Here is a 71,093-nt window from a genome sequence, read left to right on the forward strand (position 1 = left end):
TTATGTCTGCAAACTAAAAATAGTACATAGTTACCATCATTTTTAGTTTCAACATAAATTGATTATTTCATAACACCAACAAACCAGATGAAACACCCCAAGTCCCAACTTACGTATATAAGTTTAGTAGATTACAAAGTTACACACGTTATAATACATTCCAAACTCCTTCCTGACACCACAAGGAACAAGCATAGAAACTCACCGTTGACAAGTCTACTGCTCAAATTTGAGTTTTGATGCTGCGGGAGATTCGCCGGAGAGAACTTTAGCAATGGCTCTGATGGTGTTTGGTGTAGTCCGACAACATCCTCCAAACAGCGACGCACCTTCATCTCTCCATTTACTCACGTACGACACAAAATCCTCCTCTGACTCTTCCCCTGACTTCTGCATTATTACATTAAAAAACCTCCAAAATCAGGTTGGTAGTTTGTGTTTAACAAGAATTTTATATAATAGTTAAACACTCACAATCCATTTCTTGTTCAGACCGTCGTAGACTTCTCCACTATTTGGGTAGACAACGATTGGTTTGCGGGTTACCTAGTAAAAGAAATTGTCAGTTGCTTTAGCCGCAAGGCAAAAAACAGGGTAAAAGGAGATGAGGAAAGAAAATTAAAAAAGTAATTCTATCAGTGTTTATAAAGTTACCTGGCGCAAGGAGATGATCAAATCGTGAATGAATCTTGGTGAAGCACAATTGATTCCGATAGCCACCACTTTCTTGCAAGCATCTGCCACTTTTGCACATTCTACAACCGAATCTCCTCGTGGCACACTGACTCCGTCCTTAGAAGTGAAGGAGAACCATGCCGGAATGTCGATGTCTTCCTTCTCAAGAAGATCCGCATAAGCCTATAAATATGTGAAAAAAACGTATACATAAAACTAAAGAGATATATATACATAGGTCAATTCTAGACTAATAGCATGTATATGCATGTGAAATATGATCACAATTTCAAAACTACCATCATGCAACCATTGCACTAAAATCTAAAACTACTTGATAATACTCTGTATTTACTTAAAAACTTTATTTGAGTAATTTTTACTTTTTTGTCTATAACATGGAATGCTTGAACTTGGGTGGTGATACAAGGACACAGCACTAAACAAAAACGACTAGAATATTCCTTTAACTTTGTTCGTTTAATTTCGTTAAGTAGTAAACTTAAGATACCTCGGCTTCGAGCTTATTTGGAATAGTCTCGAATGCGATGAGATCAGGTCCAGATTTCTCTAAGGTTTGAACTCTTCTCCTATGGAAGTCTTTCAATGTCTCCTTACTCACAGAATCTCCATAAATCCCGCTGCAAAACATTTCATTACATAACAAATGAAATTAAATTTATTTGGTAGACCAAATCTTTTTGTATGGATAGTTTCAACAATTTACTTAAACTTCATTTTTCCAATTTTTACACTAAAATGTAAGAAAAATGACTAGGATCAATCAAAGAACCTGTATTCGGATCCGTCGGCGAGATAAGCTCCATAGCTACCAACGGAAGCTGCGACAAGAACAGGTCGTCCAGAAGCTTTTCCAGTGTAGTCGAAATCCCACAAACCTTTGGTGCATCTATTGTAGAAAATCTCACGTGCCTCGCACGCGATTTCAACGCTCCTCCTCAGTAAACTCTCTGCTTCTCCCACCGATAAACCTTTTGCCACAAATCCTTGGATCGTTGCCTTGTAGTAAATTAATTTGGTTAAACTAAATTACGAACTCTGTCTGAGCATCTTGATGCATTTTGGATCCTAATTAAGTTGTATGTATTTAATCAGATTCTCAACTACTAATTTCCTCTTCTTTTTTTTACTACTCATCAGTTACTTTAGAATACAAGCCAAAATTAGTACCTGATAAGATGCGGTAATGATGATATTTGCTCCAGCCTCGAGGTAATCCAAGTGCACCTATTAGAAGAAAACTATAATATTGAAGTATTTTTCTAAAATATTTCTGATATTTTTATTTTTGGCTGCAACAGAAAAGCACTAGTAGTAGTTTTTGTTTTTATTCCATTTGAAGGTGTTACTAGAAAAATGGAGTGACAATGAAGTAAAACGTCGTGGTATAAAACGTACACGTTTGCGTCGCAGCTAATGTTACGTGTTACAACGTGGCAAATTATTATTTCTAATCTAGATTTGTGCATATACGAGTTGCTCTGTTTAAGGTATCACTCTTTATTTGTGCATATATATACGAGCTTCATCGAAAACATCGAACTTGATAAATAAAAAAATATCGTTTCAAAGAAACAAAACCAAGTTTATAGAGTCAATAATAGACCAAAAATATTAACTCTATCCAGTGTCCTGTGTCCGTACATAGGTTCTCACTCAACTTTAAAATTCTAAAACTTATAGAAGAATACTATCATAAGTGTCTGAAGCCAAACAAAATCTCAAGATTTTCTGAAGAACCAAATATTATTCCTTTAGATATTCCCAAAGTGACAGATCATTATTTAAAATCGCAGCTGAAAAAATCAAACCAGGGTTACTAAGTTTTGAGAGTGCATCATTCAATAAACTATAGATCCCTCTGAATTGTCAAGATCTGTCACCGTACGACTAAACCCATCTTAGAAGAAGAGTATGAATTTCTACATATATAAAACCTTCGTGACGAGGTGAGGAGAAGTAATAAGGCACTTGGCACTCCAAAGTGGATCATTGATGTCAGCCCCGTGACGTTGTAGCTCCGTCGCAAACCCTCCGTCCACCACCGCATAGCCGCCGCAGTTCTCCAAAAACTTCGTCATCAACGACGAGGTTTCCTCTTTCACCAAAGATCCCATATTGTTTTGAATATAAACAAAGTGTGTATACGTCTGTAAGATGGAGTCGAACTATATCGAAGATGAGATGTTATCTTTGATTGTGAGAATGCTTATATATGGGAAATGTCGGAGTTACATGTATACCCTTATGGTAATGTTGGTTATATATAGTTGTGGATCCAGCTTCTATGCTTTGTAGTTTGTACCGACTTATAAGCTTTTGTAATGAGGAAAACGAGCGAATTGTCTCGAACAGAAACTGAAATAGTACTAACTCAAAGTAGATAATTGAGTTAACAAAAGTAAGTGGATATTTATGAGCAAACTTTTGATCATCAGACAGCGACGTTACGCGTGAGACTCTCTTTGCCTGCCGTGTGGGGAATTCATCCATCCAACTAATCAATACTAATATATAGTATAGTATTATCTTTACTATACTATATCGAAGATTAAGATTAGATGTTATCTTTGATCGTGAGAATGCTTATATATGGGAAATGTCGAAGTTACATGTATACCCTTATGGTAATGTTGGTTATATAGTTGTGGATCGACCTTATATGCTTTGTAGTTTGTACCAACCTATAAGCTTTTGTAATGAGTAAAACGAGCGAATTGTATCGAACAGAAACTGAAATAGTACTAACTCAAAGTAGATAATTGAGTTAACAAAAGTAAGTGGATATTATGAGCAAACTTTTGATCAGACAGCAACGTTACGCGTGAGACTCTCTTTGCCTGCCGTGTGGGAATTCATCCATCCAACTATGTGCCACGTTATACGTGGTTTCTACACTTTTATACACCTAATCAATATTAATATATGTATATATATAGTATAGTATTATGTTATAGTTCTTTTTTTTTCCCAATTTGCGTAAATGTTTAACAATAAAGTTTTTTCCTGTGTGAAATAAAGAATTTAATAAAATGATAATACATATACTTGGTACCTTACTTATTGGATTTCTGGTTTCATACCTTTTAGTCTTGGTTCCGTGAATCAACAGCCAACAACAATTTAATCCTTTCTATATGTCAAGGATACCGAAAGCGACTAGTTTAGGTCTCTCAAAGTAGAAATTAGGGTTTTCCCTGATCCAATCTCTTATGTATGTGCCTACTAATTTACTTTTTTTCTAATAAGAATTCCCTATTTAAAATAAAAATAAAAAACAAAATGTATATATATAAAGTTGGCTTTTCTCTCTTCTCCTTCCTCCACCTCATCACTTTTTAATTTTAATTTTAATAAATTAATTTAAATCATCAAAGAACATTAAACCTAAAGTTAATACATCAATTAATTCACTTATTTGTGTAATTTTTTTTTTATTAAAAGTAATCATTTAAAATAATTAAAAACTAAAATATAAACAAAAAAAATTGAAAATAATACAACAAAAAATATCAAAATAAAATATGAATAATGATTACATATTGTGTAATATTTTTATTAATATCAAAAACAACCATATATTTTAAATAATTAAAAACTTAAATATAAACCAAAAACAAAATGAAAAAAATACAACAAAAAAATATCAAAGTAAAATATGGTAGTGGTAGAATAATCAAAGTGCTCAAAAAAGAGAAAATATTAATCAAAGTGGTAGTGGTAGATTAGATCTCTTAAATATATACATTAAACAAAGATATATAAAAAAGAGAAAATATTAATCAAGTGCTCAAAAATTAAAATAATGTATATATTTAAGAGAAATGTAAAAGTTTATTTGAAATAAAACATATTAAATATAACTTATTCTGAACATCACACATACAAAAAAATAGTTAAAAATACTAAGAAGAAATTTGAAAAAGTTATTTGTAAAAAAACCAAATATGATGGTAGTGGTAGATTGTAAAATTTTAATTAAAAACTAAAAAATTCTATTTTTGGATAAATACACAGATTTAAAAGTTAGAGTAATCTTATGATTTTGAGATTAGGAGAATCAAAATAAAATAAAAAACATTGTATAAATCATCATAGACTATACATATTTTAAAGTAAAAAAAAATATCTATGTCAACATAATTTTTCTTTTGTCAAACAGTTAAGATGTAATATTTAATGTTATAATATGATGTTTATAGATAAAAATGAGTCCAATTATGAGTTTTATTACTACGAAGCAAAGCTTACATGTAGTAGTATATAACACTGTTCAAAAAACTTTGCGAGAAAGAGTGGGTACATTATCTAAAAATATTTACGTCTTTATTAGTAAATAATAATCACTCAACTAATAAAAAAAAGTATTGGAAGATAAAAATAGTTATGATATGTCTTCATAATCAATATTTCATAAGTGAGATAATAGAATGAAGATCAAAAATAGTTATGATATGTCTTCATAATCAATATTTCATAAATGAGATAATATAATGTGAAAAGAGAGTAGATGCAAGAGATGACGAATGTATACCAAAAAATAAAGAAATAATTAATTGTGAAAATATGTTAAAATAAATTGATAAGTTATATATTACTTAATAAAATAAAATTGACATCTATATAGATTCATATTTTCATATTGAAAAATTATAATTATATTCAACGGTTTGTATTATTAATTAAAAGAATTAAGTCCCGCACAACGTACGGGTTATAAACCTAGTGTCATATATAAAGGGTGAAGGGAGTCTCTCCAATAATGACACATAAGCATGTCACATTTATTATTTTGTTTTTTTTAATTCAAATTTTGAATTATATTGCCACTCTTACTTTTATGTAATAACTAGGTTATTTAATATATTTAAATAAAATTATATATAATTAATGATAATTATAAAATATTAACTTCTGAAAATTTTAAATTATTATATCGACAATAATTTTAGTAAGAAAATCTTATGTGTATACTACCGCTTATGTCTTTGTATTTTTTTCAATTGAACACCATCGCTTATGTCTTCGTGTTTTTTTCATTTACTCTTTATATTCTTTCTCTTCATCTTCATTTTTATTTTTGCGTGGTAGTTGTAATCGTTACTTTCACCGTTGCTTCTTTGTTATACTCTTATTCTTTTTTTTCTTGTCTGATTTCCCACTTTCTTCCACTGGATAATCATTGAAAACATTTTTGTTTTAAATTATCACATAACTTCCGTCCGCTTCTTCATTATACTTTTATTCTTTCTCTTCCTTGTCTGTTTTTTCATTTTATATCACTGAATAATCATTCAAAACCTTTTTGTTTTGAAGTACTACACAACTTACTTTTTGTTGGAAATTTTATTATTGTCTATAATAAAGAACATGAAATCAGTTGTATATGTAATTTAAATTGTTGGTAATTTTATTATCGTTTAAATATTAAAAATGTTTAAATTCTCTTAAATAAAGAACCGAATTAAAATTTTAATTTTGGATGCCTGATAAATCAAGGTTCCTGTTCATTTTTGAAATTTTGTAAACGCTAAGAACTTTTAAAAGTTTCAATATTTATAAATATTTAAACTTTTTAAATTTTTAAATATTATAAATATTTAGAAACTTTTAAATGTTTTTATTTTCTCAAATAAAACATCAGATTAAACCAAATTGTTTTTTAGAATTGGACGCTTGATAAATCAAGTTTTGCTTATTCATTGTTGGAAGCATATTAGTCGTATTTATAATAGTGTTGAACCATTGTCTAAAACTTTTCTAGCCGATGTGGGACGTTATATATGTCTTTTATTTTCATAGATTTAAAATTTTCCATTTTATAAAAAAATTAATAAAACATCAGATTAAACCGAATAAATTTTTAGAATTCCTGCTTATTCGTTGTTGGAAGCATAGTAGTCTTATTTATAATGGTGTTGAACCATTGTCTAAAACTTTTCTAGCCGATGTGGGACGTCGTGAGAACTAAAACCCGAAATTCACCTCCCGAAGTGTTTCTGAACGGAGGAACCAACCACCGTTAAAGTTCCGAACTAAATTTAGAGTTTAAAGTGCTAAGAAAAAATGTGTATATTATTGCTCAAGAGAAAAGTTTTTGATCCCCTTTACAATGGCCCTCCTTACGTATTATATCAGTTCATTACAATCAATGCCTAATAAATTCTCTACGTAAATCTCACACCCCAATCAACCCGATTAATTGCGGGAATCTTTGACCGAATCCGAGCTGCGAACTGATTCGAGGGATGCTTCTCTACGTTTCAACCTTTCATCGGGCTTAGTGGGCCGGTCCGTACTACATCCTTGGCCCATTTAGTGTGCTTAGTCTGGGCCTTAGCCCATTGCCCAAGATGAACAATTGTGGGTACAACAGTTGCCCCCCAAGTCCTCCGAGCTGACTAGCTCGGGGGACATTTGATCTTCAATCGGCTATTTTCGGGCAACTGAATATCTCCATATCCCATGATTTGATCATGGTAATGATAAGATTTGCCTTCCCGAACAAGCTCTGGAGCCCACCGAGAAGCCTAACACGCTATAAGAGAGAGAGAAATGAACCGGGACTTCTCGCCTTCCCAAGCAAATCATTACTTCCTCTTAGTTTTGTGTATAAAGGTAACCCTCCTGACTCTTTTCTCTTTTATTCTGAAAAGTTGTTATTTGCCCTTTGCGTTTTTGTTTTGCTCTCGCCTCCTTTGTTCTTCGTTATTCGCCGAAATGTTCTTCAATCCTTTCCCTTGTAGATCAATTTCCTCTACGCTTTACTCGAACACCCCAAGTAAAGTCGTGAAACCTCTAATTCCGGGCGTTTTTGGTCCCCATCAACCGTCGATCCTCTCTGTGGAGAACAAAGCTGAGATTAGGAGATCCACCGGAATTCCCTCGGAGATTGAGATTCGATTCCTGGAGGCTCACGAGTCTCCGGAAAACCCACCTCCAGGCTATTGTTGTGCGTTCGAGATCTTTTTCTCTACGTGCGGACTATCATTCCCACTTCCCGAGATCATCGTGAGGATGATGTTCGAGTTGGGCTTCGCACTTCTCCAGATGTGCCCGAATTTTGTTCGAGCCGTTCTGTGCGTTCAGACTCTGGAAGAGGAGTTTAATTACCAGCTATCCTTGGCTGATTTTCTTCAAGTCTACACCGTGAAAACAGGTCGCACCAAGGGTACTCTTTACGTAAGTCCGCTCTCCGGACTGAAAGGTCTTTGATGACTCTCCGAAAAGGACGAGAAATGGCGCAAGTCGTATTTCTTCTTCCCGGTTAATGAGCTCACCTTCGGACATCTCTCGATGTTTGCACGTGTCGAAGTGGACTTCAAAAATTGGTAGAGTGGTGTACATTGTTGGGTACCGGCTAGTTTTTAGTTTTTGCTTCTTATCACTTTATTGTTTTTGTTTCAGCCCACTTCGAGCGAGGTTTGCTTTGTCCCACGTTCGCGGAGTTCTTTTCGCGGTTCTGCAGCCAAGGTCAAATTGCCTGGGACTCTTTTTTGTGTGAAAGAATCAGAGAGTCCAGAGTCAGACTCAGGGGACGTTCTCTCGTATGTTCTGATCCTCCTAGTACCTCTGGTATGAGCTATAGGGAAGAAAGGGCTTACAAGAATGCTGAAAAGGAAGCGAATAGGCAAATGGCTGCTGCCCTTGTTAAAGGAAAAGCTCGTATTCCTGCTAAGAACACCGACTCTTCAGCCCCTGAAGTGAGCGAAGTTTCTGTATCCCCTGCTGGTCCTTTCAAACTCCTTGCTGGTCCTTCCGGACCCCCTGCCGGTTCTTCCGAACCTCCCGTGATTGTCATTGCTAACTCCAGCGACAAACCGCGGGAGACTGAGGTTCCTCCTCTGTCATTAAGGAAAGGACCCACCGAGGTGAGTTCCCAGCGGGTCGAGCCATCCAAGAAGAGGAAGGAACCTGAGACTTCTTCTTCTTCTCGCGAGAAAAATTGAGCCCAGACTAGTTCGTCGAGAGACGAGCGGGGTAGATCCAGTTCGAGAGACGGATCTCCCTCCTCGGAGAAGAAGTCTAGGGATCCCCCTAATACCAAGGAGTCTGGGGGTTGCTTTGGGAAGCTACCTACGAAGGAACAGCATCATTCTCCTCGAGGTAAGCACGATCCGAGATACGTTTATTCCTCGCTTTTTTTTAGAAAATATATTTAAAGTAGAATGACGTTGTTCTTGCCGTGCAGCTCCCCCCGCTTCTCTAGCTGATCTGATGAGGAGCTACACTCGACCTAGAATTCGGATTCCAGCATTTTCCGACATGTCCGAAGTCAACCGTGCAAACTTTTTCCGTTTCGCGGATAAAGTCGGCGAGGTTAGCAATATATATGTTATTATTATTATTATTATTATATTTTTTTTAACAAGCCGCCTTTCCCAGCTGATGATCGAGTTTAACAACTCGGTGGCGTCTTACGAAGATCAGCTGTTTGCTTCTCCATCGACCTCCGAGGTGAATCACCTCAAGGAGAGAGTGGCTGACCTTGAAAACCAGGTGGCAGAGTTCACCAGATTAGAGGCCATAAATGCAAAGACCGTGGAGAAGGCCGAACAGATCCGAGCTAGGATGAAGAAGGCTGAGGTGGAGGTGCTGGACCTCGGGGTTGCCAACGAAGATCTCCGAGGAAAATTAAAGAAGGCGGGCGATCTCTACTATGAGGCCGCAGAGAATGAAAAAGCAGCTAAGAACAAACTGCACGAGATTGAACTCCGTAACCAACTTCTGGAGGCCGGTAACAGCTGCAAGATCGAGAGAGTGCAGAGGGAGGAGAGACAAGCGATGAGGCGAACTCTCCATCCATTGATCGAGGAAGTAAAGGTTCACTTTGAGGAAAGGGAGAAGCTAGCTCCGGTCAAGATCCGAGCTGCTGAGATTAGGGCTAACCGGATGCTGATTGAGGAGATCTTTAGAGGGGAGATCTAGGATATCAAAGCTGAGCTCGGACTTTTGCGAGCTGACGAGGAGAAAGCTGACGAAGAGGTCTCGAAGGTAACCCTCCGCGACTTTGACCCTTCTGCATTTTCTGACCTCTTGGTGGATACGCCCGAGCTATTATGCAACGAGCATCCCTTGAGTATCACCATTGATGAGACCAGAACTAACTTTGGACGAATGTCGAACTAGAGGATGGATGCCTTCCAATGGAATACCAGATCGAAGATGGAGATCGCAGAGATGAGCTTGGTACTTCCCGAAGCGGCATCGGATCCTCCTCTCCCTTCTGATACTTAGCAGAGTTATCCCGGGTTTGTTTTGGCACGAGCTGCCCCCCTTTTGTTGTCTTGTTTTTTTTTTAACCTAATTCGGAGTTTTTGGTCACGGTGACCACTCCGAACATGAATATTTCCTTTTAAAATCAAGATCTCTTTTGCCTCTATATCTCGCAAATCCGAATTACTAACCCGCAACTGTGTTAATGTTGGCGGAGCCGAACTTTTTAGTCTTAACCTTAGGCAAAACTCTAATAGTATAAAGTGGGATTTTGACTCTTAGTTCGCGAAGTTTAACTCCGGATCCTCTGATAAGTTTTTGGTCTTATTGTGCTTACGAAGTAAGACTTCGGTTTTATTGATTTTTACAAACAGCGCGAAGTTAAACTCCGGATTTTTGTGATACGAAGTGAGACTTCAGTTTAATTGAATTTTGCGAAGTTTAACTCCAGAATTTCTGAGACGAAGTATGACTGCGGTTTTATTGACTACAAAGTAAGACTTTGGTTTTATTGACTATGAAGTAAGACTTCGGTTTTGTTTAATACGAAGTAGTACTTCGGTTTTACTGAATATGAAGTGAGACTTTGGTTTTAACTGAATTTTGCAAAGTTAGACTTCGGCTTTTTTATTTTGCTGATCAACCATTCTTAATAAAAAGTTAGAGAACTTTTGATTTTATTGAAAATGGATAGCTGGACCCAAAACGGGCTGCTTCCATACCCTTATCGGGATCAAGCCAACCGTAGTTCGATACAAGATTATTCAAGCTAATTATGGAAACGTTTGAGATGCAAGGAGTTCCAGGATCTCGGGACTGGTTTCCCCTTTGAATCTTCCAGCTGATAGACTCCATTGCGCACTTCGCGAGTGATTTTGTATGGTTCTTCCCAGTTGACTCCTAGCTTTCCTGCGTTGAGCTCCTCGGTGTTCTCATAGACTTTACGCAAGACTAAATCTCCGACTGCGAGAGGTCTACCTCAGAAATTGGAGTTATAGTAGCGAGCTACAGCGTTTTGGTAATTCTGCATTCGCACCAAAGCTTGATCCCGACGCTCATTTATGATATCCAGTGTGTCTCGCATAAGCTCTTCGTTCTCCGAAGCTCGAAGTGGATTTAAGGTCGTGCGAACTCCGGGTACTTCGAGGTCGGCTGGAACTATGGCGTCAACTTTATAGACCAAAGAAAAAGGTGTTTCGTTTGTAGCTTGTCGAGGCGTGGTTCGGATTGCCCAGAGTACTCCTTGCAGTTCGTCCGACCAGCGCCCTTTGCGAGAATCCAGTCTTTTTAAAAAATTTGCCAGTATAACCTTGTTCATCGCTTCGGCTTGCCCGTTTCCTTGCGGGTAACGATGAATTGACTTGTTAAGCCGTATTTTCCATTTGGTATAAAACCCTTCGAACTGTGAAGAGATGAACTGCGGACCATTGTCCGTGACGATTTCGTGTGGAACGCCATACCGGTAGATTATGCTCTTTAGTACGAACTGCTCTACTTTCTCACTTGTCACTTTGGCATAAGCTGCTACTTCAACCCACTTAGAGAAGTAATCAGTAAGGGCCAGTACGTACTGAACCCCCCGGGTCCTCGATGTAAAGGGCCTATGATTTCCATAGACCACCTCATAAACGGATAAGGTACAGACACAAAGGACAAGAGCTCGGTAGGTTGGTGAATTGACGGAGCATGCTTTTGACATTTCTCACAAGTTCGGGCATATTATTTACAGTCAGCGACCATGGTGGGTCAAAAGTACCCTTGTCGTTTAAGTTTGAAGGCCAATGTCCGTCCTCCAGAGTGGTTCCCATTAGGGCCATTGTGAACAGTTCACATCAGATTCGCGGGTTCCTCGCCGGCCACACACGTTAAATAAAGACCTGCGATACTCCGTTGTAGGAGTGCTCCATTATAGATGCAATACCGTGCACTGACAATTTTAAGTTTCCTAGCCGCCCACTTGTCAGATGGGACTTCACCTCGTTCCAAGTAAGCCCAGATCGGACTCCGCCAGTCTCCTGCCCCCCTCAATTGTTAGTGTTTGCATTGCTCAGAAGCTTGTCAGGTAGGATGGTCAGATCCGGGTGCGGAGACCTAGGTATCTCCAGAGTTTGGACTTCCGAATTGATTTCATGCTCGTCAGAGATAGGCGTGACTACCACGGTTGGAGGAATTTCCTCGGGTGAGGGACTGGAAGTAGTTGCGCGAGCTGCTTCTCCGACTGCTATCTTCTTTTTCATCGCCCTAGTGACAACGTGCGAGCTTTCTAATCGTATGCTCGGGTACTCAATAACTTCTACCGGGATAATTCTTGCCGTTATCAGGTCCGAAGTCGAGGCTAGTGATGCCAGGGCATCCGCAGCTGAGTTTTCACCCCGTGGGATCTTGGTGATTTTGAAATCATCAACTTTTGCTGCTAATTCTTTGGCCGCGGCTAAGTAGGCTTTCATGCGCCCGTCCTTGGTCTCATACTCTCCCAGAAATTGGTTGGTAACTAACTGTGAATCGCAAAAGGCTCGTAGTCTTCGCACACCAATTCCTGCAGCGAGTCTGAGTCCGGCTAAGAAAGACTTGTACTCAGCTTCATTGTTGTATGCATTGAAGGCCAGACGGAACGATTGCTCAATCACTTCGCCGGTGGGAGAAACAAGACGAACTCCAATTCCTGCACCTGTTTTGGATGATGAACCATCCACATGTAAAGTCCATGGGATATCCACATTATTTTCGACCGAACTAGCAAGTGGGAGTTCTATAAGGAAATCTGCAAGGACTTGTGCTTTTGCGCAAGTTCGAGTTTGGAACTCAATATCGTACTAAGCTCAACTAACCATTTTGCCAATCTACCGGACTTGCTCGGATGTGAAGCACCGTCCGAAGGGGCTGCGTTGTTAGGACAACAATCGAATGAGACTGAAAGTATGGTCGTAACTCTCGCTGAAGTTACTACTGCTAAAGCCAATTTTTCCATCATCGGGTACCTAGACTCGGCTCCGGTGAAAGACTTACTGATGTAAAAGATTGGCTTCTACTCCCTCCTTTCTTTGCAAACTAAAACTCCGCTTACTGCGCTTGTGGAGACGGCTACATAGAAGAAGAGAGGTTTGCCAAGCTCAGGCTTTGCTAGAACTGGTGGCTCGCACAGGTAAGTTTTTAGGTAGGAGAACGCTGCCTCGCAGTTCTCGTCCCATGCGAAGTGCCTCCTTCCTTTCTTTAATAACTGGTAGAATGGGAGGCATTTCTCTGTTGAGCGGGAAATGAAACGGTTGAGTGCCGCTATCTGTCCGTTGAGGCGTTGTACCTCTCGCAGAGTCTTTGGAGAACTCATGGACAGGAAAGCGTTGATCTGCCTTGGGTTCACTTCGATTCCTCTTTCTGTTACGATATAACCCAAGAATTCCCCAGACGGAACGGCAAATGTACACTTCATGGGATTGAGCTTCATCCCGAACTGGTTTAGGATCTCGAAACAGGCTCTCAGATCTGCGAGGTGCGAGCTTGACTCCATGGACTTTACCAACATGTCATCGATATAGACTTCCATGGTCTTCTCGAGCTGTTTCTCAAACATCTGATTTACCAACCGCTGGTAGGTTGCCCCGGCATTCTTCAGGCCGAATGGCATCACCTTGTAACAATAGGTTCTGCGGTCTCTGATAAATGCGGTATTTTCTTGATCATTAGGGTTCATGAGAATCTGATTGTATCCGGAGAAAGCATCCATGAAGGACATTAGTTCGTGTCCGGAGGTGGATTCGACTAACCTATCGATGTGAGGAAGAGGGAACTGTCCTTAGGGCACGCCTTATTCAGGTTGGTGAAGTCAACGCAGACTCCTGATTTCCCATTTTTCTTTTTAACAACCACGGTGTTGGCGAGCCATTCCGGATATTTCACTTCGCATATCTGTCCAGCCTTCAGTAGTCGCTCTACCTCCTTATTGACAATTTCACCCGCTCAGGGCCGAGCTTCCGTTGCTTCTGCTTCTCAAGTCTAAATGATGGATCTACATTAAGCTCTTGCGAAATGATTTCGGGTTTTATCTCTTGCATCTCGTCGACTGACCAGGCGAAGGTAGTAATGTTTTCCTTGAGAAAAGAAATCAAACTAGCTCGGAGCTCGCTTCCCAAACCTGCCCCTATTTTGATTTCTTGATCCGGGAATTTTGGGTTAATGAAAATGGCTTATGTGAGGTCACCTTGCAGCTGCTTCCGAACTGGATTTTTGGGGACCTCCAGCTGTGGTTGCTATTGGATCAGGAACTTGTGGCTTGCGACGTAGCTGACTTTCGCCACTCTCTGGCTTCCTAGAATTTCCCGAACTCCTTGAAGAGTTGGGAACTTGACGCACTGATGGTACGTTGACGGGACCGCTTTCATCTGGAACAGCCAAGGCATCCCCACTATCGCGTTATAGGCCGCATGTCGGTCGAAGACCGTGAACTCCACCATCTTAACTATACCTTGAGTGGAAACAGGTAAAGTTATCGTTCCAAGAGACATCGATGTTTCGCTAGTAAACGAGACCAGTGGAGATGGAGGTCCTACTATGTGCTCCTTTCCGATGCCCATCCTAGTGAGAGTCTCCAGAAAAATTAAATCCACTGAGCTTCCAGTGTCTACAAGGATTTGGCACACCTCGTGGTTCGCTACATCAAGTGAAATAACGAGTGCATCGTCGTGAGGAGCATCTATATCCTCTGTTTCCTTCTCCGAAAATGTGATCCCAGGTAGATCGCTTGGAGCGAGCTTCGCCCGTTTAGGTACTGGATTACCGAGCTTGCGTTGATGGTCTTTGATTGCTGTTATCAAGTTGCGAAATAAGCGTGAGCCCCCCATGATTACGTCTATTTGTTTTTAGGACATGCGTCCCCCTCAGCTTGCTTTGGCTTTTTTGGTGGAGGGATATCCTCATCGAGTTCGGACGCCGTTTTTGGGTCTAGCTCGTCAATCAACACATTCGGCATTTCGCCAGATACAAACTTTTCAGCAAAAAGGTGCATTAACTTCTTGAAATCTCGAGTTGAGTGTCTGTTAGGCTTGTGGAGTTCGCAATACGTGCTCTTGTCTCAGACCCATTTATTACTTGGGAGCACTTCGCTCTTGGAGCGTGGTGAAAATAGTGGTTTGGAGGGTGAACTCTTTGGGGAAATTTTTTGAGGGATTGGTTCACCGCGAACGTGCCAGGTCTGGGCTTCGGGATTGAAGACAGAGTCTTTTTAGCAGGTGCTTCGAATCGGGGTTTGGTTGCAATCTGCAGCAGCCCTTTCTTCCTCTGCAACTATCCAGTTCGAAGCTCGATGTAGCTCATCATGGATGGTAGCGAACTAGTTTACAGTCAGCTCTTCGCGGAAACAGGACTCGTGCCACAGGCCATTTTTCAGCGCAGCCAAGGCAGTTGTGTCAGAAAGCCCTAGAATCTGGACTTGTATTTCCTTGAACTTTGTTATGTAAGAACGGAGTGACTCTCCAACAGCTTGGTTCAGGTTCCAAAGCTGGGAATCTGTTACCGCGGTTTCTATCAAGCTAGAATACTGCTTGATAAAAGAAGTTGATAGCTCCGTGAAGTTGTTAATGGAGCCAGCTGCCAAGGATGCAAACCAGAGTAGAGCTGGTCCACAAAATGTTTCTGTGAACAACTTACAGTATTCGGCATCTGTTTCATGAGGCTCGAGGTCCACGCGGCTAGCCGTCAACAAGAAGGTTTTGAGATGACTAGTCGGGTCTCCTTTTTGTTCGTAGCTCGAGAATTTTATCTTTCCGGTATCTATGACGCGGACTCGGGCTACTTGGTCAGTGAAAGGAGTTCGCTTTGATTCTTCAATCACTCGGGAGATGTCCGGTGCCAAAGTAGTTGCACTATGCATCATAGATCGCATGTCGCGGATCTCATTCTGCATCTTGGATCTCACCCTGGAGTTGCTGTCGTCGTTGCCGGCTGCGCGGTGAACAGTGGAATGGTGTCGGTGAAATCTAAAGCACGTCGTCGCGGGTTTTGCTTGGAAGACAGGAGATCAACCCAATCGGCATACGTGCGGTGAGAAGCTGACAGATCAACGATCGAACTGGTGACTGTCTCTAAACGAGTAGAGACCTGCCCTTCCAGGCCGTCGAAACGCTTGGACAGAGCAGCGGAGGCTGCCTGCTGACGGTCGGATTTCTCTGTCAAATCCTGCAAAACTTTTGGATTGTTTCTAAAGTTACCTGACTGGCAGATTCGTTAGCCATAGTAGAGTCTGTACGATGAAGATTTGAAAAACAAAACGTCAGAACTAAATGGAGTGTAGGTGGTAGCTGCCCTCCTTCTAGCGCCAAATGTGAGAACTAAAACCGAAATTCTCCTCCCAAAGTATTTCTGAACGGAGGAACCCACCCCCGTTAAAGTTCCAAACTAAATTTAGAGTTTAAAGTGCTAAGAAAAAGTGTGTATATTATTGCTCAAGAGAAAAGTTTTTCGATCCCCGTTACAATGGCCCTCCTTACGTATTTATATCAGTTCATTACAATCAATGCCTAATAAATTCTCTACGTAAATCTCGCACTCTAATCAACCCAATTAATTGCGGGAATCTTTGACCGAGTCCGAGCTGCAAGCTGATTTGAGGGATGCTTCTCTACGTTTCAACCTTTCATCGGGCTTAGTGGGCCGGTCCGTACTACATCCTTGGCCCATTTAGTGTGCTTAGTCTAGGCCTTAGCCCATTGCCCGAGATGAACAATCGTGGGTACAACAGACGTTATATATATGTCTTTTATTTTCATAAATCTAAAATTTTCTGAGGAAGTACTTCATAAAGGAGATTATAGCAAAGTTATTTAATGCAATAACATCTATATTAATATTTTTGAACTACATTTTGGTTTATGTCTTTTAAATTTTACTTATTTAATATTTTTTTTTACAATATTAACCCCTAAAACAATTCCATAAATAAAATTGTAGAGAAAATCAAATACTAAACTTTCTTAAATTGACCAACATTTGTGTTACATTTCTTGCCATAAAATCTGAACAACATCTATACATTCCGATTTTTCCAAAAACAACTCTATCCATTAAAGTTTTAACCCATTAAATCTCCAAAACTATTTTTATGAATGCTAGAATCTCTCAAATTTAAATGATATGCAACAGATTTTTCATAACAAAAGTTTACAATCCAGATAATTATATTAACATTAATAAATTTCCTAAACCGAAAATCTAATTATAAAATGTCACATTAAATATGTTGAAACCTCCAATATAATTTGGTTTATTTTTTATTTTTTGAGGAAGTACCAAAAAAATTAAAATTCTATTAATTATCATAAACTATATATATTGACATGGAAAAATTATAAACTATAAAAAATAGGGAATGCTAATTTGGTAAAACAATTAGCATAATTAAACTTGACAAAAAGAACTTATTTTGATTTTTTTTTTACGCAAAAACTTATTTTGCTTTTGGTGAGACGGGTTGGCATTAATCCTATATAGAGAATTAAGTTGAATTTTATTTTTTTTGTTAAACACTTTTAGATGTGTACCAAGAGATAAATGTATTACTAGACTATACATATACCACACAGTTTAAAACCTTGAAAACACTACAAAAATCCTATACTTAGAATACTTATATCAAATACCTGTAATTTTTTTTTTAATTAATAAAACAATAATAAAATAATAAATAAATACAATATAAATTTAAAATTTTTAAAATTAAAAATATTATTCCGTGGTGTACCGCAGGTTAAATCTTAGTATAGTAGTAGAAACGCATTGATCTGTCTAACTTAATAGGTACTCTAATGAATTAGTTAAAAATTATAGGTTATCTGAAAGCACTTTAATCACATAATTATGTTAGAACTAGGATAGTACCCACGCTACGCCGCGGGATTGTTTTATATTATATTTTTATTTTTATTATTTTTAGATAATTTTATATGTGCTTGTAATTAAAAATTATTAAACAATGTTCATTGGTAATATTTTTGGTTTAGCTTTTTATTAATTGACCAGACTTGATCAGATTTCACAATTTATTTTATTTTATTTAGAACGAACCTAGAGTTGATTGTTATAGAGATTTGGGACAAAGAGACCTTGAAGTTTGCAAATGCTTCAGGGAGCAATTAGTTTCCAACCAGATCAATCAAGTCTATCAATTTTAGAACAGATGGAGGATTCTATAAATTTATTTTGAAAAAACTCTATTCAAAACAAATAACTCAAACCAACATAAGATATATTTTTTTTTTCTAAGGCAAAATTAAGCTAATAATTTATTTAAAATTTTATAATGCTAAACATATATTATTTCAGTCATTTATAGTACTATTAACTAAAATAAAAGTAAAAGTAAGTAACTCGTGATGGAACTTAATCGACGGCGTGCTATTTCGGTTTTTTTTATGGATCAAACTTAAAACATTGTTTAGAATAATAAAATAAGACTTTTTTTTAAGTAAAATAATTTTTCAGTAAAAAAAGACATATGAAAGAAAATTCATAATCTTGTATTTTTGCTAATAGGATGTCATTCAAATGGTTACCTTATATATATATATATATATATATATATATATTAAAATATATAAAGTATACAATAATATTTGAGCAAAAGTAAAATACTATATTCCAATTCTACAAGTTTATAAAATGTTCAATATTATATATCTTAAACTAAATAATTATTCAAAATAGTCCGCAGCATAGCGCGGGTCTTACCTAATATTCTTAAAGATTACAAATTAACCAACTTCAATTCTTTCTCTTTTTTTTTTTGGTCAATTTTAATTTGAAGAATTGCCATAAAGATTATTATATTCTCCGAGACTCCAACCATAATGAAAATCGAGATCTTAGCATATATAAGTATTCTTCTCTTATTAAAACGATATGTACGAGAATATATATCTTACAAAAATATTTGGATCTGGATGACTATGTTTGATATATGCTCCAAATCGTGTGGTATTTTCTTGTGTCTCTAGGTTCTCTACACCTACGATACTATGTTAGTATTACTATCAATCAACTCAGTCATCCCTTAATACAAGTCTTTTTTGGCTAGTTTCTGAAATCGGTTGCAAACCAATCACGTTATTCTTCTTTGTTTTCACATTTACACTGATTTGAGAAGAATATGAGTTTGTGGACTTCATTGCAACTTATTTTAAGTCCACTTATTTTAAAAACTAAGCTCAACAAAATATGATCAAGTTTAACAGAAAAAGTGACATGAAAAAAAAAAGACTTATTATAGGTTGAAACATATTGAGTTGTATTATTTGAAATGTTTTTATTGGCTAAAGATTTTTCTGAGATGTCAAGCTGAGAAGAGCCTAAAATGCTGAGTTGCCAGATGAGGTGAGCAACACGTTCTAGTTTTATTGTATTGATGCTTTAACGTGAAATTCTAATTATAAATTGGGATCGTACGTTGTCTAACTAAACTTCTGGAGATGTTATGAGGATGAATCGCATGTACTAAAATGAAGATAACAACAACTAATTAAATAGATGAATTCAAGTGGGTTTTATATTGGAAAGGAGAAAGAGGATCTCTAACAGGCCAAAGAAAGATATTAAAAAAAAAAAAAAAAACAATGGCTTCGCCCGGGTTCGAACCGGAGACCTTCAGTGTGTTAGACTGACGTGATAACCAACTACACCACGAAACCTACTTGTCAATTCTACATCATAAGAGTTTATAGACCAAAAGTGACATATCGACCGATAACACAAACAAAACAAAACTGATGTTATTTGTCAAAATATTATTGTAAGAAAACTACGCACAAACCCTCGACAAACAATCTAACCGAGATCATAACAAGAAGGTTGGTTACTTATGGCTCTGAGAAAACTACCAAGTTGTCATTTGTGCCTTATTGCTAAAACCACTTGGTATTTCCGACTTATTCATACAAATTTAGGTAAAGCTACAACTTCTAGAATCTAGACCTATCTTGAACCTTTTCATACATAGATTATTTCAAATTAGTAGGATCTTCTTTAACTAAACCTCTCAAGTGCAGACAATGACATTTGGGGTGATGTCGGTCAACTTGTTGGTATTGATATTCGTTTGGTGTTAATTACGATGTTTCGAGTTTTGATAACATCGTAATTCAAGAAAAGAAGAGGGAGGATATCTAGAAGAAGATGTGGATGAAATTAATATCAGAAGTAGATGAATTTGGAAGGCCTGAATTATTAGTTCCTAGCTACTCCAATTGTATAACTCGAACAATTTGGAATCGAGAGTTCTTTCTATCAAATTGTATAATTACATATCTCGGTTGTTTTCGTTAGCTAATTTCGAGCATAATGTATCAGTGAAGGGAAGCACAGGTTCGTGGGGGTGCTAAATTAGGTAGTGAGTGGACCTAAAATGGGGGAAAATTAATGATTAAGATACCAATTTACCAACCCATTAATGTTCTTCTCACTTTGTTAACAATCTCATTCCTAGCAGAAGCACTACCGAGCTGGAACATACAGTTATCATCCAAAAGAAATCTGTACACTTCCCATTCTCTGTCACTGGCCGTGTACCTCCTTATTTCAGCCTGAGAATGAATCACAAGACAACATAGTTCACAATTAAAGTCGCTGGTTCTAATATTTCCGTGAAGAGATTTGTTTCTTACCGAGAAAACGCAGATTCCAAGCACTTTTAGTGAAAGGTTCACGTCATAGAACACTCTTGGTCTTCCTTTACCAGATAGCTCAACTGGATTAGCAACCATAAGTTCAGTGTCTGGCCCTCGGTTTGTTATTATGACACGTAAAGGGTGAAGCATTTCAGCTTTCAGACGTGAACATAACGAATTCTGCTTATCAGGATCCACAATCTTGTTCCCATCTTTCAGCTGAATAAATAGGTCTAGGTCCCGATGACCTTGTGTTTGAGGTGAGAACCTGCCATAACACATCTGCAGAAACAGATCACAAAACTAAGATAACACAAAAGAAAGCCAGTGTACTAATAATATCATAAAATCTGACAAAATACGCATGTAAGTTTTACCATATACCTTAGTCTCAAAGTCTTTTAATGTTCTTAATACATCATAGAGAAGGCCTCTGTGATCAACACAACGTATTTGGAGTAATGTGTGAGCCGGGCTTAAACAGTTGTCAACTGCGATTGCAGAATCCTTCAGCTTTATCATATCATCAGTAAGTAGCTGTACGCGGTTATCTTCATCGGTAAGCTGCTCAGACGAAAACAACTCCTCAGCCACTGCTGGAGAAAGAGATGGAATATTCTGATGACAATCATACTCAGGACCAGCTAACTGAAGTTCACAGCTTATACAGGATTCTCCCAAGACAGAACGAAACTTCCCTCGTGTATCCTCTTGGCGCTTCTCTGTATGTAAAAGATCCCTAAGCAGACAATGGTAAACATTACTACGAATAAGTCTTAAGGAGCAGATTAATTTTGAGTCAACTCTCACTCACATGTTATCTGTAATGAAGAAAAGATCCATAACTCTCCCATCTGGCGTCGTAGTGACCTTCACGGTTTGAATTGAGAGCTCAAGCTCAGTTAGTACTCTAGTAACATCTACAAACAAGATTCTCACAAAATCAAGATAAACACTCAATACGGCAAAATCAACACACAAGACGATCAGATCAGTCACAGTACCCTGCAAGAGTCCGTTACGGTCTAGGCAAAAGAACTTCAACAAGTAAACAGGCGTTGATGCAGGACAAGAAGGCATTAAATCGAGCACAAAGTAGGTTGAGCAAGACGGGCATACAGATACAAGCTGGTTCTTCAAATGTGACCATCTCAATCTAAGAGAATCATAGTAAGGAACCACCCACAATACTATGTAACACCATACTCCATCAGTTGTAACATCTAACACACACCAAAATCATTTCGTTATCTAAGCAACAAAAATTACAGAAGAACATGGTCAGGATTACTGAATCGAGCCAATTTCTGGAAGAATCGTACCTCCTTTTGTGATGTAAAGTCCGAAATCGAGGATGATTCTGCAAACATCGCAACATAAACCAGTCTTATCAGGACAATTCACGGTGATAACATGCGCGTCTCCCAGCTTCTTCCCCAATTCTATCATGACGGTGTCTTCGCTTCCCGGAGCTCTCATTTCTCGTGAATCGATTCCGATAAAATTCACGGCGAGAGCTGATTCCAATCCAAAGCTTCGTCTCCTCTGGATCCTTCCCTTTCTGATTCTCTCTAGAAGTCTAGAACATATGAGAGAGAGTGAGAGATTATATGATTTGACAATTTTTGAAATTTTGTTGTAAACCGAAAGTTAAATTCGGTTTGATATAGCAAACCGGTTAGTCCCGTATACATACAACACGGGTTGGTATAATAACCAATTATCGCAGTCCGGTTCATAACACATATTTTGATTTTGTTCACGGCAAACCAGATAACCGGAGTTGATTTTTGATACGACAGATTCCAATCAGTGTATTAACCAAATTTAAGTAAATGAATCCTGATATAGAAATATTTTACAAAACCTACTCATTTATAAAACCTAGTAAATATTTTCATAAAATATTTAAATTAGTTTGCTCTTATACAGACAAGGAGTTTATTTGATATATTTTTGTAAAAATTATATATAATTGATAAAGTTATGAAATATTAGCTTATATAAATTTTTAAATTATAATTGATTGGTAAAAATTTTACTTTTAAAAATATAAAAGTCACTTGTGTTAAAAATTCAAATATGATCAAAAAAATCATGAAATTAATTGGACATCCAGGCAAGGCAGGTGACCTAGCATATCCTAAACCGTTTCTTTGACCATCAGACAAATAAAATATTTTTATAATCATGAATTAATCTTGGTTTTTTTATATTTGATTGACCACCACCATCTATGACTTCGTGATTTAATTTTCATTGTTTTCTTACTCTTCATATTCTTTCTCATCATTTTTATTGTCAAATTTTTATGCTAAATGTCATCGTTACTTTTACCGTCCGGTTTTTCATTATACTCATCTTCTTCCTCTTCCTCATCAGCTTCCTCATATTCTTCCGCTGAATAATTATTTAAAACCTTTTTTTAGACTGTCACACAACATGTTTACCCATCAAACTCTAATACCAAAATCATTGCCTATTATCTCGTAAAATTTGTGCAATTTTACGGACCAGCTTAGTCACTACATGCACCCAATAATTGATACTTTCACCTGTATACTTACTTGGTTTTAGATACACACGTATTGAAACTTTTCAAACCAAAAATCCTTAATATTACAAAATTGCAAATTACTTGTAGAAAAAGTAATGTATAGCTAATAAAATATTTGTGTTTGTCGTCGATCATTCTTCTTTAAACCTCAAAAATTAACTTAAACAACATCAAATCAAGATTTAGCGATCTCAATCCTTCTTCCTTTGACCCAAAAGATAATTTTACATAAACAATATCAATCATCTATAAAGTCATACATAAAAACATGTTTTAAATTTTTGAGAGTTAAATATTAATAATACTTAAACTTCTTATAGAGTTTAAATATTTATAATATTTTAAACTTTCTATGGAGGTATTTATAATATTTTTAAACATCCTATAAAGTTTTAATACTTATAATATTTGAACTTTTAAAAAATTTTAATAACTATAATATTTTAAACTTTAAAAAAAAAAAAATTGGATGCCTGATAAATCAAGCTTCCTGCTCATTCATAGTTGGAAGCATAATAGTCTTATTTATAATGGTTTTCAGCCGTTGTCTAAAATTTTCTAGCCGATGTGGGACGTTGTAAATACACTTATTTATAAGTATTTTAAATTAGAAATTTAACATAATTTCAAAATTTTTAAATATTGAGTTGTCTTATCGAGATTGGTCGTTTTAAAAATATCTTAATATAGAAAATTCTGGAAATTTAAAAAATGTTAATTTTGTGAGATGTCGAATTCCGATTGGATGTTTTAAATCCTAGGTGGACAGCCTTAGAAGCTTCTACTTTTATTTTAAATACTATGTACAATATCAGAAGATATAATGTCTTAAAATTTCTATGGAAGTTAAGTAAGTGTAATGTTTTAAAACATTCTATGAAGTTTAAATATTTTTAATATTTGAACCTTTTAAAATTTTCAAGTTTTAATATATATATAATATTTAAAATTTTTAAAATTAATTAATTATAATTTTTTAAAAACCTTTTAAATGTTAAGAAATTTTTAAAATTTAAAAATTATAATATTTTGAAACCTTTTAAAAGCTAAGGCTTTTAGAAGTTTCAATATTTATAATATTTTTAAACTTTTAAAAGGTTCAAAATATAATATTTGAACCTTTTAAGAAGTTTCAATATTTATAATATTTTGAAACTGTTTAAATTTAAAAATTATAAATTTAAAAACTTTTTAAAAGTTTTAAAAATTTTAAATATTATAATATTTTTTTGAAACTTTTTTGAAGTTTTAATTTGATCAGATAAAAAACCGGATCAAACTGAATAAAACTTTTAAACTTGGACGCCTAATAAATCAAGCTTTCCTGCTCATTCGTTGTTGGAAGCATATTAATCTTATTTATAATGGTTCTGAACCATTGTCTAAAAAATTTCTAGCCGATGTGGGATATTGTACATAGTTCTTTTATTTCTATAAATTTAAAATTTTTCTTTTTTCAAAAAATTCTGGAAATTTGAAAAATGTTAATCAATGGCATGTCAAATCCTAATTGGTCACTTAAAAAATATCTTAATATAGAAAATTCTGAAAATTTTAAAAAGGTTAATAAGTGACATGTCGAATTCCGATTGGATGTTTTAAAGCTTAGGTGGACAGCCTTAGAGCAAATTTATCGGGGGGTTCATATAAGGGGAGTTCTTAATTTTTTATGAATTAATTGTGTACTGTTTGAAATATAAGACCCCATGATCTCTTAGATAAAAATTTCTCTTTTATTTGGTAGGTTCTTATTTTGGGTCTCTTATTTTTGAAAATATTGTTTTTTAAAATTTTAAAATTTTAAATAGAATAGAAGTGGTATAAATGTGTAAACATTTAAGATTTTATAAAATTAGAAAATATTGCATTTTAATTAATTTTCGATCATACAAAACATAATAAAAAGGAGTGTTTTACGTATTATTGTGAGAACTGAGATCAATTCTCTTCTTCCGAAGTGATTTACGTGTAGAGGAACTTATCACCGTTAAGAGTTCCGAACTGAAAAGGAGTGTTTGAATGTTAAAACTGTATAATACTACTTGAGAGAAAAAATGTTCGATCCTCTTACAAAGACTCCCCCCAATACCTATTTATACAGACAAATTAATTACCCCATTAATGCATAATTAATTTTAAACAATTTTCGCGTCCTAATTAATACACTTGAATGCAGGAATCTTTGACCGAGCTCGAGCTGCGAGCTGACTGATGTGTCACCTCTCGCGCTCTCTTCTTTTCTATGGGCATGATGGGCAGACCCGAGCTACATCCTTAGCCCGCTTAGTGTGCCCGGCCCAGGCCCTTTGCCTGTTATCCGAGATGACGAATCGTGGGTACAACAATTACAACAGAAGTGCAATTTATAAATGGAGAGAATGATTAATTTTAATACTGATTTGCTCCAAATTTTGCCCAAATATTCTCAACCAAATCATCTTGCAAGCATTTATTTTTTTCTTTATCACGAACATCCTTTTGATTCTTGAGCATAGTAGCGACACATGAAGGCCTGGGTGTTGGAAGCGTGTAGTCAACTTCCGAAGCTCTACTTGACTCCATTTCTGTGAATTCAGTTTCATCAAACAGAGTGTACCCATCTCGTTCGTCCTCTACTATCATATTGTGCAGTATGATACACGCTCTCATTATTTTCCCAATTTTTACCTTATCCCAAATAAGAGCCGGGTTCCTGACAATGGCAAATCGAGCCTGCAAAACTCCAAAAGCACGCTCTACATCTTTACGCACAGCTTCTTGTTGTCTTGCAAATAAAGCGGCTTTTGGAGTTTGTGGCAGTGGAATAGATTAGATAAAAGTAGACCATTTTGGATAAATACCATCCGTCAGATAGTAAGCCAATTTATACTCATATCCATTGACACTGTATTTAACTTTAGAAGCTCGACAATGCAAAATATCATCAAAGACTGGAGATCGGTCAAGAATATTGATATCGTTTAATGTACCTGGTAGTCCAAAGAAAGCATGCCAGATCCAGAGATCATATGAAGCCACCGCCTCTAAAACGATTGTGGGCTTTCCAGATCCGCGGGTGTATTGACCTTTCCATGCGGTGGGACAATTCTTCCACTCCCAATGCATACAGTCGATGTTTCCTATCATGCCGGGAAATCCGCGTAACTCGCCAATGTCGAGTAGTCTTTGAAGATCTGCTGGTGTGGGTCTTCTCAAGTACTCATCTCCAAATAAATTTACGACTGCATCTGTAAAATTGTCCAAGCATGATAGCGCCACGTTTGCAGAAATTCGGAGGTATTCGTCAAACGCATCAGCTGCAGAACCATATGCCATCATACGAATTGCTGCTGTACACTTTTGCAATGTAGACATACCCAACCTTCCGGTAGCATCTCTTCTTTGTTGAAAATAGGGAACTTCATTTGCGAGCTTATCCACAATACGAATGAAAAATGGCTTGTTCATCCTAAAACGGCGACGGAATATGTTGGGAGGGTAAGTAGGATCTTCACTGAAATAATCATTCCACAAGTGGTCATGACCAACTTCTCGATTTCTTTCAATGTGAATTCGCTTTTTTCTTGGTTTAGGTGGTGGTTGACTTTGGATTGGTGGAGTAAGAAGATTTTGCCATACATGATTGGTGATTTGAACGCATGTTTGATTAAAACATTCATCAAGAATTTCATCAACATCATTATGGGAAGAAGAAGCCATTTTAGAATGTTTAGAAACAAAGAAGAAGTGTTTTTGTGTTTAAAAATTATCAAAGGAGATGATGGTTTGGTGTGAATATTTGTTGTGGTGGCTTTGGACATTATATAGAAAATTTTAGACATTACATGTGGTTGTAAAGTGATAAGAAAACATGTGGTACAAACATTGGACATTACATGTGGTTGTAAAATGATAAGAAAACATGTGTGGTAGAAGCACAAAAATACAAAAGTGCTTGTAAAAAAATGTGGTGAAAGTACAACAATATTCAAAAGTGAAAATGTGTGAACATCTTCGAATCTATCTTCTTCTTTATGTGTCACGGGTCATCTTTGGTGGAAATCGGTTTGTACCTGCAAGACAAGTATAAAAATGAAACAAAGTTTACACCAATCGAGTACACAAAGTGAAACAAACTGAAACAAACTTAACACCAAACTGAAACTGAAACAAACAAACAAACAAACTGATTCAAATTTATAACAAAGATTCAAATTTATAACAAAGATTCAAATTCATAACAAAGATAACAAAGATTTGTTATCAACAAAAATCAAAGATTACAAAGATTACAAAGATTACAAACTTAAACAAAGATTACAAAGTTCATAACAAACTTAAACAGCAAACATAAGATTACAAAATTAAAACACTAACAGTCGAATACATTTGAAAACACTACAAACACGAACATAGTTCATACAACATATGCATCCTTCTAAAGTTCAACCTAATGACATCATGCCATTAATTAGCTTCTCCTTAAGAGCTTTTTCTGATTCAGTTAGTGAATCCTTTTTAGCAATCAGATTTTCAAGCATCACATGCTTGATATGCTCCTTCTTCATCGCGAACTCCTTCTCTTTCAATTCAAAGTCCTTCTGCTTCATCTCATACATCTTCAAACTCGATCCAACTGAAACTCCAAGTAAGCTTTCCCAGCTTCCTCCACATCAATCGGTTGGGTGTTAGAGCTTTTTTTCAACTTCCCCTTGGCAGCCTTAACACCAGGAGGACGGGGCAATGGTTCATCCACATCAATCGGATGGTGTGCATCCTGTTCAGACCCATCAATACTCGCTCTTCCCCTTTTTACTCCATTACCTTTTATAGATGTGTTTTTAGTATGAAAAGGAATCGGTTGTGTTAAAGAACAAGGGTGTTTGTTAAAGAACAAGTGTGTTTGTTAAAAGGAAGTCTTTCAATTTATAAGTTTTAAGTAAAAATTTACTTTTACTACTAAGTGGTTTAAATTTAGCAATTAAGTGTTTACCTAACACAAACCATCACAAAGCAATAAGTACTAACACATTTAACATCTACACGCTCCAACTAACACAAAGCCACAAGTACTAACACATTTAACACAAACCAACTAACAGTAAACGTATTGCTGGCCTAAGTGGTAGCTAATGAACTAACAGTGAAAGCACATTTAACACAAAGCAACTAACACATCATTCACTCACTCGAGTCATACCTAAACTAACACCAAACAAATTAAAAAAGAGAAGGATAATAAATTACCTTCATTGATGGCCTAAGAGGTAGCTTCAATCACACACTCGACTCATGACCTAAGAGGTAGCCTGAATTCATGAAAGGTAATAAGAAAAACAGTCTATATATAACATTCAGCGTCACATAGAGATTTTAAAGGTAAATAGTTACTAACCGATGGAGTGTTCTTTACTTCTACGATGCAAGATGAAGGACCTTTAGGGAATAACCGAACACTGCCTCTGCAAATTAAATTCAAATGGCTCAATTAGATAAGAGAGAAGATAAGAAGAGAACAAGGTGATAGGGAATTGTTATTTTTTAAGTCATATAACAGTTTGTTGTTAATTCATTGTGATAGGGAATTGGGGTGCAACTTCTCATTTGTAAAACACTGTGGCACTTACCGTGTGAAATAGAGATTCATCGCGGAGCTCAACTATACATTTGCTCTTTTCTCGCCAATACCCTGTCATTCATCTATATAGGCCATAAAAAAGTTAGGTGCTAACCTAAAAATAAGAAGTTGAATATTTGAAAAATTCTCTTAAGCTAGTCATCTCACCTTTAACTTCTTTAGATCCTCCCTGTAAATACACAAGAGATGAGAAAAGACTAATTTAGTTTCACTTCTTTATAACCAATATAGACAAGATTTCTAAATAATAATGACCCAAGCAGTAGCAGACATAGTCAAAGGTGTCTGTCTCCTTTGAGCAGCAGAGGATAGTGAAATAGATTTTTCAAGACCGTTGATCTTCTTCTTAGTAGGATTATTCATGGCTCGGTTACCGCCTAGACAGATCCGTGATGCTAAGTTTAGCATGTAAAAGGAGTCTTGGCTAAATTCCCGGGGCTGAAACAAAAAAAAGGGTTAGCATCGCCAGCAATTACATTCAGTTAATCATAAACTGAAAACAAATAACTCAAAAGCAAGCAAAGTATCTACCAAACAAGTGATCAGCAACGTTCTGTTGCATCCTTGTAAACAATCCTTCAACATGCGAGTGAGTTTGCTCTCCCGATATCCAGATTCATCAAGAACTATATAAGATCTAAAAAAACAAAAATAGTCAAAACAAAGACCAACAAACTTCATCAGATACATCAGCTAATCATAAAACCACCAAACAATATGAAACTCAAAATATATATATATATATATATAGAAACTGAGATTCAATTACTTATCTTGCTCAACGAAGACAGAAGACTGTGATTGGAGACCACCAGAGTAATTAGGAGAGTGAGGAGCAGAAGGAGGAACCAAAAATGATGAAGAATAATTCATAAATCTCCCTCCGCCGCCACCACCAACTCCACCACCACAACTTCCTCCTCCTCCACCACCACCACCAAGCAACGACATCATCATCATTAAACCCTTCATATTGATATCAGATTCAATTCCATTTTCAAAACAGAGAAAGAGGGAATAAAAAAAGATGATCAATTTCACTAACAATATCAAATAAAATGACCAATTTGGAACACATGCACAACAAAAACCCTAATTTTCTAACAAACTTCAAATAACCTTCAATTCCGATCCAAAATCAAAAAATCCTAATCATAAAACAATTTCCGATTCAAACAATTGTACTAAGAAACTTATCTTTCTGATTCCAATTGATTCAATCTCTCTACCGATTAAATCGACTCCATATTCAACCTGCATCAATCTCCAACTGGTAGTCGATTCTTTCTTCGGCGATTGGCTTCCAAATCACCGTTGCTACTTATCTCCAGTCCCTTCGAATCCATACCCTTCCTTTGATTCCAGGTCATTCGATTCAAAACCTTCAAGCTTCAGATTCCATATTCATCAATCGTTTCGTCGATTAATCGCAACCGAGAGAGAGAGAGAGGAAAAAAGAAATAGATAGACGAAATGTTTTTTTTTTCTCTTTTGTATTATTATTTAGACCAATAGAATGGCGACACGTATCGCCCCTTAAACCACGATTCCGTCTCTTATATAAAGAGAGATCTTACATTTATTTTCAATTCTGATTAATTTTTTTTAGCCAAAAGACTAAGAACTCTATCATAAACCCCCGATAAATAAGGTTTTAGGAGCTTATAGCTTCTACTTTTTATTAATATAGATTAACATGTTTCCACTTATTAATAAATTATTTTAAATTTAATTAGTTATAAATAATATCAAACACATATACAGATAAAAAAAACAGGTTACTTAAGATAAGGACCCGCCCGATGTGCAGGTTTAAAGTTTTGTAAATAAAATTAAATTTAATAAAAATATATTAAAATTTATTGTATATTAATTATATTTTTTTCCTATAATACACATTTATATCCATATACAAATCTTTTATGTATGTTACCATTAAAAGTGTATTTTTTACACCTATGTACTGTATGTTACAAATATATTATTTACCACCACCTAAAAAATATCTATATGAAAAAATTAAGCCAACTATTATATGTCTCTTTACTTTCACTTTTGCATAGTTTCTTTAATCACTAAAATTATTATCTCAAAAAAACATTTTGAGTAAAAAAATAAATTAAATCACAATACTGTATGATTAACCATGGAGAGAACTCGGTTTTGTCCTCCTCCCTTACGGAGAGAACCTTGCGTCCAACCTCTTCCACCATGGAGAAAACCTTCGCTCCGCCTTCCTCTCTTGGGAAGATAACCTTGCGTCCAACCTCTCCCACCTTCCTCCCTTGGGGAGATAACCTTATGTCCAACCTCCTCCACCATAGACAGAACCTTGGCTCTGCCCTCCTCATGTGTAGAGAGAACATGTTCACGTCTTTTAGTTATCTCAAAGTGGCTTGCTCCAGCAACCAATAAAACGAAAGACCATTTTCCAACGTCACAAAATCTTTCGATAATAACTAATGTTAAATTTTCCAACGTATTAATGGAAGTTTCTTTGACACACCATGATGTAGTCTCTGTCTCTAAGCTCCTATAGATCTATCAACAACGATTTATGTTTTTCCAATCTATCTATCTTTGTTGTAAACTTGTGTTTGATTAACCTAATTTATCCAACCATTAGGTTGATGAACTTTTGCATCTTTATCTTTATCTCCTTTTGAGATTGAACGAATTGTAACAATTATGTTTGAACCAAAAAAAAAGGTCTATGACCAACCAATCAAGGTTAAAAATTAGAAGAGAATTAATTTGACATAATTGAAGAAATAATAGAAAATTATAAGCACGGTAATTTATAATTCTCAAATAACTCAAAGATGAAAATATAAATTAAATAAAACAATCTAAAATGACTACAATAAATTTTAAAATACAGTATTAGAAAAAGAAGATGCATATATTAATCTTCCATTTTACCAAAAGGTTAATAAAAATATAAAGAAGAAAATTTTACCAAGAAAAACAAAACTAGTAGAAATTATTTTGTTTGGTGAAAAATATGTCATCATCTATTTGCTTATATAGAGGGGTGTATTTACAATTCTTTTCCTTTTAGGATTAACAAAATTGTTTTAACATAATAAGAAATTACGATTATCTTATGCATCATTTTACTAAGTTTGAAAACTGTGAATTCTGATCGTTAAAATTGACACGTGTCACGCTCTGATGAGTTACTAACTTTGATATGTGATTTCTGATCGTTAAAATTGACATGTGTCACGCTCTGATGAGTTACTCACTTTGATATCTGATTTCTGATCGTTAAAATTGACACGTGTCACAATCTGATGAGTTACTAACTTTGATATTTAATCGTTAAAACTGAAAAATGTCACGATCTAGTGAGTATTTAACTTTGATTTCTGATCGTTAAAACTAACCCGTGTCACGATCTGGTGAGTTACTAACTTTGAGAACCAAGCTTTATATAATAAGATACATAACATAATATCAATGAAATGTTAATTTAATTTTAATTTCACTATGATAAAACATTAAAATAATATAAATAGAATTTATTTCATAGTTTTGCATACTATATATAAATTGAATTGAATTATGGTTTTGCTTTAAGTAAATATGAAATATCAAACTAACATTAGTTTTGGGTCTATTAAAAACTATTTTATGATATATATATATATATATATATTAAGTAAATAATTTTAACTAAGCTATAAACATTATAGTTAAAAAGATATAATTTAAATAAGAAAAATACGTCAAAATCCAAATGAAAAATTTCTTAAAGAGTTTCTTCATCTAATTAATCTAATAGATGGAAATATTTTTTTTTTAATAACAACAACAATAATTTTTTTTTAAAAAATAAGTCTCTTGGTTATCGAAAACGTAAGGATCTTGGAGGTCACGGATTCATAGATCTCTGCTTCATTCCAGTTTTTGATTCTCAGAGGACAAGGGTTTAGCAATTCTGACTTCTCATCATGAAAGTAGAAAAAGAGATTCGAGAATTTCCTAAAGTAAGCAAAATCAGTAGACAAAAGCCATCGTTCATGAAGATATCGCATATGCATCAAACTGGGTTAAGTTGGTTTTATTGTAACACCCGCAAACCTATTATTTGAGATTTTGGTGAGGGTGTCCATCGACACCACAGGAGGTGTCGATCGACACTAGTTGTAGCCGGTTTGGTCGGTTCAATTTTAATTGTCCGGTTTGCGTGGTTGGTTTAGGAAATCCCTAAAATCGAGTTGTAAAAGGGGGAAAACGACCTAGTGTCGTGTTTTGTTGTTGTTTCGCCGTTTTTAGAGAAAAACAAAAGAGAGAATTGGTTCTTGAGTTTTTGAGAGAGATTGGTGAGATTCCTTGCTGTTCTTGGGAGATCTAAGGCTGGAAAGGTGCTAGAAGCTTGTGAAACGACCGACCTTTTTTTTTTTTTTTAATAAATAAATAATAAATATAATATAATAAAATAAATTACAACTAGTGGTCCCATACTCACTAGCCACCTAACCACAACACATCCAACAGCGGAAATAACCATCCAATAACCAATAATAAAATATAACCATAACTCCAACATAAACAATATCCAAACATCAAGAATCAAAGAACCAGCAACCTAACAATGTTCTAATGACCCAACTCTAGCAACCTAGCAATGCCAGACAACATCAAACCGAGTCCCTAGAACATCCTCCTCTTCATTGCCTGGATTCCACGATCACACTTTGCCTTTACCTGCACCACAAACACATATTGCAATGCATGAGTATTTTATAAACACTCAGTAAGGCAATCCTCCCATCTACTGGGCTATACACACAAGCAACAATGATTCCAAAGTTCTAAACAAGCAACAAACAAACACACAAACCAGGAAAGTTCTTGAGGGCTCTACGTGATGATTTGAGAGTTCACTGTAGAGGGCGGAGTTATGCTACGCGTGCAGAGCTGGTTGAGACTGCAGCAGAGATTGAGGAGGATATCTGGGCACAGCCAGAGGCGGTAGCTCCAGTAGTTCAGCTTGGTAAGGCTTAGCAGCAGGGTGGTTCCAGCAGGGGCGGTAGGTCTGCACAAGGAACCAAGAGGATATGGGAGGCTACGCAGAAGCCGCGTGGTACGAGTTGCTTCGGTTGTGGGAGCAAGGATCACAGGGTTGCTAGTTGTCCCAAGAGGAGTGCTCCGACGACTGCTTTCAGGACGAGGTATGGGCACTATGAGTTTGTGGTGATGCCTTTCGGGCTGACTAACGCGCCAGCAGCGTTTATGAGGTTGATGAACAGCGTGTTTCAGGAGTTTCTGGATGTGTCTGTCATCATTTTCATCGACGATATCCTGGTTTATTCTAAGAGTCCTGAGGAGCATGCAATGCATTTGGAGATGCTGCGGGAGCAGAAGTTGTTTGCCAAGTTGAGCAAGTGTAGTTTTTGGCAGTTGGAGATGGGCTTTCTGGGTCATATTGTGTCTGCAGACGGGGTTTCTGTGAATCCAGAGAAGATTCAGGCTATCAGGGATTGGCCTAGACCGCATAATGCCATATAAATCAGGAGTTTTCTTGGATTGGCAGGATACTTCAGGAGGTTTGTGCAGGGGTTTGCAAGCAGAGCACGTCCTATGACTAAGTTGACAGGGAAGGATGTTCCTTTTGTCTGGTCAGAAGAGTGTGAGGAAGGCTTTGCAAGCCTGAAGGAGATGTTGACTACTGCGCCAGTGTTGGCTTTTCCTGAGCAAGGAGAACCCTATGTGGTTTATACAGATGCATCTAGAGTTGGGTTGGGGTGTGTTCTGATGCAGCATGGGAAGGTGATTGCCTATGCTTCGCGGCAGTTGCGGGTGCATGAAGCAAACTATCCTACTCATGATTTGGAGATGGGTGCTGTAGTTTTTGCCCTGAAGATTTGGAGATCTTATCTTTATGGTACAAAGGTACAGGTGTTTACAGATCATAAGAGCCTGAAGTATATATTCACTCAGCCTGAGCTGAATTTGAGAAAGAGGCGGTGGATGGAGCTTGTAGCGGATTATGATTTGGAGATAGCCTATCATCCTGGTAAGGCTAACACATTTGCAGATGCTTTGAGTCGGAAGAGGGTAGCTTCGGCTCAGGAGCAGGAGATAAAGTCTCTGGTAGGGGAGATCAGTGCTTTGAGCGCTTGTGCTGTTTCACAGGAACCATTGGGTTTGGAAGCAGTAGATAGAGCAGATCTTCTAAGTAGAGTGCGGTTGGCTCAGGAGAAGGATTTGGGGCTGGTGAATGCCTCTAAGGATGTGGATTCAGAGTATCAGATCTCAGATAATGGTACTATCTTGGTGCACGGTCGGGTTTGTGTGCCCAAGTATGAGGAGTTGAGACAGAAGATTCTGAGAGAGGCTCATGCGAGCAAGTTGTCCATTCATCCAGGAGCGACTAAGATGTACCATGATCTCAAGAGGTACTATCATTGGGTCGAGATGAAGAAGGATGTAGCTAGTTGGGTTTCGAGGTGTGATGTGTGTCAGCTAGTGATGGCTGAGCATCAGGTTCCTGGCGGGTTACTGAAGAGTTTACCCATTCCAGAGTGGAAGTGGGATATGATCACCATGGATTTTGTGGTAGGATTGCCAGTGTCACGGACCTTTGATGCTATTTGGGTCATTGTGGACCGGTTGACTAAGTCAGCACATTTTCTGGCCATTAAGAAGACTGATGGAGCAGCGGTCTTGGCTAAGAAGTATGTGAGAGAGATAGTCAGATTGCATGGGGTGCCAGCGAGCATTGTGTCTGACAGAGATTCTAAGTTCACTTCGGTGTTCTGGAAGGCATTTCAGGCAGAGATGGGCACTAAGGTGCATATGAGTACAGTTTATCATCCCCAGACATATGGACAGTCTGAGAGGACGATCCAGACATTTGCTGAGGATGTGTGTGTTGGATTGGGGTGGCCATTGGGCAGATCACCTGAACCTGGTAGAGTTTGCTTACAACAACAGTTATCAGGCGAGTATTAAGATGGCTCCTTATGAGGCTTTGTATGGGAGACCATGTCGTACACCATTATGCTGGACTCAGGTGGGGGAGAGGAGCATGTTTGGTGCTAGTTTTGTTCAGGAGACCTCAGAGAAGATTCGGGTTCTCAAGCTGAACATGAAGGAGGCTCAGGATAGACAAAGGAGTTATGCTGATAGGAGGAGGGGAGATCTTGAGTTTCAGGTAGGAGACAGAGTGTACCTCAAGATGGCCATGTTGCGGGGTCCGAACAGGTCATTGTCAGAGACTAAGTTGAGTCCGAGGTATATGGGGTCCATTCAGAGTGATTGAGCGGGTTGGACCTGTGGCATATAGGCTGGAGTTACCTGAGGTGATGCGTTCATTCCATATGGTTTTCCATGTGTCTATGTTGCGGAAGTGTCTCCGTGAGGGTGAGCAGGTGTTGGCTAAGATTCCTGAGGATCTTCAGCCTAACATGACATTGGAGGCGAGACCAGTTAGGGTTCTCGAGAGGAGGATCAAGGAACTTCGGAAGAAGAAGATTCCTTTGATGAGAGTCCTGTGGGACTGTGATGGTGTTGAGGAGCAGACTTGGGAGCCTGAGGCAAAGATGAAGGCAAGGTTCAAGAAGTGGTATGAGAAGCAAGCCGCAAATTGAGCTTGTTTAGCCTGGTCCCATCTGTAATCCGTGGCTGGAGCGGGAATGGAGTATTCCAGCCCATCTCTCTTGTTACTCGGTCGCTTGGGGTGGTTGGTTGTGCGACTCAGTAACAAGATGAGGTGGTGTTCGGTGTACAAAGTCTCCGTGAGGTGGGGTTTTTGGAGGAAAGTTTTCCTAGAATAGGAGTTTCTAAAAATGGAAAGTGCTAAATATGGAAAGTTTTACGTGAGTTAGAATTTGTCCATTTTAGCGGTGGAGAGCCTGGGAGGGGCTTGTGTGTGGCCTTAGTGGCGGACTTTCGAGTCAGTGTGCCCGTGTGTGACGGTCTTTTTAGACATTGTGTGGCCTTTGTGGCGGGCTGTTTTGCCGTGTGTGGCCTTTGTGGCGGGCTGTTTAGCCGTGTGTGGCCTTTGTGGCGGGCTGTTTAGCCAATTGTGTGGCCTTTGTGGCGGGCTGTTAAGCCAGAGTGTCTTTGTGACGGTCCTTCGGGACAGATGGTCTTTGTGACGGCCCTTCGGGACAGATGGTCTTTGTGACGGGCTGTTTAGCCAGAGTGTCTTTGTGACGGTCCTCTTTAGGAAATTTGTTTGGCCTTGGTGGCAGTCTTCTTTAGGACATTTGCTTGGCCTTGGTGGCGGTCCTCTTTAGGACATTTTTTTGGCCTTGGTGGCGGTCCTCTTTAGGACATTTTGTTTGGCCTTAGTGGCGGTCCTTTTTAGGACATTTTGTTTGGCCTTAGTGGCGGCACTTGTGGCATGTATATGATCATTGTGTGGTCATGAGGTATTCCAGTGAGGGGATATGTGGCTGGTAGGACATTGAGATGTTTTACGCGAGCCACGGGAAGGAAACTTGGATAGGGATAGGACTCAGACGTGTTCAGAATGGTTTGCTCGTGACTCTTGGGGGACTCTGGTTCTCCTAGTACTGCCATATTCAGAGACTTTGTGGCTTGGGAGTATGGTTGGTATATCGACTTCGGACGATGGTCGGAGGCGCGCTGTAGGGTGACGACCCGAGAGAGACGAGTTTGGATTTTTCCTTATATATTATGGCATGCGGGTTTAGGCCCGATGAGGAGCCAACTTTTGGCATGCAGACTTAGGTCTGATGAGGAGCCAATAAGAACTCAAGGTCTAGGCCTATGAGTAAAGGAAAATCCAAAAAGTCGAGAGCAAATGACGCCTGGAGCGTGAGTTTATCGCCTAGAGGTGACCTTCTGTAGATCGGTCGGAGGAGTGCGGGCCGTGGAGACGGTTGCACATTAGTCCTTGGCTGATGATTGTTCAAGATTCGAGGACGAATCTAGATTGGTGGGGGAGAATTGTAACACCAGCAAACCTATTATTTGAGATTTTTGTGAGGGTGTCGATCGACACCACAGGAGGTGTCGATCGACACTAGTTGTAGCCGGTTTGGTCGGTTCGATTTTAATTGTCCGGTTTGCGTGGTTGGTTTAGGAAATCCCTAAAATCGAGTTGTAAAAGGGGGAAAACGACCTAGGGTCGTGTTTTGTTGTTGTTTCGCCGTTTTTAGAGAAAAACAAAAGAGAGAGTTGGTTCTTGAGTTTTTGAGAGAGATTGGTGAGATTCCTTGCTGTTCTTGGGAGATCTAAGGCTGGGAAGGTGCTAGAAGCTTGCTAGGAGTGAGGGAATTCGTTCTTATTGGTCAGAATCTTTCTGCAGAGATGTGAGTGCATGACCATGGCTAATCTAAGCCTTTGATTCCCTTGTTCTTGCTTGTTGTTGCTTGTTTGTGTGTTTTTCTTGCTGGGATTGGTTGATACTGGTTCCTATGGAGGTATAAGGCTTGGGTTTTGAGTATTGGATGATTTGGAGGAGATTTGGGAGCGAGATTTGACTCTCGACTTCGCGCGGATCGCAGTTGCAAAGGGAGTGTCGATCGATACCACTTGGTGTCGGTCGACACCAGCAAATTGGGCATCGATCGACACTGTGGGGTAGTGTCGGTCGACACCATTGAGCCAGTGTCGGTCGACACTAGGCTGGTGTCGGTCGACACCTCCCTTCCAGCGAGACGATGTTTGATTTCCTGGTTTGTGTGTTTGTTTGTTGCTTGTTTGGAACTTTGGAATCATTGTTGCTTGTGTGTATAGCCCAGTAGATGGGAGGATTGCCTCACTGAGTGTTTATCAAATACTCATGCATCTCAATTTGTGTTTGTGGTGCAGGTAAAGGCAAAGTGTGATCGTGGAATCAAGGCAATGAAGAGGAGGATGTTCTAGAGACTTGATTGGATGTTGTCTAGCATTGTTAGGTTGCTAGAGTTGAGTCCTAGATTGTTGCTTAGGATTGCTGGTTCACTAGTTGATGTTGTTTGGATTATTAGTTTATGATTGGAATTTATACTGAATATTATTTTATTGGTTATTGGTTTATTGGATATTTATTGGTTTGTTTTTCCGATGTTGATTGTGAATGTGGTTAGGTGGCTAGTGGGTATGGGACCACTAGTTGTAGTTTTATTTATATATATATTTATTATTTATTATTAAAAAAAAAAAGGTCGGTTGTTTCATTTTTGATTTAATCTCTTTTGATCATCTAAGATTGTTGATTTTTAAATAGTGTAGTCAATTGTAGTTAGAAGCGTTGATGAGACCATGTCCTCGCATGAGATTTCTAATGACCAAACTCTTTACGACCCTCATCAGTAAATAGCTCAATGAAGGTTTTGTTGTAGTTATTGTTTGATGATTTGCTATATGCTATTAATTTTGCCTTTGATATAATGTTTTTATTTTCATGTTTCTTCACAGAGTGTAGTGTGGATATATTGGATTAGAAGGTAGCTACTTTATGCAGTACGATTGAAAGCTTAATTAGGAGTGTATCAACAAAGGAAAAATAAAAACCTTCTATGATCTCGGTAAAAAGAAGAGTGGAACATGGGTAAATAAACTTCGTTTATTGTATTGATGTTTGTGATGTTGTGCCGTTCGAATCATGGATTTTGTATTCATTTGTGTATTGATCAATGTTTTGTATTGGAGAACTTGTTCACAAACATGCACAAAAAGAAGTGTGTCAGTTTTGTTATAAGAAACAAAAACAAAAAGAAGTTCCCCAAGTGAAAATCCCTAAGTATGTTATCAATTCCGTTTTGTTCAGTTACTACTCTCTCTTGATCGATTGTTGTGTAGGGTTCTGAGTAAAAGCTTGTAGAAAAGCATGAAAATGAAACTTGGAGAAGAAGCTCTTTTCGTGATATTATTTCATCTCACCTTTATAGTTACATTGTTATTTTGTATTTAAAGAGAAGACTCTTAGATGATAAGAGAACATGTGTCCTCTAACTCATGATTCCAAAGGATATCAAATTTGTTGTGTAGGAAACATTCATGAAGCTTATGATTTGTGCACAGCTTTTAATTAAGTTTGTCTTTTTGTTGCAGGCTTGTTAATACACTAGAGCTTTTAAAAATCATAGCAAACATTAGAGTCAAGCCAATTATACAATTAAATTTACCATATATAAATGTAAACACTTGTAATAACAAATACTATGGAATTGCAAATCATTGTAGGCTTAATTTTTATATTTCAGTATACTTCTATATCTTATCATTGTTAATCATAATTTTTATGATTAATATAATTTCAGAAAAGTAAATCATATTTTTAACACCAAATGTATTTAAAAATGTATAAAAAAACATTATGCGGTATCGCGCGGATCTAACCTTGTATATAATAAAAATCTAATGAATTTGTTTACAGAAAAGAAAATGTCCAATTCTATATCCTTTAAACATTTCTACTTCATTTAAAATAAATAATTTTGAGTCGTCGACAATGAATTTAAAATTTTTTTGGTGTTACGCTATCAGTTAATTACTTTTTGTTTATCTATCAGTTAATTTCAATTTCAGTTTGGATATAGAAAAGTACTTCGATCTTGTACTCATTTTATTATTATTAATTACTTTTTTTTTTTTTTCAAAGTCTAAGTTAATCTCTAAGGCTTTTAACGAATCTGTTATTTTTGATACTAAGGGGGTTTCTGTGTTATATTCATTGTTCCTGCTTGCCTCAGCAACTTAAATAATTTATTGTTTTTTCGGTAAAAAGTTAAAAAAAATGTTATACCAATTTTTTATTTTTCATGTACAATGTTGATACATCTTATTAAAAATAATAAGAGCAACAATATTTGGGTTCACCCTTAGGGGTGAACCTATTCATTCACCCTCTTATAAAATAAGGAAATAAAATCGGTATATATTATTATAAAATTAAAAACTTAAACCCGTTTTTTTATAAACTCAAACCGATATATAATTTCATTCTAATTGTAAAATCTAAACCCTAATCATCTCATTTGTAAATCCAAACAGACGTCTAATTTTATTCTAATTACAAAATCTAAACCCTAACCATCTCATTTGTAAATCCAAACTGACATATAATTTCGTTCTAATTGTATAAAATCTAAACCATAATCATCTTATTTGTATATCCAACCCGACATATAATTTAATTTTAATTGTAAAATCTAAACCCTAACCACCTCATTTGTAAACTCAAACCGATATATAATTTCGTTTTAATTGTAAAATCTAAATCCTAACAACTTCATTTGTAAACCCAAATAGACATATAATTTTGTTTTAATTGTAAAGTTTTAACTCTAATCACCTTATTTGTAAACTCAAACCAACACATAATTTTGTTCTAATTTTAAAAATCTAAACCAAGCCAATATTTAATTTTTCTTAATTAAAAATATATATAGAATTTGTTTCCTTAATTTGTTTTGCTTTTTAATTTAGTTTTAATTTATTTTTTAATGAAATAATGTACAGAAGCTTTTGATTGGTTGAAAAGAAGAGGTGAACAGAAAGATTCACCCTAGGGGTGAACCTAAATATTTTTCTTAAAAGAGAAAGAGAGGGAAATTAATACAACGAAAATAAGTGCCGAGAACAGAGCAGTCATGAAAGGAAAGAAGACAATCCCTTAATGACCGGTCCAAGGAGGCTTGAGCTGAAGTGGCGGTAGATGATATGCTGGTGAAAATCCTTGCACTGCGTTCACGCCACACAAAGTAACAGGCGGCTTGCAGAATGAGCTTGATGAGAACAAATACTTGTGACTGATGTCGGGACCTTGCCTGAAGAATCCAAGATGATATAGAGAGAAGATCTTGATGAGGAGGGGATGGCCAGAATCTAGAAGCAAAAGCTACCCACACGGAGGCAGAGAAAGCACACTCGAAGAAAAGGAGAGAATTAGATTCAGTACCAGAAGAGCAGAGCACACAAGCCACAAGAACATCTATTCCCCAGCGTCGGATTCTATCTCTCGTAGGAAGCCTCTCTAGTACCGCAAGCCAAGTTATGAAAGAATAATGAGGCACTGCTTCTATGAACCGCACAGTCTTGAACCAAGGGACCAAGGGAGAATGAGAACGAAGCTGCTCTCATGTTTCCTTGTTAGAGGAAGATCCAGGAAAAAAATCATGACGTACAACACCAAAGAAAAACATCTTCACCTTCAGAATCGGTGGAGGGAGTTATGACCATAAAAGATTGTTGCTGTTCAGACCGTGCTGCAGGCATCCACCACTCCCCATTCCTCACTGCATCTGAGACAAGAGCACCCTTTCTTAGCCTCAACAGCCTTGGCCCATTAACACCCATGAAGTCAATTAATGGGGATAGGTCCCATCAATTATCCAACCAGAAAGAAGCCGGCAACATGCACACAGTCACTGAATCTTTGAGGGTTCTCTCTTTGACTTCTGCATTAGTGCATTAAAAAAAAATACCCACCAAAATTAGTTTTTTTTGTTATATTCATAAATTTATTCCTGTTCAGACCATCATAGCCTTCCTCGTTGTTTGGGTAGGCCATGATCGATTGGGTCACTCTGGAAAGAGAAAAAGCTAGTTACTTCAGTCGCAAGCAGATTCTGCTAGTTAGTTATTTCAATTCGCTATTTTGTTTTGAAAAAAAGTATATAAATTAACATGTTATTATTATTTTATTTTTTTGGTGTATATCAAAATTTAAAGACTATGTAGTATGAATTTAAATAAAGTAAAAAAAATCGAATTTTTTTGATGATTATATATTTAGTGCAATTAAGTCATAATATTTTACATGCCATATGCCATATATTTTTGTAGTTGTAGTCATATTTCAAAATCATTGTGATATATATTCTCACAAAATTTATATTGTGGTGTTAGTTATACATATTTTTTTTTTTTTTTATGGTGATAGCTTAAAGAGTTTTAAATTGTTTTAATTAAGAAAAAATCAAAATAATAAACAGTAGGTTTGCAGTTTCTCATACATATATAACTAAGTGAGTCTAACCATAGACTATTAGACTAATACATTTTCCATAAAAATAAAATGAAAAAACAGCAACTACTTTATTAGGTTATTATCTTAAAGTCTTTAATTTTGTCTAGACTTTGATTTTTATGAAATTATAATGTTTCATAAAGAAAAAAAATAATTAAACTATATATCATATATTCAATGTATATCCTATTCAAATAAACCGAAACTTTTATGAAGTTAAGATATCATTGATTAAATCAAGGAAAAATAATGATATTGTAGAATTTATAAAATTATGGGAGATTTGAAATATGAGGTCATGAGGGTTATAGTGAGATATGTGTTTTTCTTTTAATAGATAATACAAAAAGTCATGTATCAAAGGTAACTATTTGAGAGTTACAAAAGTGCAGTTAAGTACATACTAATACATTTTTAACATGTTCTATTATATTAAATTAAATCCATTGAGAACACTACTATGATATTATTATGGGAGTTAAAAACAAACTTTTATACTTTTCCAACTCCTAAAATTGAAACCCATTTAATTTAAAAGTGAGTGTTGGTGGATCCATAATTTGATTCAAAAGTATAATATGTTACACATTGATGTTTTAAAAGAATAGGAACATCTAATTCTCAAATAAACTTGATTTTTTTTGTTAAAACCAACATATGTGAATTTAAATTTATCTATAGAAATTTAATTAATAAATATGAATAGATTAGAAAGGCAAGAAATATAAAAAAAAATATATATATTTTATTTTTATACTAATAAAACAAAAATTGAAAAAAATGTTAAATATATATAATACTTTCTAAATTAAAATATAAAATCAAACTCTTACAACACATATTGATAGACTCCTGGTAAGGAATCTGCTCCCAAGAACACACTCGCAAGGTCTTGAAGATGAACGGTCAGAAAGATGATGATCAATGGGTCGTAGATACAAAGACAAGATCGACGAAGAAGGTGAAGGGGTGAAAATGCAGTGGATCGGAGAAGATAAAGCGGATGAAATGATGCAGCGGATGAAAGGGGGATCAAAATGAACTTCTAAGAGAGATGGAAATCTCTTAGACTTCAGGCTCGAATTCAACTTAGATATGACACAATAAGAAGAAAACAAGTTGAGAAGAAATTACACACTTCTCAGATCAAACAAGTAGAAAGAAGTTTTTGATTAAAATGTTTGATGAAAAACAAAGAAGAGATACATTGTCTTTTTATAGGAGAAGGGAGGGAACGAAAGAGAGAAGAGAAATAAAACCCTAGACAGCCTTGCAAGAGCTTTAACAAGATCAAGTTCATGCAAGATGTCTAGGAAATGACAAAACATTAAATGCATTGTTTTTGAATGAGAAAGAGATAGAAAATGGGCCAAGGCCTTTGTAATGAACCTTGGACCACGACTTGGGCTGGCAAAGGGGCTTGAAAATGTTACTTAGGCCTCATTAAAAACCTTGTCAAGAAAACCCAATGGGACAAAACTTGACCAAGGGAAAAAGAGTACCAAAGCAACACTTTACCCTTTACCGAGCACCTTGAGCTGTGATCATTGTGAAAGTTGTTTGAGCCACGTCTTCAAGCTTCTTGTCCAACTCTTTAAGTATTCTATTGATGGCTTGGTTGAACCTCTTGGACCATGACCTTGTTATAGGACCCGCCGGAACGATCAATGCTTCCTTTGCTGCTTCTGCTGGTATAAGCTGCTCCTCTAATGCTTCATCTGGTTCAAGCTGATCCTCAAGTCCATGTTCATTGGTCAAGCTTTCCATGGTCTCATCATCTTCTCCCACTTGAAAAGGATTTGACCTCAAATCCGAATTATCTGCACAATAAGGAAGAAGATCAGAAACATTGAAACTACCACTAACTTTGTACTTACCTTGGAGGTCGAGTTGGTAGGCATTGTTGTTGATTCGTTTGAGCACTGTGAACGGTCCATCAATCCTCGGCATTAGTTTGGATGCTCGCTCCTCCGGGAAACGCTCCTTCCTAAGATGAACCCACACTTGATCACCCTCATTGAAGATGACTTCTCTACGCCCTTTGTTCGCATACTTCTCATAAAGCTTCGTCCGGGCCTCCAAATTCTCCTTAGCCTTTTTGTGAACCTGTTTAACTAAATCGGCTTTTTTCTTGCCATCAAGACTCGATCTCACACTCAAAGGTAAAGGCATTAGATCTAAAGGAGAAGTGGGGTTGAACCCATAAACAATTTCAAATGGAGAATACTTAGTCGCAGAATGCATAGAATGATTATAAGCAAATTCAACATGCGGCAAGCAATCCTCCCAAGTCTTAAGGTTCTTTTTGATAAGCACACGCAACAAAGTAGACAAGGTTCGATTCACAACTTCAGTTTGATCATCAGTTTGCGAATGACATGTAGTAGAGAAAAGCAATCTAGTTCCTAACTTAGACCACAAAGTTTTCCAAAAATAACTAAGGAACTTAGTGTCACGATCAGAAACAATGGTCTTAGGAATGCCATGCAAACGAACAAATTCCCTAAAGAACAAGCTAGCAACATGAGAGGCATCATCAGTTTTATGACAAGGAATGAAATGTGCCATTTTAGAAAAGCGATCAACCACCACAAAAATAGAATCCTTACCAGCCCTAGTCCTAAGAAATCCAACCACAAAATCCATAGATATATCAGTCCAAGGATGCAAAGGAATAGGTAAAGGGGTATACAAACCGTGGGATTGAACCTTAGCCTTAGCTTGTTTACAAGTCGCACATCGTTCACATAGTCGTTCAACATCTCTTTTCATGTGAGGCCAGTGGAAATGTTCTTGCATCACCTTATAGGTCTTGGAAACTCCAAAGTGACCCATTAAACCATCTCCATGTGCTTCCCTTAGAAACAATTCTCTCAAAGAAGAGTGAGGCACACAAAGTCTATTTTCAAAGAACAGATAACCCTCATGGCGGTAATACTTTCCAAAAGCAAACTTCTCACAAGATTGAAATATTTTGCTAAAATCCAAATCATTGGCATACAAATCTTTTATCTGTTCAAAACCTAGCAATCTTGCATCTAAAGAAGTAAGCAAAACATACCTGCGAGATAATGCGTCGGCTACAACATTATCTTTACCTTTTTTGTACTTGATAACATATGGGAATATTTCAATGAATTCGACCCACCGCGCATGACGTTTGTTGAGTTTTTGTTGACCCTTTAAGTGCTTAAAAGACTCGTGGTCAGTATGAATGACAAACTCCTTCGGCCATAGGTAGTGTTGCCATGTTTGTAGTGCTCGGACCAAAGCGTAAAGCTCTTTGTCGTAGGTTGGATAATTGAGTGTAGCTCCTCCAAGCTTCTCACTGAAGAACGCTATGGGCTTATGATCCTGCATCAAAACAGCTCCAATACCTATCCCTAAGGCATCACACTCAATCTCAAAAGTTTTCATAAAATTCGGAAGAATTAAAACAGGGGAATTAGTAAGCTTTTCTTTCAAGGCCTGGAAGGCATTTTCCTGTGCAGCTTCCCATTTGAAACCAACGTCCTTCTTGATGACCTTCGTAAGCGGTGCGGCAATGGTGCTGAAATCCTTGACAAACCGTCGGTAGAATCCTGCTACGCCGTGAAAACTCCTCACCTCGCTCACATTTGTAGGACTTGGCCGATCTTTGATTGCCTTGACTTTCTCCTCATCAACCTTGATTCCATCTGCACTTACAACAAAGCCTAGGAAAACAAGATTATATGTGCAAAAGGTGCACTTCTTATAGTTTGCATTAAGCTTTTCCTTGCGAAGCAATTCTAAAACAAGTTTAAGATGCATGACATGATCATCTAAATTCTTGCTGTAAACCAAAATATCATCAAAATAAACCACTACAAAAATTCTGATATGCTTCCTAAGGACATGATTCATCAATCTCATGAAAGTGCTAGGCGCAATAGTTAAACCAAACGGCATGACTAACCATTCATATAACCCTTGTTTGGTTTTAAAAGCTGTTTTCCACTCATCACCTTCTTTCATGCGAATTTGATGATATCCACTTTTAAGATCAATCTTAGAAAATATGCTAGAACCATGCAATTCATCAAGCATATCATCTAATCTAGGGATAGGATGGCGATACTTAACCGTTATGTTGTTGATGGCTCGACAGTCCACGCACATTCGCCAACTCCCATTTTTCTTAGGTACTTGCAATACTGGAACGGCACATGGACTCATGCTTTCTCGAATATGTCTTCTGTCCATCAGCTCGTTCACTTGTTTTTCAAGCTCTTTGGTTTCAGTTGGGTTGGTGCGATAAGCAGGTCAGTTTGGTAAAGCGGCTCCCGACACAAAGTCGATTTGATGCTCGATCCCTCGGATAGGCGGTAAACCAATGGTATTTAAAGATTCACCTCCATTATCTAATTTAGATTATCATCTTATAAGTAATAATTCTCTCCTCCTCTCCCACCAATATCAAGTGTTGTTATATCTCATATGTGATGAGACCATGGAAAGCTCGACCAATGAACATGGACGTGAGGATCAGCTTGAACCAGAGGAAGCATTAGAGGAGCAGCTATTCTCTAAAATTATATGATCATATAGTCTCTAAAATTAAAATTTAGCATTAAAAATTTACATCGATATTTCATTTATTTTCTTGTAACCCATACAACGAAAATAAGAAATCAAAAACAAAAACAAAAAACAAAAAATGATTTGAGGTATTGTGGAAGAGAATGAGAGAAGTGAAAGAGAATCAGAGAATGTGAAATTGAGAAAGTAAAAGAATGCCAATATGAGAATATGAGAGAATGAGAGAATACTTATTTATATGATAAAATTGATGGAAGTTACATTTAGAATTATGGAGTTACAATAATAATTTATTGTGTTTGAATAAAATTGAGTGGTGGAATATAATTAATGCATAATTTTATTTTAATGTGTGAATTAAATGTATTGTGTTAATTAGGTCTTAAATATTGTTTAATTGCTTTAAATGAGTTTTAATATGTGAGTTAAATATTGTGTTAAAGTAATTAAACAATTAAAAACAAAAACAAAAATAAAAAAAAAAACATTAAATGAAAAACAACCAATAAAAAGAGACCAAAACCTTACTTTTATGTATTTTTTTTTCTTTTTTTTTTATCAAACCTTACTTTTATGTATATAATTACTTTTATGATCTTTTGTGCATTATCCAGTCTTTCCCATCATTTATTTCAAGGTTTATGTACGTAAAAAAAAAAACAGTTTTAGAGTAGTTAAGACATAATAATCAGAGCTCCTTACGTTAAAATCATCATCATATCAAGTGAAAAACAAGCTCAATCCAAACCAAAACTATACACCATAAAGAAGAAAGGAAATCACAAAGTACCAGAAAATATTTATTCAATTCTTCAATGGACATTTTCCTCAAAAAAAAGTAATAATAATAATAATAAATAAATAAACAGTTCGTCAAAAAAAAAAATAATAAATAAACCAAGAGGAAGAAAAAGAGAGTAGGTGCCTCGACTGTACGTTGCTAGATATGAACCAAACTTGGAACATAATTGAAAATTCGTGGACACCATGTTTTGTCTGTAGATCCTTGCGACCATGGAAAGTCTTTAAAAGTATAAGGCATCTCTGTATAATTTTCATCGTCCTTTCCAATAGTGTATACCATGTTCCAGCCGGTCTCAAAACCTAAATTAGAACACAAGGCCAATTTTTTCTCCTCGTCGATTAATAGACTCGAGTAAACATGAAAACAATTACTGCCAATGGGTAAATCCACTGTGAAGGATTTGCTCCACACCAAAGCAGCCTCATCATCACTTTTATTGGTTACCCATATCTCCATCTTTGGTCTATGATGAGAGCTCCGATGTAAAAGTGAGAGCTGTTCTTCTCTAACAACTGATAGAACAATAATACCAAGATTTTGAAACAACGGAACACATAGATGTTTAAACTTCTCTGTTATAAAATCAAAACATATCAAGCAAATATCTGTTTCATATACAGCAATCCAGTAAGTATTTTGCTTTAAAGACACGCCAACATATGCTAGTTCGAAGGTGTTGGGGTTTACGTCATTAAGAACCCTCCATGAATTAGAGCTGAAATCAAAGATTTCAAACTCAATAACTCGGTTCTGTGTTTTGTAATCTTTAAAATTACAACACCTCAAGATTTTGTAGTCACGGCAAGATTTGTTGTTGCGGTATCCTAGAGCAAACTTAGAGTCTCTCATGCGCAGATTTAACGCCCAAAGCTGTTCTTCTCTACCAACTGATAGAGTCACATCACCAATATCATTAGTGGAAGCCGCAGACGTTTAAATATGTCTGCTGTAAAATCAAAACTGTTTACGAATTTGTGTTCATTATAGCAACCCAATAAGTATTTCCTTTCAAAGACGACGGACCACTACTATAACCGTTACTTTGTATGACGCAGTCGACGTGATCAAAACCCCTCCATGAATCAGAGCTAAAGTCATATATTTCAAACCGTTGGTCATAGTAAACCTAGACTCTCTCTCGTAATAAGTTTTGGGTTGGATCCACCTGGTTTCTCCCACACGGATTCCAAGCCACGAGTCTACCATCTTTGGTGTTGCATAACAACAAACCATCGTAATGAAAAACGTCTTCTATTTCAACTTCTTCTAAACTAGAATGGGAAAAAGTTGAGATTGAAGGAGGAGCAACGTTGAGATTGACGCTCACTGGACAAACCCTATACCCCTTCAATATGAGAACCATATACTCCTTTGGTGCTTTACTAAAGTGCTTCTCAGTGAATCTTTCATCTTCAAATATAGCGTTCCATCGTTTGCAAGTAGATCGTAACCTTTTCACAGATGTCACCGGAAGCCTACAAAATATTTCGTCAACCAAATCTGGCGGAAGATAGGACATCATAGTTTTTTTATCTCTTTGTGATCAGATCTCCCAAGGAAAAAGAAAGCGTCTCAATTAGGATTTTGGTTTTTTATCTTTCAGTTTGCCCCTAAACCAATCTTTGTTTCGATAAACCGGAACCGATTGGGGGTTATGATTTCATCATTGTTCCGGCAGAGACAATTTTGTAGATAGCACAAGATTTGTTGTTTTCGTGTACTGGGACAAACCTAGAGTATCTCTTGCAACCAGCTTTTGGTTGGATCCACTTGGTTTCCAAACTAATAGTTTATTGTCCTTTGTAATGCATATCAATAAACCGTCGTAGCGGAAGACTTTGGCTGTATCGCGACTTCTTCTAAATTTAAATGAGAATCCTTAAGGGAAAGTGGACCTTTTAATATTATCTATAGCAAGGTTGAGATTGAAGCTTATTGTACATAAGAGTTTAAGCGATCTTAGAAATCATCAGTGCCAATTGGCAATTTAATGGAAATTTATCAACAAAAATAATAAACACATTTTAGATCTTGTCGGCACTAATATAACTAGGACTCAGACTCCCCGCGATGTCGCGGGGAAGTATTTTAGAAAAAAAAAAATAAATTTAAATTTTAAAATTATACATTATGAAATTATTGGAATGTAATAGAATAGTTTGAATACATAAACTGTTAATAAAAACACAAGCATCAAGATGAAAACTTATAACAAAAAATATTATCTAGAATAGACGCAACTTTGAAAAACATATTACTTAAAGTATTATAAATATAAGATATTTTTATGAAGAATTATGGTAAAGAACTATAATTAAAAAAAAAATCATTATGACAAAGTGATCCTTACTGAAAATATTGAACTAATGGTTATAATGAGTAATGTAATTTTCTATTAAATAACTATAATTAAAAAATATATTTAATAATGAGTGAAACAGTATCAACTGAAAATTAAAATTAAAATACACAACTCTTAAGAAAAAATAAATTAAATTTTAAATATTACAATAGTTACAATAAATAGATGCAACTATAAATTCTATATTAAGTTTTATTAAATTTCTATATTACTATAATCATTTCTAAAATTTTAGTTAGATGATAAAATAACATTGAATATTAGATATAAAAAATAAAAAATATATATATTCAAATTATTTAGATTTAACATAAAATAAAAAATTTGTCTCAATGAACAATGATTTGTTAGTTATTGATGAAGAGACAAATATATAGAGAATTCAAAAGATATGACTATTTAAATAGACACACCTATTAGAACGAAAAGTTGTGATAGAAAAAAAGAATAAAATATAGTGAAAAGACACAACTCTACAATGAACAAATACAATTGTTTGAGTTTTTTAAAAAGAACAAATAAAACCAATTTTTTTACAGAAAAATACTACGAAAAGTCACAACTGTTGTTCTCATTTATTCAGATTGTTATTATTATTTTTAAATATTAAAATATTTTTTTAACAGAAAGTTAAGATAAATAGACACAACTGTAAATTCAATATTAAGTTGTATAAAATTTCTCTATTGCTATAATTATTTCTAAAATTTAAGTTAGATTATAGAATATATTCAATTATCTAGACTCAACATAAAATGGAAAATTTGTTTCAACAAACTTGTTAGTTAGTGATGAAGAGACAAATATAAAGAGAGTTCAAAAAGCATGACTATTTAAATAGACACACCTATTAGAACGAAAAGTTGTGATGAAAAAATATAAATAAAATATAGTGAAAAGACACAACTCTACGATGAACAGATACAACCTTTTGAATTATAAAAAAAAACAAATAAAAACATTTTTTACGAAAAGTAACAACGAAAAATCGCAACTGTTGTGTCTGCACTTGATTATACCTACAAACCCATATAAACTGCTTTTAAATAGAAGACATCTTTATTACCATATTCAAAAGTCAAATCCAAAAGTTCATTATATAATCCATCTAACTCTTGGAAAAAGACTTTAGGTATAAAATTAACTAAAAGTTGTAAATTAGATTCATCATTCCAAAAATCTTTTGTTAAATCAAGAATTGGAGGAATCTCTTTACTTTTAAAAGAATGAATGCTAGAAGATAATTTAGAGAGCTGTAAAAACCGTTAAGATTGAAATTTTATATTATTTGGTGTCATGGCAAAAAAAAATGAAAACAGTTCAAACAGACAAATATATATAGATTTCAAAAGATATGAATATTCGAATAGATACAACTCTACAATGAATAGTTGCAACTTTACAAAAACCGTTTCAATGACTTATCACAACTTTATGTAAAACACACAATTTAAATTTTCTACATATTTTTGTGGAAAATTATCCAAAAGGTACGATTGAAAAAGACAACTTTTGGTGGCTATTATTCGGATTGCTATTATATATAAGTACTTTCATTAATTTTTTATATATAAAACTAACTAAAAGTTGTAAATTATATTCATCATTCCAAAAGTCTTTTGTTAAATCAAGAATTGGAGAAATTTCTTACTTTTAAAAGAATTAATGTTAGAGAATAATTTAGAGAGCCGTAAAAACCATTGAGATTTAAATTTTATATTATTTTGTGTCATGGCAAAAAAAAAACAGTTCAAAAAGACAAATATATAGATTTCAAAAGATACGAATATTCGAATAGACACAACTCTACAATGAACCTTGCAACTTTACAAAAAAACCGTTACAATAAACAATCGCAACTTTGTGTAAAACACACAATTTAAATTTTCTAGAGATTTTTTTGGAAAATTATCCAAAAAAGTACGATTGAAAAAACACAACTTTTGGTGGCCTTTATTCGAGATAGATCCATCATTCCAAAAATCTTTTGTTAAATCAATAATTAGAGGAATTTCTTAATTTTTAAAAGAATGAATGCTAGAAAATAATTTAGAAAAATGAATAAACCGTTGAGATTGAATTTTTAGTTGATTTTGTGTCATGTCAAAAAAAAATGAAAACAGTTAAAACAGAAAAATATATCTAGATTTCAAAAGATACGAATGTTTCAATCAACACAACTTTACAGTGAACAGTTGTAACTTTTCATAAATAACCGTTTTAATGATCCATCACGACTTTTCAGAAAATATCCAAAAGGTACAATTGAAAAAACACAACTGTTGGTCGCATTTATTCGGTTTGTTATTATTATATAGATTTGCTGGGTTATAGCGGATACATGGCCATGTTTCGCAAGCAAAAGATAGAAAATCATGATTTCGTCAATAGTTTTGCAATTCTTTAGCGACTTAATTCAATAGTTGTGTCATTGAACCGCTCGCTCTGGTTTGTATTTGGAACACCATTGGATAGAGATAAAGAGCACTCCCCGACAGTGCCATTGTGAGCTCATTTCCCTGCATTACTGATTCAGTATCGTGAATTATAAATAGTTTGTCACTTTTAAAATCAGAGCTCCTGAGGTTAAAACATCATCATCCGATCAAATATATATCTTTTGATTAAAAGTATTCATTAAATTATTCAAACAACATTGTCTTTGAAAATAAGTTTAACTGACAAGTTTCATTCTTATAGTTGGATTTGAACCAAACTTGGAACATAATTGAAAATAAATGGATACCACCTCGATCTGTTTGTAGAATCGACATAAAGGATTTCTGTATAAGATTCTTCGCCCTCTCGAATAATGTAAAAGTTGTTTCTACCGGTCTCGAAAATTCTCTCACAACACAAAGCCACTTTCTTCTCCTCGACAACTAAAGAACTGAAGAAAAATGGAAACCATAAATCGTGGGTGGGTATATCCACTGCAAACGATTTGCTCCACTCCAACACACCTTTAATATCAGTATCAATTTTATTGGTAACCCACATCGTTAATGTACTATCGCTCTTACTTAACACTGAGAGTTGTTTTTCTCCAACAACTGATAGAGCCATCTGATCAACAACCAGAGGAAGGCACATAGGTTTAAAGCTCTCTGCTGTAAAGTCAAAACATAGTAAGAATTCATCATAGCCTTCTGTATCATAAGCAAGCCAGTAACTATTTCCCTTCAGTGAGACGCCTATAGATGATAGCAGGAAGCAGTCGAGAGCGACAATATTATCAAGCACCCTCCATGAATCAGAGTTAAAATCATAGATTTGATACCCATTAACTCGGTCGTGTGGTATGTCGTTGTGACGTTTCCAAAACATCAGCATTTTGTAGCTATGGTTCGTTTTTTCGTATCCTAGAGCAAACGTAGAGTTCCACTTGTAACTGGTTTTAGGTGGGATCCACCTGGTTTCGCCTAAACAAGGGTTCCAAACCACAGGTCTATCATCTTTGGTGATGCATAGCAATAAACCTTCACAATGAACAACTAAATCTATGTCAAACTCTTCTAAACTAGAATGAGAATCCTTTAGGCCAAGACCACCCTTAAACTCTAGAGATGGAGGAGCAATTTTGAGATTGAGGCTCATTGAAAAAACCCTATACTCCTTCAGCATGAGAACGATAGACTCCTTTGGTGCTTTACTAAAGTGTTTCTCAGTAAACCTTTGGTCTTTGAATAAAGCGTTCCATTGTGTGCAAGTAGATCTTAATCGTTTTAAAGCTGTGGCTGGAAGCCTAGAAAGTATTTCCTCTACCAAATCTAAAGGAAGAATTACGGACATCATCATTATTTCTCCCAGGAAATAAGACAGCTACTTGTCTTATATAAAGAACAATTCCTCCTCCAAGTAGTATTTTTCTTTTTTCCTTTGTGGATTCACTTTTATAGAATTTTTTACTTTTTCATAATCATAGAATATTCATTATTTAAAAAAATTAGGAAAATAAATACTTTTGGATATAATCAGAGTTAAAACACACAGATTTCATTCCTATTTTAGATAAAGATAGTTTTCTGGAATCTAAAATAGATATTTTAAAATATTCATTATTTTTATTTTAAATTATGATTTTAAAATATTCATTAAGATTTTAAATTATGATTCTTCTATCATCTTCCTTCTATCTAAAATATTCATTATTATTTTTTTAAAAAAGAAAAATAAATATTTTTGGAATGGTAGTTATAAGAAAAAAATTATAAAAATTCAATATTTATTTATCACCAATACATTTATTTAATATTTAAAATATATTTTTTTGTTAATTATTGAGTAAGACTATTTTAGTAATTTTACATGTTGAAAATTAAATTTTATAAATAAAAATTTTTAAGAAACATAGTATTTTTCAAAACTCTAATTCTTTATTATCTTAAAATATAATTATTTTGAATATTTTTTCAAAGGTAATCAATCATTTACTTCAATTGTCATTGAAAATACGTGTCAAAATTGTTTATTTACAATTAGCAAGAGTAATTCTGGAACTAAAAATTTATTTAAAAAAAAATCTAGGACTAAAACAATTCAAATCAAATCATTTGTGTAAAGGAATATGAAATAGGACAGCTAGAAGATATCCTATGCTATAAAGCACGGATCAACATTTTTTCCAAAAATTATAATATAATAATATAATTACTATTGTTATATTTGTTTTTAAATATTATTTTGTATGAGACGATATTTACTTTTAATATTGCAATTGTTTGGTAAATCTACATATTATTTTTTAAATACTAATTATTTTATAATATTATAGTAGTTTATTTGTTTGATATATTACTTTTTTATATTGTTTGTTTGTTGTATTTGCATTATTATTTTTTGAAATATTTTAAAGTAGTAGTTATTATATTCTAATTGTGACCAAATAAAATATATTTAATTTATCAACCACATAAATTTAGTTTTACCAACCAACACAGATTAAGTAATATATCTTTGATTTTAAAAATTCATATCACAACATATGCAGCAAAAAATTTGCATATTTATTTATCATATGTATTATATGATAATTCAAAACAATCTGTAAATGAAATAAAAGGAAGATTATAGGAGAATCATAATTTAAAATCTTAACAAAACCTTCCAAATATAGTTCTTAAAATAATAATTTGGATACTTAGCTATAAAATCTTACTTTTTAAAATTCTGATTGGTTTATAATTTTTTTAAATTAATTATTAATTTGCATCCATAATTAATTAGAGAGAGAATTTTTTTTTTGGAAAATAATAATTATTTAAAATATCTTATTAGTCTAATATTAAAATTATATTTTTATCCTTACTGAAAATTAAATATTTACCTTATGACCAATGCATGACAATGTAATTTTTTACACTTTATAAGAGTAGAATTATATTTGTACTTCTCAATTAATATAGTAGGATGATAAAGTAAGAAAAGGATAATATATATCATATCATATCATACCTTACTATTATATTTATTGAATAGACCTCTTATGAATACAATAATATACTTAATTTTGTACTAGCTTCCAAATCTAAAAACTTGACATTAGAAAAAAGTTAGAACTCATGAGTAATATTTTAGAAAAAACTGTTATTAAATATACCAAATTGTGAGTTATAATGGATAGGAAAATATGTGTCTTGTACTCTTGTTATTTCTAGGACAATATATGTTTGGAATCTTACAAAATAAATATTACAAGTTATAATTATAATGATTTAAATAGTGTGAAAAGCTAAGTAATTGATATTTGTAGCAGTTAAACTCATTATAACCCACTTATTGTATATATGCATCCATTTTAAGATTGGCCCAAAAATTACACATGAGCCTAATTATTAATGAATATATAAAAAGATAGAATTCTAAATGGTTGGATAAAGAGAGAAATAAACTTTAATTACTAAGACCATAATAAGGTTTACTTGCATGGTGTTTAATCCCAATTTCCTTCACGGGATTAAAATAATATGTATTAATTATTCAAAATCGATAAGTGATACATCATTAAAGAAAAATTACTAAAAAATAGTTTAACAATAATATTATATGAATTAATTATTTTAGAATGTATAAAAATACAAAATAATTTTAGGAATATCAAATGTAATCAATATAAAAATATGATTAAACACCATGTTTTTGTTTTGATATTTATCATGTTTTATATGACTTAATGAACCCAGGAATATCCAAGGCCAGAATGGACACAGTAGAGAATTAAATCTTTACAAGAAAATGTTATTCTGCGATACCAATTGTCTAGGTTTACATTAAAATTTGGATGGTTCAAGACATCATGTTCACCTCCTGACTAAGTAAATCCGACAGATATTAAAATGATGGTTTCAAATCTAAAAAATTTTACCTTTAAGATATAATAACATCTTTTATATTCTCGAACGTATGTCTAGTCTGGTTTAAGTTGTGTCTAGTTTAGTCAACTCTAGTTTGTAAAAATATTTTTTGAGTCTTTTTATGTTTAGTTTGTAATTTCTATTCATGTGTAGTATTGTTGGACCTCAATTTACTTAAGCGAAGTGGATTTAGTAAAGTTGAATGTGTGAATGAAAAATTGGGCCTTAATGTTTTAGCCTTTTCTCGAGTTGGAGCTCCAAGAGGAGTGGGTCATATTGAACAGAGTCAAATATTTGCTTCAGGTCTCCGTGAAACTCGATCTCTTTGGTTTCATGATCAAGTGGAGAGTTAGATTTCTTTGAAAAATATTCACTTTTTCATGTTGCTCACCTCCTAGATTTGCGATGGACTTGGTAAAATTATGTAAAATCAATTTCAAAGTAATCCAGACCTCTATATAAACACACATTCAATTCATCACATATGACTGACGAAGTTGAGAAAAGACTTAGAACACCAAAACTCCAACAGTCACTCTCTGTCACAAAGTAAGTATTCTCGAAAGTATCATAGTGTATAGTTTGTGTAGAGCCAGTGTGTTTAAGTGATAACAAACCCGATTGTAAATGTGTTGTATCTTGGGATTCTTGTAACCACAAATACTGTCGTACTATGGAGGTTTTAAAGAGTTAAAGAAAATAGATTTTGGTTTTGCCTCCATTTTTTTCTTAACATTTGTGTGTTTTTCTCATATACAATACCTCTAGGTAATGTGACAAATTTCTACCTCCTACAACAGAATCATAAATACAATAGAATTTTAATTTTTTTTTACTTTGTTTAATCTACGTACATATTCGGGTGGTAATGTCGTTTGTCTCTCTCCTTCAAGATTTGAAGAAGATAGCTAAAGAGAATGAAACTCTTCTCTAGATTTCACTCTTTCTTCATGTTCATCAAATTTATATTGTCTCCAATGGAAAAGGAACAGAAAATTTTACTTGAAAATGTTTTGTACAAGTTTAACTCGTATATCTTAGGAATTAAGTGGAAATGGAAACAGAAATGAAAAAACAAATTATCGAGATAATACAAAACTTTTTAACAATCTTTTAAAAATTTTCATTTAATTTAATTTCTATGATGTTGTTAAATCATCAAAATTCTTTCTAAATCCCAAACCAATATCTCTTATATTTATTTTTTGGTTGGACTAAAAGAGTTCATATTTATTACCTTCATTAGAGTAATTTTCTATGTTTTTATATATGGAAGAAAAAAAATCTTCTGAAGCTATGGTTAGTATTAAATATTTGTAGTTTATTTTTATATTACCTATTTTTTACAGCACAGTAATAGGAGTAAGCTTACAAACTATCACTTAGCGTCTTAACCCATCATTGTCATACTCTAACTACGCAGTTGACCAGTTGTACATAGTTACCATCATTTTTAGTTTAAACATAAATTGATTATTTCATAACACCAACAAACCAGATGAAACACCCCAAGTCCCAACTTATGTATATAAGTTTAGTAGATAACAAAATTACACACGTTATAATACATTCCAAACTCCTTCCTGACACCACAACGAACAAGCATAGAAACTCACCGTTGACAAGTCTACTGCTCAAATTTGAGTTTTGATGCTGCGGGAGATTCGCCGGAGAGAACTTTAGCAATGGCTCTGATGGTGTTTGGTGTAGTTCGACAACATCCTCCAAACAACGACGCTCCTTCATCTTTCCATTTACTCACGTACGGCACAAAATCCTCCTCTGACTCTTCCCCTGACTTCTGCATTATTACATTAAAAAAAACCTCCAAAATCAGATTTGTTAGTTTGTGTTTAACAAGAATTTTATATAATAAACACTCACAATCCATTTCTTGTTCAAACCGTCGTAGACTTCTCCGCTATTTGGATAGACAACGATTGGTTTGCGGGTTACCTAGTAAAAGAAATTGTCAGTTGCTTTACCCGCAAGGCAAAAAACAGGGTAAAAGGAGATGAGAAAAGAAAAATAAAAAAGTAATTCCATCATTGTTTATAAAGTTACCTGGCGCAAGGAGATGATCAAATCGTGAATGAATCTTGGTGAAGTACAATTGATTCCGATAGCCACGACTTTCTTGCAAGCATCTGCCACTTTCGCACATTCTATAACCGAATCTCCTCGTGGCACCCTGACTCCGTCCTTAGAAATGAAGGAGAACCATGCCGGAATGTCCATGTCTTCCTCCTCAAGAAGATCCGCATAAGCCTATAAATATGTGGAAAAAAAACGTATACATAAAACTAAAAATATATATAAACATAGGTCAATTCTAGACTAATAGCATGTATATGCATGTGAAATGTGATTACAATTTCAAAACTACCATCATGCAACCATTGGAATAAAGTCTAAAACTACTTAATAATACTCTGTAGTTACTTAAAAAGTTTATGTTAGTAATTTTTACCTTTTTTTGTCTATAACATGGAATGCTTGAACTTGGGTGGTTATACAAGGACACAGCACTAAACAAAAACGACTAGAATATTCCTTTCACTTTGTTGGTTTAATTTATCTAAGTAGTAAACTTAAGATACCTCGGCTTCGAGCTTATTTGGAATAGCCTCGAATGCGATGAGATCAGCTCCAGATTTCTCTAAGATTTGAACTCTTCTTCTATGGAAGTCTTTCAATGTCTCCTTACTCACAGAATCTCCATATAACCCGCTGCAAAACATTTCATTACAAATACAAATGAAATTAAATTTATTTAGCAAACCAAAACTTTTTGTATGGATAGATTCAACCAATTTACTTAAACTTTATTTTTCCAATTCTAGACTAAAATGTAAGAAAAATGACTAGGATCAATCAAAGAACCTGTATTCGGATCCGTCGGCGAGATAAGCTCCATAGCTACCAACGGAACCTGCGACAAGAACAGGTTGTCCAGAAGCTTTTCCAGCGTAGAAATCCCATAAACCTTTGCGGCATCTGCTGTAAAAAATCTCACGTGCCTCGCACGCGATTTCAACGCTCCTCCTCAGTAAACTCTCTGCTTCTCCCACCGATAAACCTTTTGCCACAAATCCTTGGATCGTTGCCTTTGTAATAAATTAATTTGATTAAACTAAATTGCGAACCCAGCATCTTGATGCTTTTTGATTCCTAATTAAGTTCTATGTATTTATTCAGATTCTAAGCTACTAATTTCCTCTCTTTTTTTAACTACTCATGCATCAGTTACTTCAAGTAGAAAGAAACCAATCAAATGCTTTAGTAATATAAGTCAAAGTTAAAGCATGTGCATCAGTGAGAATTCGTTGAATTTCTCACCAATATAATATTAACTTTTTTAATATAAAAAAATTCGAGAATTTTTTTTTAATATTATGAGAATTTGTTAAAAATATTTATTTTGATATACTTTTTTTTTTAAATGTATTTTTTTGGCCACTTTTATTTCTGCACTCCATTAATTTTTAATGATCATTTTACTCTTAGATAAAAAAAATATTTTATTTAATAAAAATAAAAAACAAAATTTTTCCACCAAAAAAATTTCTGACATATTCTCCCGCCAAAAAAATTTCCCACCAAACAAAAATTTAATAACAATTTTTGACAAAAAAAATTTTCCGCCAAAATTTTTCCCGCCAAAAAAATTGTACAAGGTTTTTAAAAGGTTTTATAAGGTAGAAACCTTATAAAAGTCTTATAAACACCTCGTAAACGCTTTTACAAAATATTTAAAAGAGATTTAAAAGTTTTTCAAAGAGTTTTAAAATGTTTTTTAAAAGAGTTTTAAAAGGTTTTTAAAAGGTTTTTTTAAACACTTTGTAAACGTTTTTACAAGGTTTTTATAACTTTTTTAAAAGGTTTTCAAAATATTTTTAAAAAGTTTTTTAAAATGTTTTTAAACACTTTGTAAACGCTTTTACAAGGTTTTTAAACACCTTGTAAACGCTTTTAAAAGGTTTTTAAACACCTTGTAAAAGCTTTTAAAAGGTTTTTAAAAGCATTTAAAAGGTTTTTATAAAGTTTTTAAATACATTGTAAACGCTTTTACAAGGTTTTTAAGAGCGTTTACAAGGTTTTTATAAGGTATAAGTTTTATTTTTTTGCCGGAAAATTTTTCGATTTTAGCGAAAAAAAATTTTTGGCGGGGAAAAAAATTTTTGACGGGAAAATTTTTCGATTTTGGCGTAAAAAAAAAATAATTTTTGGCGGGAAATTTTTTTTGATTTTGTTGACTGTACATTCTTGTTGTCATTAAAAAAAAAAGTAATTTGGTAGTTTAATATAAAAAAGGGTAGTTTTAAAAATGGTCTATGGAAGAGTATTTTTTAAAAAAAACATGGAAAATGAGGTATTTTTGTGAATGCCGCTAATATTATATATCCATTAGTGAGAAACTCAAATTTTTCATTTACATAATATTATTATTTTAATATAAATTATTTTTTAAAAATTTAAAATTTTATTTGAATATTTATTTATTATTTTGTTTTGCATTTAATTTTAAATTATTAAAATATATTATTCATATTTTTTAGCCGTATTATTACTTATTTATATATTTAATTTTATTAATTATTTATATTTTATATCATATATCATATTATTAATAATAAAATAATTGCATAATGAAATTTATTAGATAGTTAATTTTAGTTTAAAATTTATTAAAAAGATAAAAATAATAAAATAATAAAAAATAAACTATTTAATAAAAAATTAAATTTTTAAAGATTAAGTTATTATAATAAAATATAGTTATTCAAATAGTGACATATGTCACCATGTGATTAGTTCTCATAGATTTTTTAAGATTTCTTAAATATATTCTGTCTTATTTTGTTTAAATATTATTATTTTATTTTTTATTTATTTTTATATAAAAAAATCTCTCCCAGAATCTACTGATGCACATGGTCTAGTACCTGATAAGATGCGGTAGCGATGATATTTGCACCAGACTCGAGGTAATCCAAGTGCACCTATTAGAAGAAAACTATAATATTAATATAATTTTCCTATAATATTTCTGATATTTTTAGTTTTGGCTGCAACATAAAAACACTAGTAGTAGTTTTTGTTTTTATTCCATTTAAAGATGTTACTAGAAAAATGGAGTGACAGTGAAGTAAAACGTCGTGGTATAAAACGTACACGTTTGCGTCGCTGTCGCAGCTAATGTTCATAGATTTGTGCATAGATATACGAGTACCTCTGTTTAAGGTATCACTGTTTATTTGTGCATATACGAGCTTCATCGAAAACATCGAACTTGATAAATAAAAAATATCGTTGCAAAGAAACAAAACCAAGTTTATAGAGTCAAGAATAGACCAAAAATATTAACTCGAACCACTATCCTCTGTCCGTACATAGGTTCTCACTCAACTTTATTTTTATTTTTTTGGTAGAATCTCACTCAACTTTATAATTCTAAATCTTATATATAGAAGAATATATAAAATATATCTAATTAATAAGTGTCTGAAGCCAAACGAATTCTCAATATTTTTGTTTCCCCCCACTTAGATATCCCCATGGTGACAAATCATTATTTAAAATTGCAGCTGAAAATAACCAAACAAGATTATACGAAGTTTTGAGAGTGCATCATTCAATAACTATAGATCACTCTGAATTGTCAATATTTGTCACCGTACGACTAAACCCATCTTAGAAGAAGAGTATGAATTTCTACATATGATATATTGTATATATAACCTTTGTGACGAGGTGAGGAGAAGTAATGAGGCACTTGGCACTCCAAAGTGGATCATTGATGTCAGCCCCATAGCGTTGTAGCTCCGTCGCAAGCCCTCCATCCACCACCGCATAGCCGCCGCACTTCTCCAAAAACTCCGTCATCAACGACGAGGTTTTCTCTTTCACCAAAGATCCCATATTGTTAGTTTACAAGAAAAAAAAAAAAGATCCCATATTGTTTTGAATATAAACAAAGTGTGTATACGTCTGTAAGATGGAGTCGAATTATATCGAAGATGAGATGTTATCTGTGATCGTGAGAATGCTTATATATGGGAAATGTCGAAGTTACATGTATACCCTTATGGTAATGTTGGTTATATAGTTGTGGATCGACCTTATATGCTTTGTAGTTTGTACCAACCTATAAGCTTTTGTAATGAGGAAAACGAGCGAATTGTATCGAACAGAAACTGAAATAGTACTAACTCAAAGTAGATAATTGAGTTAACAAAAGTAAGTGGATATTTATGAGCAAACTTTTGATCAGACAGCGACGTTACGCGTGAGACTCTCTTTGCCTGCCGTGTGGGGAATTCATCCATCCAACTAATCAATCTTATATAATATTTGCCAATGCGATACTTGACGCTTTATATTTGTGACACATGTCTTTTTCACTAATTTTAAATTAAACATTTTTCATATACTTTATTTTAATTATATCTTATATAGTATATTTCATTTTATTTATATCTTATATGGTGTATAGTCTGCTTTTTAAAAAAAAATCACATCGTTACACAAATATATTTCTTCCAATTTTTAGTTTTAACATATAATATATTTTATAATGAAAGCATATACCATAGAACCTACAAATAAAACTACTGATCAAACCAATTAAAACAAAAAAACGATTTTATACTTTTAAAGTAAAAATTGAAGCCAAATTCATTTATGATAAATTTAAAAATACAAAATATATTCTAAAATATTTTAAAAAATCACACTGTATTCAATAATCATATATATTGTATTAAAAAAACTCAGATAAAATTAAATTAATATTCTATAAGTTACAGTTTGACTGTCTTTAAAACGTAGGTATTACAAGAAAATAAAATTAACATAATTGCTTAATCTCCACATGAAATAATAGAAATCAATAGTTTCAAAACATAATTTAATGGTAATTATTCTATTTATTTTTAAATGATTAGAAAATAGAGATAATATATCTAATCTAAAAAACATTAAATTTGACACACTTTTTTCATGAATTTAATTCAAAATTTAATGTGAGATATAGTATAAGATATTTCATAAATTTTTATAATATGAGCCATATTTTAATATGAATTTATTCCAATTTCTTTTTATATTAAGGATGATTACAAGATTAGAGAGTAAACACTCGAGCATATGGTAAATCGTGAAGACACTTATTAATTATTCAAAATAATCATTGGTGATTCTTCTGTTACCTTGTAAAACATATTGTCTAGATTCATAATCTGTCTAGATTCATAATCTCATTAGTATTGTACAAAATTCAGGTTTTCGAAGTTTAGGTAATTGATTGGATGAATTTGAGTCGGTCTGATTTTTTTTCTCCCTCTTTTTATTTTGAAATCATCAAAATCTGATGGAAAAGTCAATATATAGATATGATAAGTTCAAATATAGTAAATAAAAAAAAATTAGATGTAAGTTAAAATAATGTAGTTATGTCAGAAAAATAGTTGGAATGTATCTATTGTTGATACTCCCTCCGTTCTAATTTAACTGTCGTTTAAGGTTTTTGCACACAAATTAAGGAAACTATTAAATTTTATGTTTTGCCCTTCATTAATATATTTTATAATTTTTTCATTGGTTGAAACTTTAAAGCAGCAGGGATAAGATTGGAATATTCATTAAACATCTGCACTGAAAATCTAAAACGACAACTAATATGAAATAAAAATTAAATCCTAGAACGACAACTAAATTAGAACGGAGGGAGTATCAATTTTTATGATTTTGTCTTAACTTCCATCTACACCAATTGACATATTGGAGAGTTCATTTTTTTGATAATTAAAAGAACATAATAAATAATAATAGAGACAAGGACCGAAAAAAGAACCCATCATCATAGAAGTATAGCACATTTTAATTTCATCATTCATATAGAGTTTCTAATTCGGAAGAAATTTGTTAGGAGGCTAATTGAAGAAAATCAAACCGTAGCAACAAATTGTGAAGTCAAAAAGAAAATCAAATATTAAAATTGAGTTGAAGAAAATATAAAGTTGTAAAACCACTTGCAAAAATATAAATTTTTATCAGTTATTTTTCTTTACAATTGAGAATAAAACATAATTTGTATTTATTTATTTTCATGGTTACTGAGTTTTCGATAATAATTTTTTGGTTATAGAGATCTAGCGAATCATCATATAAGACTATCTCCAATATATATTCTATTTTTAACTCTAAAATAGAGCATATTTTTTTCAATGTATCAATTGCTTATACAGTAATCGTACCATTTACTCTATTTTAGAGTAAGATATACAGTAGGGTTAGAGCAAATGTTACTCTATAACAGAGTATTGATTTTAAAATAGAGTGGGTTAGAGATGTTCTAAGAACCTAACAATTTATCACAAAACAATAAAATCTAAAACAATAAAACTTTAAGGGATTTAATTACTTTAATCAAAAAATTTTCCGATATGTTTTATTTATTTTATTTTGCATCCAAATATTAAGAACCATATATATAAAGGAACACATATTAAATATTTTTTAATAAATTCATATTAAAAACAAATCCATTTCAAAGATATATTTCTACATTTAAAATATATTATAATTAATAAAAATATAATTAAATATATCTCGTGCATCGTGCGAGCCTATTTCTAATACTAATATATAGTATAGTATTATGTAATAGTTCTTTTCTTTTCTTTTTTTTTCTTTCCCAATTTGCGTAAATGTAACACAATAAAGTTTTTTTCTGTGTGAAAATATAGTTTTATAAAAATGATAATACATATACTTGGTACCTTACTTATTGGGTTTTTCTTTTTTCATACCTTTTAATCTGGTAAGGAGCTTTCCGTGAATCAACAGCCAACAACAATTTAATCCATTCTATATGTCATAAAGAAAAATTATTCCTTTTATTATTTTTGACATACCACATTTACTATTTTTTTTTAGATTAACACAATTAAACAATATATTAACTTTTCATTATTTATAAAATAAATTATTCAATAAAGGTATAAATCACCTAACTAAATTAATTATATTCAATTTTATAATACTATGCATATATTAGGTATGGGCATTATGAGTTTGTGGTGATGCCTTTCGGGTTGACTAACGCGCCAGCAGCGTTTATGAGATTGGTGAACAGCATGTTTCAGGAGTTTCTGGATGTGTCTGTCATCATTTTCATCCACGATATCCTGGTTTATTCTAAGAGTCCTGAGGAGCATGCAGTGCATTTGAGGGCAGTTATGGAGAAGCTGCGGGAGCAGAAATTGTTTGCTAAGTTGAGCAATTGCAGTTTTTGGCAGCGTGAGATGGGCTTTTTGGGTTATATTGTGTCTGCAGACGGGGTTTCTGTGGATCCAGAGAACATTCAGGCTATCAGGGATTGGCCTAGACCGCAGAATACCACAGAGATCAGGAGTTTTCTCGGATTGGCAGGATACTACAGGAGGTTTGTGCAGGGGTTTGCAAGCAGAGCACGTCCTATGACTAAGTTGACAGGGAAGGATGTTCCTTTTGTCTGGTCAGAAGAGTGTGAGGAAGGCTTTGCAAGCCTGAAGGAGATGTTGACTATGCGCCGGTGTTGGCTTTGCCTGAGCAGGGAGAACCCTATGTGGTTTATACAGATGCATCTAGAGTTGGTTTGGGGTGTGTTCTGATGCAGCATAGGAAGGTGATTGCCTATGCTTTGCGGCAGTTGCGGGTGCATGAAGGCAACTATCCTACTAATGATTTGGAGATGGGTGTTGTAGTTTTTGCCCTGAAGATTTGGAGATCTTATCTTTATGGTGCAAAGGTACAAATGTTTACAGATCATAAGAGCTTGAAGTATATATTCACTCAGCCTGAGCTGAATTTGAGACAGAGGCGGTGGATGGAGCTTATGGCGGATTATGATTTGGAGATAGCCTATCATCCTGGTAAGGCTAATACGGTTGCAGATGCTCTGAGTCGGAAGAGGGTAGCTTCGGCTCAGGAGTAGGAGATGGAGTCTCTGGTTGGAGAGATCAGTGCTTTGAGCTTGTGTGCTGTTTCACAGGAGCCGTTGGGTTTGGAAGTAGTTGATAGAGCAGATCTTCTGAGTAGGGTGCGGTTGGCTCAGGAGAGGGATTTGGGGTGGTGAATGCCTCTAAGGATGTGGATTCAGAGTATCAAGTCTCAGAAAATGGTACTATCTTGGTGCACGGTCGGATTTGTGTGCCCAAGGATGAGGAGTTGAGGCAGGAGATTCTGAGAGAGGCTCATGCGAGCAAGTTGTCTATTCATCCAGGAGCGACTAAGATGTACCGTGATCTCAAGAGGTACTATCATTGGATCGGGATGAAGAAGGATGTAGCTAGTTGGGTTTCGAGGTGTGATGTGTGTCAGCTAGTGAAGGCTGAGCATCAGGTTCCTGGGGGGTTACTGAAGAGTTTACCCATTCCTGAGTGGAAGTGGGATATTATCACCATGGATTTTGTGGTAGGATTTCTAGTGTCACGGACCTTTGATGCTATTTGGGTCATTGTGGACCGGTTGACTAAGTCAGCACATTTTCTGGCCATTAAGAAGACTGATGGAGCAGCGGTCTTGGCTAAGAAGTATGTGAGAGAGATAGTAAGATTGCATGGGGTGCCAGCGAGCATTGTGTCTGACAGAGATTCTAAGTTCACTTCGGTGTTCTGGAAGGCATTTCAGGCAGAGATGGGCACTAAGGTGCATATGAGTACAGTTTATCATCCCCAGACATATGGACAGTCTGAGAGGACGATCCAGATGCTGGAGGATTTGTTGAGGATGTGTGTGTTGGATTGGGGTGGCCATTGGGCAGATCACCTGAACCTGGTAGAGTTTGCTTACAACAACAGTTGTCAGGCGAGTATTAAGATGGCTCCTTATGAGGCTTTGTATGGGAGACCATGTCGTACACCATTATGCTGGACTTAGGTGGGGGAGAGGAGCATGTTTGGTGCTAGTTTTGTTCAGGAGACCTCAGAGAAGATTCGGGTTCTCAAGCTGAACATGAAGGAGGCTCAGGATAGGCAGAGGAGTTATGCTGATAGGAGGAGGAGAGATCTTGGGTTTCAGGTAGGAGACAGAGTGTACCTCAAGATGGCCATGTTGCGGGGTCCGAACCGGTCATTGTCAGAGACTACGTTGAGTCCAAGGTATATGGGTCCATTCAGAGTGATTGAGCGGGTTGGACCTATGGCATATAGACTGGAGTTACTCGAGGTTATGCGTGCATTCCATAAGGTTTTCCATGTGTCTATGTTGCGAAAGTGTCTCCGTGAGAGTGAGCAGGTGTTGGCTAAGATTCCCGAGGATTTTCAGCCTAACATGACAGTGAAGGCGAGACCATTGAGGGTTCTCGAGAGGAGGATCAAGGAACTTCAGAAGAAGAAGATTCCTTTGATGAGAGTCATGTGGGACTGTGATGGTGTTGAGGAGCAGACTTGAAACCTGAGGCAAAGATGAAAGCAAGGTTCAAGAAGTGGTATGAGAAATAAGCCACGACTTGCGCTTGTTTAGCCTAGTTCCATCTGTAATCCGTGGCTGGAGCGGGAATGGAGTATTCCAGCCCATCTCTCTTGTTACTCGGTCGCTTGGGGTGGTTGGTTGTGCGACTCAGTAACAAGCTGAGGTGGTGTTTGGGGTACAAAGTTTCCGTGAGGCGGGGTTTTTGGAGAAAAGTTTCCTAAAATAGAAGTTTCCAAAAGTAGAAAGTGCTAAATATGGAAAGTTTTACGGAGGTTAGAATTTGTCCATTTTAGCGGTGGAGAGCCTTGGAGGGGCTTGTGTGTGGCCTTAGTGGCGGACTTTCGAGTCAGTGTGCCAGTGTGTGGCGGTCTTTTAGACATTGTGTGGCCTTTGTGGCGGGCAGTTTAGCCGTTGTGTGGCCTTTGTGGCGGGCTGTTTACCCAATTGCGTGGCCTTTGTGGCGGGCTGTTTAGACAGAGTGTCTTTGTGACGGTCCTTCGGGACAAATGGTCTTTGTGACGGGCTGTTTAGCCAGAGTGTCTTTGTGACGGTCCTCTTTAGGACATTTGTTTGGCCTTGGTGGCGGTCCTCTTTAGGACATTTGTTTGGCCTTGGTGGCGGTCCTCTTTAGGACATTTTGTTTGGCCTTGCTGGCAGTCCTCTTTAGGATATTTTGTTGGCCTTTGTGGCGGCCCTTGTGGCATGTATATGATCCTTATGTGGTCATGAGGTATTCCAGTGAGGGGATATGTGGTTGGTAGGTCATTGAGATGTTTTACGCGAGCCACGGGAAGGAAACCTGGATAGAGATAGGACTCAGACGTGTTCAGAATTATTTGCTCGCGGCTCTTGGAGAACTTAGGTTCTCCTAGTACTGCCATATTCAGAGACTTTGTGGCTTGGGAGTATGGTTGGTATATCGACTTCGGACGACGGTCCGGAGGCGCGCTGTAGGGTGACGACCCCAGAGACGAGTTTGGATTTTTCCTTATATATTATGGCATGCGGGTTTAGGCCCGATGAGGAGCCAACATTTGGCATGCAGACTTAGGTCTGATGAGGAGCCAAATAAGAACTCAAGGTCTAGGCCTATGAGTAAAGGAAAGTCCAAAAGTCGAGAGCAAATGACGCCTGGAGCGTGAGTCTATCGCCTAGAGGTGACCTTCTGTAGATCGGTCGGTGGAGTGCGGGCCGTGGAGACGGTTGCACGGGAGTCCTTGGCTGATGGTTGTTCGAGATTCGAGGACGAATCTAGTTTGGTGGGGGAGAATTGTAACACCCGCGAACCGGAATCCCGGTTTAGGGTGTGCATCGATCGATGCAGTTGGAGCATCGGTCGATGCTGACTCAATTCTCTGCGTTTTGGCTTAAGTCAAACGCTGCATTTTGGGCAAAAGGGAGAAGGGAAAACCCTTAAGTCGTTTTGTCTCATTAGTCGTGGGAAGCCGTTTTTGAGAGAAACGAAAAGAGAAAAAAAGTTATTGAGAGTTCTTGGTGATTTCTGGAGATTTGAGGCGTTTCTTGGTGAGATCTGTTGTTGGGATCGTTGTAGGAGCTTCCTAGAGGCTTATTCTTGCTTGTTAGAGGTTCAGATTCTTCTGTCGCAAAGGTAAGTGCATGACCATGGCTTATCTAAGCTAGAGGATTCTGTAATCTGCTTGTTGTGTGATGTTAGGCTTGTTAGATCGTTGTTATGGACGTTAGGAAGCTTTCTTGTGGCTTGGGATCGAGTTTTGTGGTTGTAGGAATGAAGATCCGGCGAGAAGCTTCGGGGAAAACACGGTGCTCGACGTTGCGTCGATCGATGCATAACTTGCGTCGGTCGATGCAAGTGCGAGGACGGCGCGTAAAACTTTAGGGTTTTCGCGTTACGTCGAGCATGCGTCGGTCAATGCGGATTGGGTATCGGTCGATGCAAGTTACACTTGCATCGGTCGATGCAGCTTCTGTGTCGATCGATGCTTCCCCATTGGGCATCGGTCGATGCATGTTGGCGTCGGTCGATGCTGAGTTCTGGTTTGTTATTTGTCGTTTGTTGATTGTTGTGTGTTGGTTATTGATACTCTATTGCTTGTCTGTATAGCCCAATAGATGGGAGGATTGCCTTACTGAGTGTTTATAAAATACTCATGCATTGCAATATGTGTTTGTGGTGCAGGTAAAGGCAAAGTGTGATCGTGGAATCAAGGCAATGAAGAGGAGGATGTTCTAGTGGTTCGCTTAGTTGTCTAGCTTCTGTTAGGTTGCTAGAGTTGAGTCCTAGAATGTTGCTTAGGATTGCTGGTTCACTGGTTTATATTGGTTGGATTATTAGTTTATGATTGGAATTCATACTAGATATTATTCTATTGGCTATTAAATTTATTGGATACTACTTATTGGTTATTGGTATTGTTATTTCGTTGGTGGTTGTGATTGTGGTTAGGTGGCTAGTGGGTATGGGACCACTAGCTGTAGTTTACTTATTATATTATATTTATTATTAATTATTTATAAAAAAAAAGGGTCGGTCGTTTCATTTGGTGGCAACTTGTCATGTGGGAAGGTTGTTAAAGGGTGAGGACCAGGGTTCGAGGAACGCGTGGCGCACCAATAACCTAAAATCGATGCCCTGCCGGGCCAGCTTGGGGTCCGTTTGGGCGGCTAGCAGTGAGGCTAGTGGGGTCCGTGGACCCTGCTAGCCCACTGCTAGCCGTCCCAACGGACTCCAAGCTGGCCCTGCAGGGCATCGATTCTAACCCATTACTGTGGATATCCCAATCCACCAATAGGTTATTGGTGCGCCAGGCGTTCCTCGAACCATTGTCCTCACCCTTTAACAACCTTCCCACAGGACAAGCTGTCACCAATTGATCTAGCAGGGTCCACGGACGGTCCGTTGGGGC

General features: G+C 35.3%; 6 protein-coding genes, 1 non-coding gene and 1 pseudogene across 10 annotated transcripts; 1 reads left to right on the forward strand and 7 right to left on the reverse strand.

Moving 5' to 3' along the window:
* Window positions 1-39: 39 nt before the first annotated feature.
* LOC104746736 (homocysteine S-methyltransferase 3-like) lies at window positions 40-3,306 on the reverse strand. Of its 2 annotated transcripts, none has more exons than XM_010468259.3 (7): window positions 2,634-3,306; window positions 1,867-1,923; window positions 1,469-1,695; window positions 1,187-1,316; window positions 655-858; window positions 475-546; window positions 40-390 (listed from the first exon to the last, which is right to left on the reverse strand). In XM_010468259.3, exons 1-7 carry the CDS (start codon window positions 2,811-2,813, stop codon window positions 217-219), a joined length of 1,044 nt encoding a protein of 347 aa, XP_010466561.2. In that variant the 5' UTR covers window positions 2,814-3,306; the 3' UTR covers window positions 40-216. The 2 variants fall into 2 exon arrangements, with proteins under 2 accessions (XP_010466561.2, XP_087343092.1); XM_087486966.1 differs by having other exon boundaries at window positions 40-387; window positions 2,634-3,031.
* Window positions 3,307-7,416: 4,110 nt separating this feature from the next.
* LOC104704416 (uncharacterized) lies at window positions 7,417-9,624 on the forward strand. The gene is made up of 6 exons (XM_087487107.1): window positions 7,417-7,878; window positions 8,104-8,243; window positions 8,285-8,567; window positions 8,652-8,802; window positions 8,888-9,015; window positions 9,082-9,624. Exons 1-6 carry the CDS (start codon window positions 7,417-7,419, stop codon window positions 9,622-9,624), a joined length of 1,707 nt encoding a protein of 568 aa, XP_087343233.1.
* A 9,885-nt stretch (window positions 9,625-19,509) lies between these two features.
* Window positions 19,510-19,583, reverse strand: TRNAV-AAC (transfer RNA valine (anticodon AAC)). Its single transcript has one exon. It is a non-coding gene; the product is annotated as a tRNA-Val (tRNA).
* Window positions 19,584-20,155: 572 nt separating this feature from the next.
* LOC104746737 (ACT domain-containing protein ACR9) lies at window positions 20,156-22,186 on the reverse strand. 2 transcript variants are annotated; one of them, XM_010468261.3, is made up of 6 exons: window positions 21,881-22,186; window positions 21,563-21,781; window positions 21,373-21,478; window positions 20,943-21,297; window positions 20,556-20,840; window positions 20,156-20,474 (listed from the first exon to the last, which is right to left on the reverse strand). In XM_010468261.3, exons 1-6 carry the CDS (start codon window positions 22,035-22,037, stop codon window positions 20,328-20,330), a joined length of 1,269 nt encoding a protein of 422 aa, XP_010466563.1. In that variant the 5' UTR covers window positions 22,038-22,186; the 3' UTR covers window positions 20,156-20,327. The 2 variants fall into 2 exon arrangements, with proteins under 2 accessions (XP_010466563.1, XP_087342917.1); XM_087486791.1 differs by having other exon boundaries at window positions 21,373-21,428; window positions 21,881-22,178.
* Window positions 22,187-41,290: 19,104 nt separating this feature from the next.
* On the reverse strand, window positions 41,291-41,998 carry LOC147926579 (uncharacterized). Its single transcript, XM_087487108.1, has 3 exons — window positions 41,851-41,998; window positions 41,470-41,675; window positions 41,291-41,383 (listed from the first exon to the last, which is right to left on the reverse strand). The coding sequence occupies exons 1-3, from the start codon at window positions 41,996-41,998 to the stop codon at window positions 41,291-41,293; spliced, it is 447 nt and encodes a 148-aa protein (XP_087343234.1).
* Window positions 41,999-47,968: 5,970 nt separating this feature from the next.
* On the reverse strand, window positions 47,969-49,650 carry LOC147926580 (F-box protein At3g22700 pseudogene; annotated as a pseudogene).
* A 3,366-nt stretch (window positions 49,651-53,016) lies between these two features.
* LOC104746738 (putative F-box/kelch-repeat protein At3g22730) lies at window positions 53,017-54,225 on the reverse strand. The gene has a single exon (XM_010468262.3). It carries the CDS (start codon window positions 54,194-54,196, stop codon window positions 53,093-53,095), a length of 1,104 nt encoding a protein of 367 aa, XP_010466564.2. The 5' UTR covers window positions 54,197-54,225; the 3' UTR covers window positions 53,017-53,092.
* Window positions 54,226-58,201: 3,976 nt separating this feature from the next.
* Window positions 58,202-62,925, reverse strand: LOC104746739 (homocysteine S-methyltransferase 3-like). Of its 2 annotated transcripts, none has more exons than XM_010468263.3 (7): window positions 62,494-62,925; window positions 61,698-61,754; window positions 59,635-59,858; window positions 59,352-59,481; window positions 58,816-59,019; window positions 58,636-58,707; window positions 58,202-58,552 (listed from the first exon to the last, which is right to left on the reverse strand). In XM_010468263.3, the coding sequence occupies exons 1-7, from the start codon at window positions 62,671-62,673 to the stop codon at window positions 58,379-58,381; spliced, it is 1,041 nt and encodes a 346-aa protein (XP_010466565.1). In that variant the 5' UTR covers window positions 62,674-62,925; the 3' UTR covers window positions 58,202-58,378. The 2 variants fall into 2 exon arrangements, with proteins under 2 accessions (XP_010466565.1, XP_010466566.1); XM_010468264.3 differs by having other exon boundaries at window positions 58,202-58,549; window positions 62,494-62,916.
* Window positions 62,926-71,093: the final 8,168 nt, after the last annotated feature.

This window comes from Camelina sativa, chromosome 15 (genome assembly GCF_030686135.1).
Source record: "Camelina sativa cultivar CO46 ecotype springtype chromosome 15, ASM3068613v1".
Classification (NCBI taxonomy): Eukaryota; Viridiplantae; Streptophyta; class Magnoliopsida; order Brassicales; family Brassicaceae; genus Camelina; species Camelina sativa.

Bases quoted from the DNA above. Each gene is read 5' to 3' on its own strand.
- LOC104746736 (XM_010468259.3), bottom strand. From the start codon at position 2,813: ATGGGATCTTTGGTGAAAGAGGAAACCTCGTCGTTGATGACGAAGTTT. The intron at 1,696-1,866 runs GTACTAATTTTG...ATTTACTACAAG, and splicing joins TCATTACCGCATCTTATCAG to GCAACGATCCAAGGATTTGT. The intron at 547-654 runs GTAACTTTATAA...TTCTTTTACTAG, and splicing joins TGATCATCTCCTTGCGCCAG to GTAACCCGCAAACCAATCGT.
- LOC104704416 (XM_087487107.1), top strand. From the start codon at position 7,417: ATGTTCTTCAATCCTTTCCCTTGTAGATCAATTTCCTCTACGCTTTAC. The intron at 7,879-8,103 runs GTAAGTCCGCTC...TTTTTGTTTCAG, and splicing joins GCACCAAGGGTACTCTTTAC to CCCACTTCGAGCGAGGTTTG. The intron at 8,244-8,284 runs GTATGTTCTGAT...TATGAGCTATAG, and splicing joins GACTCAGGGGACGTTCTCTC to GGAAGAAAGGGCTTACAAGA.
- LOC104746737 (XM_010468261.3), bottom strand. From the start codon at position 22,037: ATGAGAGCTCCGGGAAGCGAAGACACCGTCATGATAGAATTGGGGAAG. The intron at 21,782-21,880 runs GTACGATTCTTC...GGTGTGTGTTAG, and splicing joins ACTTTACATCACAAAAGGAG to ATGTTACAACTGATGGAGTA. The intron at 20,841-20,942 runs GTATATGGTAAA...CTGTTTCTGCAG, and splicing joins TAAAAGACTTTGAGACTAAG to ATGTGTTATGGCAGGTTCTC.
- LOC147926579 (XM_087487108.1), bottom strand. From the start codon at position 41,998: ATGGGTGTTAATGGGCCAAGGCTGTTGAGGCTAAGAAAGGGTGCTCTT. The intron at 41,676-41,850 runs GTGAAGATGTTT...TTGCGGTACTAG, and splicing joins TCCCTCCACCGATTCTGAAG to AGAGGCTTCCTACGAGAGAT. The intron at 41,384-41,469 runs GCAAGGTCCCGA...GCGTGAACGCAG, and splicing joins TATCATCTTGGATTCTTCAG to TGCAAGGATTTTCACCAGCA.
- LOC104746738 (XM_010468262.3), bottom strand. From the start codon at position 54,196: ATGATGATGTCCGTAATTCTTCCTTTAGATTTGGTAGAGGAAATACTT.
- LOC104746739 (XM_010468263.3), bottom strand. From the start codon at position 62,673: ATGGGATCTTTGGTGAAAGAGAAAACCTCGTCGTTGATGACGGAGTTT. The intron at 61,755-62,493 runs GTTATATATACA...TTCTTCTAATAG, and splicing joins CTCCTCACCTCGTCACAAAG to GTGCACTTGGATTACCTCGA. The intron at 59,482-59,634 runs GTTCTTTGATTG...AATGTTTTGCAG, and splicing joins GCCGACGGATCCGAATACAG to CGGGTTATATGGAGATTCTG.